The 72,089-nt window shown below is 37.8% G+C and overlaps 2 non-coding genes across 2 annotated transcripts; both read right to left on the bottom strand.

The window, feature by feature from the left end:
- Window positions 1–4,129: 4,129 nt before the first annotated feature.
- LOC141602877 (small nucleolar RNA R71) lies at window positions 4,130–4,236 on the bottom strand. Its single transcript, XR_012524783.1, has one exon. It is a non-coding gene; the product is annotated as a small nucleolar RNA R71 (small nucleolar RNA).
- Window positions 4,237–49,240: 45,004 nt separating this feature from the next.
- Window positions 49,241–49,347, bottom strand: LOC141602796 (small nucleolar RNA R71). Its single transcript, XR_012524704.1, has one exon. It is a non-coding gene; the product is annotated as a small nucleolar RNA R71 (small nucleolar RNA).
- Window positions 49,348–72,089: the final 22,742 nt, after the last annotated feature.

Below are 72,089 nucleotides of genomic sequence, written 5' to 3'. Positions count from 1 at the left end.
ATAGTCACTTGTATGAGGTGACGTCTCGGAGTGACTAGAGTGTGATGCGATTGATGGCAAGTTCAAGTGCCATAGAGTCATGTGAGATGACTAGTCGATCACATAGGCAGACTGTTAGGACATTTTGTCGGGCCTTATGACCGCTTATAGAGTTCTGGCAAATTTATATAGCCTGGTCGTGGCGAGAGCTGCTATAGTATTCAAATGAGTCGATTCTTTTGACTAAAGACTATTCGCCTAAGATGGCACAGTTTCAGATTAACTTTGATTTGTGTTACTACGACCTTCGTAAATGGGGTCAAATGGGCATATTTTGGGTTATGATGGCTGTTGCCAGTTGAAGGGAATGAGTGCGATAGGAATTGTCCACCCCTAGTCAGGGTTATAACAATATCTCAGGGCCACTCGAGGAGTAATGAACTGGAAATGCGTGGCCACGCTCGGAATATATCCATGGTGGATAAATCCGGTCAATCAGTTATTCTCCAGATCAAGGAAACCACTCTCGATATGATCACTTGCAAGTACGACCTGAAAGACACCTTGCATTGAGTGGGAGATAGTAATAAGACAAGAGAATTGGTGACGCACACTTGTCGAGGACAAGTGGAAGATTGTTAAAATATGTGTCCTCCGACAATAATGCGATCACAACTGTTGATCATAATGATCACATGTTTAAATCTCATTATAAAGAATACAATTGGGAAGTAACATTTTACTGTCAACTGGTCCACACATATCGGTAATGATTGGCTGACTAGAGTTTGACATTACTGTCGTGCGACGGTGGTGATCAGTTGATCCCCTAGGTCATACCTATAGGGCAACACTCTTAATTGATCATTTAAATTGATCGTATGAAGATACGGGTCAATTAAAATATTTAAAATTGACGGACGATTTTGGAAGTAATATTTACGTATTTCATTATAATATGATTTAATGAGATACGGTCTGAGTAATCGAATTGTTTCATTATTCAGATGAAATTATTGTTTAAGGAAACAATTGAAATTGAATGAATTATTATAAATACAATTTATTGTGATTTATAATTGGTAAAATATTTTGGTACAAGTAATTGCGAATTACTAAAGTCGATTTTTGTATATGACGTATTTTTATTAATACGTTGATTTTTAATATGTTAAAAATACATACCAAATTTCTGTAACATATGACATGTGACATAAGACAAATTGACATTTTGACAACGATAATATGGAGTCCATATTATCTATGTGTGCAGAAATTAAGGGAAGAATTAGGCTAATATTGTGTTGTTTAAATTAGTGGAGAACATGATGATTACCTAAAGGCTAGACATGCAAACCCTATTTTTTATTGTGAAGAGCAACTAGAGCATGCATTGGCTCCCTCCACCCCCTTCTTCCATCCGGTTTTTAGAGAGGAAAAATCACTTTGGTTTTTCCTCTTATTTACCTAATATACACAATAATGTAACTGTGGTATCATTCATTCATTCATCAAATATTTTAGAGAGATAAAAAGATTTCTCCTTCCTTTACTCCTCTCCAAAACCCGATTTTTAGGAGACAAAAAAACAAATCAATTTGGGTCAATTCTTCTACAAAATTAATATTGTACTAGTATTTATAATATTAATTTTAATTAAGAGTGTGCTTTGGGTATTAATCCTTGGGAGAGATCCTATACTTGGGTCTTTGTTCATCCATAAAGGAAAGCACAAGAACAAGAGAGAAGGAGATCTCTCTTTTGCCCTAGAAACCGAAATTCCAATGTAAGGATGAATATTTCTTCTTTATTTTGTTTAAAGTTTGCATGCATAAGATCACCATTAATTTTATTAGTAAATTAACCTAAAACATATATGAGTATGTTGAGTATATAGATCTACTTTTCCTTCACTTTGTACATACTATAGTAGATGGGCAATGATGAGAAATGATCCTTGCATCCCCGAGGAAATCCTCAAGGATTTTATGAAGAAAAAGGAAGAAAAGAAGAAGGAAAGAAACTGTCTGACAATCCGTGCGGATTGCCTAGAAGACGCCCGTCCACCACCTCACAATCCGAGCGTCTTCCCGCACAAGACGCCCGGGCAAAACCACCCAAAGACGCCCGTCTTTCCCCTCTCAACGCCTGTCCAGAAGCTGCCAAATCCGCCCGTCCCGTGCTAAAGACGCCCGGATTCCCAGACAGTCCCATTTCGTCTTCTACAAGTTTCAAGGAAGGATGCACATCTTTTTCTAGAGACCGGAGTCTCCCTAGAGACTGGCGATTCCTCAACAAGGGACTTAATCGTCATTTAAGCCCTTAGTTAACCCTAATTTATGTACCTAATCCCCACTATAAATACCCCATTAGTCTAGTTAGAAGAGTATGTTCTTCATAGCAATCTTTAGAGTAGTTAATATCAATCAAATCTCTCTTTAATCTTGTAATCAACATTTAATTAAGTTTTAATACAAGTTTTATTTCCTTAATCTCTCTCTTGTTCATCCTTTATTTTGGGTAATTGAAGATTATTTGGGTTATTATTGGAAGATTGACAACCTTCCAATCAAGCATCAAGTACTTCTTTTATTCTTTCCTTAATCTCTCTCTTAATCCCTTTTTAATTATTGTTAATCACTTTCATTTATTCATCATGTTTCACTTTGTTGGTATGATTGACAACCTTGCTAGCATGTTCAACATGATAATGAGTGAGTAGTTTCCTTAGCTAGGGTTAATGGGTAATTAGGGGAAACCAACATGGGGAATGATTCATGCTTAAATTAATATGCTTTCATAGTTTATTTGCTTGCTTGTTGTGATCTCAACTTATGCACATGTTATGTTTGATGAAATGTGAGCCTATGAATCCTTGCATTTTTTACCCATCACCTATCTTTTCAATGAGACTTGTAAGACATAAACCAACTCGGGTCTCATTAGACCATGCATATTGTTGAGTACGGAAGATTAAGTCGACTTGTAGGTGTTGTACAATCTAATCGATTCGGCTTCGGGACCCAAACTTTCCTAGATTGTAAGATATAAACCAACTCGATCCATCACAATAATAATTGCTTGCTTATAACTTGAGAATATGTTTGTATGATCAATTCCCATGAATCCCCTATGACCCCATGACACCCTAGTGCCTTTTATCAATTGTTTACACCCATTTTTATTCATCTTGCTTGTTTACTTTATTGCTATTTAGTTTAGTGATCTTCTACTTCAAACCCCAATTGTGACACCCTTAGACACCGCTAGTTGCAATAGAAATCACATCTCAATTCCCGTCCCTTGGGATCCGACCTTTACTTGCCTCTTTACTAATTGTAGAGTTGTTTGTGAAGTTATAAATTGTGTTTTGGTCTAGGTGCTCCTAACGACAAGTACTGAAAACTAAACCCGTCGAGGGAACACGGCCAAAAATGGCGCCGTTGCCGGGGATGGTGTTAACTTGATTTAGATTTTCTTGTATTGTTATTAGTTGTGTTTTTCTTTGCCTTGGGGAAGTAAAACTCCTCAAGGTTTGTTCTAATTATTTTCGAGTTGTTTGATATTTTGTATGTCTAGAAGGTCACAAGGTGACTTGTTACCCTTTGATCACGAAATTGAAAGGACTTTGACAACCAATAGAAGACTTGCTAGGAGAACTTTGAGAGGTATCAGTGAGGTTGTAGATATTCAACCAAATACTATTGAGTTCATCAACCCTTTTGCAAGAGAAGGTGAGGAGAATCCAACACAAAATCCAACACAAAATCAACCCACAATGCCTAAGTTTTCATCACATTCCGTACCCACCGAGGAGAACCTACCCAATGGTACTCCCACACCACAACATCTAACCGGAAATTTTCTTGCCAAATCCGCATTTATCCAATTAGTTGAAAGAAGCCAATTTGGGGGGATGCCTAGTGAAGACCCTCACTCTCATATGGAGACTTTTTGTGACTATTGTGGTGCGATTTCTTAAAACGGTGTAACTCAAGACCAAATTTGATGGGTCTTATTTCCTTTTTCTCTAATTGGCACCGCAAAACAATGGTTGAAAGGCCTTGATAAGGCTACTCTCGGAATTGATTTTTGGAAGAAGTTGGCTCTAGCTTTCTACAAAAAGTTCTACCCACCGGAAAAGACTAACATGCTAAGAGCTCAAATTACGGGCTTTAAGCAAAGAGATGAAGAATCCTTGTATGAAGCCTGGGACCGATTCAAGGGAATTTGTCGCTCATGTCCTCATCATGGACTTAGCGAGTGGTTCTTGGTACAACAATTTTGGAACGGTCTTTATGATGATTCAAGGAACATTCTCAACATGGGATCAAATGGAATGTTCACCGAAGTTGATGACAATCAAACTTGGAACAAAATTGAGGAAATGGCGGTCCATAACTCACAATATAGTAGACCTCGCAAGGCTACTAGAGGAGCAAAGCATGAAGTGGACTCAGTTACTCAATTGGGTGCTCAACTTAGTGCTCACATTGATACCATCAATTTGAAGTTTTAAAAAGCTATGGCTAGACTTGAAGAAGCCTCAAAATCACCAAAGCATCATGTTAATGCCATGACGGCATCTTCATCAATCTTAATTGGGATATGTGAGAATTGTGGAACTTTGGGACATGACCAAAGTGAATGTAGGGGAACAAATGAACAAGTGAATGCTTTCCAAGCATAAAAGAGTGGTACCCCTTATTCAAACTATTACAATGAAAACACCAAATTCCATCCAAATCTCTCATACAAAAGCCAAAATGTTCAAAACCCTCAACCAACATACACCCCACCTCCCATGAGAAACCAAAATAAAAGACCCTTTTACAACCAAAACCAAGGTTACCAAAATCAAACTCCATACAATCAACAAAATGACCAAGGTTTTGATGTTCAAAAAGCGGTCCTCCAAATGCAAAAGAATCAACAAGAGTTTTTCACTCAAATGCAAAAAGATAGTCAAGCAAAGAAAATCACCATCAACAACATCCTAGCTCACACCAAAATCTTGGAAACCCAATTGACTCAACTAGCATCTTCAAGCTCACAAAGACAAAAGGGGCAATTACCACCTAAAAGTAATCCCCCAAGACATGAAACGGTTAGTGCCATTCACTTGAGGAGTGGTACAAGGTATGAAGCACCGAAGACGCAAGTTGAGGATGAAGTTGTGGAAGCTAGTGACAAAGAAGAAATTGTGGAAGACTCCAAGGATGGAGAACCATCAAAAGAAGAAATTTCAAAGAAAAATGAAGACAAGGTCAAGGAGAAGGAGCCCATTGTGATTAGACTTCCTTTTTCAAGTCGTCAAGCCAAGCCCAAATTTGACGACCAACTTTGAAAATTTATGGAAATTGTGAAGAATTTGGAAGTCTCAATTCCTTTCACGGAATTAATCAATCACGTGCCGGCCTATGCAAAATACATGAAAGACATCCTCACAAAGAAGAAGTCGATCCGGAAGCTTGAGACTATCGCCTTCACTAAGGTGAGTAGCGCAATACTTCAAGGGAGTTCACCTCCAAAACTCAAAGATCCGGGAAGCTTCTCAATACCGTGTACCATTTGCGACACCACGATCAACAAAGCTTTATATGATCTAGGGGCTAGTGTGAGTGTTATGCCGTACTCAGTGAGTAAAAGGTTGGGGATGGGAGAGCTTAAATGCACCAATATCACACTCCAAATGGCCGATAGATCGACGAACACACCATTAGGGATATGGGAAGATGTTCCCGTAAGAGTTGGGAAATTTTTCATCCCGGTGGACTTTGTCATTGTTGACATGGAAGAAGACTCCAACATCCCAATCATTCTAGGAAGACCTTTCTTACACACCGCGGGTGCGGTGATTGATGTGAAGCATGGAGAGCTCACTCTAGAAGTGGGAGATGAGAGCATAACTTTCAATCTTGACAAGACCATGAGAGCTCCCCGTTTGCATGAACCATGTTTTATGATTGATCATTATAGCCGGAAGAATGATAGGAAGAAGTCGGAATTCCAATGGAAGAAGAAAATTGATGATGCTCCATTCAAAGAGCAAGTGAATTGTAACAAAGAGAGCTTGAAAAGCTCACCAAAGTCAAGCAATGAAGAGGATGGCCTCATTAGCCAAGACAAGAAAATGGGAGATTGTCTCTATCAACTCAAGAGATCTTTAGTGATCAAGTAGATGTAGTTTGTGGTCTTTGGGACGATGAGTTTGAAGGGATTTTGAATCCCTATATTTGTAATGCTATCGATCAAGACCGACAACAAGGGCAAAGGTCTATTGAAGATCTTTATCATGATAATGAACAAGCTTTTGACTACTTCTTCAAGGTGTTGAGCAACATCAACAACACCTTGGACATGCCCCCATGACATCTCACTAAGGATGAGAGTTTGGTGGAGTCCTCCCTAAACCACCATTTGTAAATATTCCTAACTCCCTAACTCGCATTTTAATTCTTACATTGCATTTTTGTCATTTTTGGATTTTTATGCCTTGATCAAGATAATTATCATTTTTGAGGGAAGTGAGGGAGGGATTAATGATTCAATTGATGTGTAGTGCTTTAGCTTAGTGTGGGGATAACAATTGCCTAGGCTATTCATGCCTTAGTAGTGCCCCTACAATGAAGAACACGGGATTTGAAGAATGAAAAATGACAAGGGATATGCAAGTGCACGGATGGAACTGAATCCGGGTAAAACAAAGAGAATCCGAGCGTCTTCAATAGGAATCCGCTCGTCTTCAGGAAAGACGCCCGTCTTTGCCAGAATCCGCCCGTCCATTTTAAACTTAGAATTTGAAATTTTGGGACTGTCGAAGAATCCGAGCGTCCTGGTAGAGAAGACGCTCGTCTTCAGAAATCCGCCCGTCTTGGAAGGAAAGACGTCCGTCTTTCTGCCTGTTTAAAACAAGAAAGCTCACTGTGTGAGAATCCGCCCGTCTTCAGCAGAAGACATTCGTCCTGCAATCAAAGAATCCGAGCGTCTTTGCTGAAAGATGCCCATCTTTATGCGATTATCGTGAACCAAAAAAAGGCCGAATCCGAGCGTCCCGAAGGAAACACGCCCGTCTTCCCCTGCAGTTTTTGAAATTTTCGGGTATTTTAAATACCTCATCCCACATTCATTTCTTCATTCATTCATTCAAAACACTACCCATAAACCCCAAAACTCAAAACCCTTATCCTCTCCATCACCAAAACAAGATTTCCTCAACCAAATTCAACAAAATCAAATCCAAACTTCCTTTTAACAACAATTAATCACTCATCTTCCAACAAAAATCAAACCAAGCACCAAAATCTTCAACCTTTGAGTCGATTTTAGAAATTATAAAGGCAAAGCCTTTCATCTTAAAATCGATTTGGGTATACTTGGAAATTGAAGATTTTCACTCTTTTCTTGGTATTTTCATCAATGGCAAGAACAAAAGGATCAACAAAGGCACCTAAGGAAAAGGCACTCTCAACAAGACAAAAATGTCTTCAAGCAAAGAAAGCCTCATTGGCTATGGTGGTAGCTAGTTCAAACTTGGAAGTTCAACAACAACAACCTCCCTTGGAAGCAACAACATCAACAACTCCGGAAATTGCTCAATTATCAAACTATCCGAAGGTAATTTTCATTTCTAACTCCCATAGGGATACATTTGCCAAGTATGCTAGAAAATCCTTTCTATCCACCAAATTTATATGTGAAGATGCCTTGAACAAATTGGGTGTCCTTGAACAAACGAAAGCCTTCTTTGAAGCCATGGGGTTGGGAAAATTGTTTGCTACAAGAGAATTGACATACCTCTCCCTTACCTTAGAATTCTTGAGTTCTTTGAAAGTTACTAAGGTAGAGACTAGAGAAAATATCGAGTTCCGCCTTGCCAATGTGAGTAGGCGCATCACCTTTGATGAATTGGGTAAAGTATTGGGTCTTAGTGATTCACCTAGTTAATACAAGAATCCCGAAAAGTATGACCCCGCTCCTCTTTGGGAGGCGATTTCCGGGAGGAAATTTGAGAACTATCATGCTAGTCGCGCTCTATTAGTCCACCATCCGGGCATTAGAGTGTGGCACAAGGTCATCGGGAATACTATCATTGCAAGAAAAGACACTAACCACTTTATCAAGCTCGATTGTGTTCTACTTGAGTCGGCCTTAAATATTGGAAGGGAATTTGTGGACATGGGCCACGTCTCGGTCTGTGGATTTGGGGGTCCTACGGGTCCGTGGTCACGGGCCACCTGCACGCCAAGCAAAACTGTGGACATGCAGAGGTCTCTTTGAAAGCCACGCTTGGCGGCGTAAAAATGCTTTCGACCGGATCGCTTTAGATCGGTCGGTTTCGTCTCGATAAGGGTCTCGAAACGATTAGAGATGTTCGGAGTCGCCACCAAGCATTTGTGGGATGCTTGGAACCCGTTCGAATCCACTTTATACCTAGGTCAACCAAGGCAAAAAGCGGTGTTTGACATAGGTACTAAAGATAAGGAGTCGTCCCCCTTTTAGCATTTTATGCCTAAAATGACTCTCGTACGCCCTGGATAAGGCCATCCACTATCCAAAGGTTCTGAGTAAGGGGTGAGGGTACGTATTGGGAAGCCCTTTAATCGAACACCCAATCCCGCCCGCGTTAGCAGCCTCTACTGATCGATCGTGGTTGTTTAAGTGCAAGAGTTGATAAAACGGTGTAAATGCATGAATGCACATCCAAAAGTGTTAACCTAACATGTGACCTTTCTAAGTCGGTTCGTTAATCCAATTATCAAGCATAAGATGTCAAGTTGGATTTATGGTTGATTTGCATGTGAGAACGAAAATTAAACATCCATTTACCAAATTCGGGTTAGGATGCTTAACACGATCCATTTATTGAAAAAAGGGTGTCAAATGACAAAGAGTAAAAAAACGTAAGCTTGTCAATCTGATCCGTCATGTATTCGGATTAACCGTAATCGCGATCGTCCTAGACAAGTGCTAAAAACGAGGCAGAATAGTGCCAGGCAGCCTCTTTGGGTCGCGAGCCTATTGGCGATGGAAGGGGCTCTGCCATGGTTTTGAAATGTGAAAACAGGCGATCCCTTGGGGCGCGAGCCATGAGCCGACCCAAGGGGGCGTCTCCTGGTTTTTGAAAAGGTTGTTTAAAACCGTATTTATGATGAAAGATTTGCAAATATGATTTCCATGACTCGGAATAATTACTATTATGTTAGTAATATTCGTTGTCGGATTTGCATGTTTGGAAAGCATAATAAAATGTGTAAAAGGAAAATGTTTGATTTGAACTAATTATGTTAAGTTCAATTATTTGTAATTAGTCAAGTTTGTCATCGTACTCGGATTAAACCGACATGGTATAAAGAACCAAGGATGATTATGAATTATGACTAATATATTTACAAATGTAAACAAATGAGAAAAATGCTAAATAAAAGAAAAGGGTGTTAAAATACCCATTAAAATGTAATTAACCAAATATATCACCGAGTCACGCCATGGTATAAAGAACCAAATAAAAGAGACAAGTTTTCTAGTAGCGACTACTCACGATCAAGAAGTTTAAAAAGAGTGCCTTAAAAAAGGATTTTGTTTTGAAAATGAGTTGAAAATATGTTAATTAAAACATGTTGATTAATGTTGAGTTGGTCGAATGGGTCGGTCGAATGCACGGCGACAGTACCAAATAATATGTGTAAGGTTTGTGTTTACGATCGGTAGGTCGTAAACACGTGTCGATTTTGTGAATTAGGAAGTCAAGTATAGAAGTTTAAGGGAGATGTGAGGGGGCGGACCCTCGCGTGAAGATTATGGTGTGTGATGGTGGGTATTTATAGAGAAATGTGGGATGGTAGGTCGGTTGTGTTTTCTTGGAGGCTAAGCAGGCACCCCATTGAGGCGCGAGCCACCCCGTGACTCAATGGGGTGTACTGTCCCTTTCAATTTGGACGTGGCCTATTCTCCATCCATTGTTTGGTTGGTTTGATTTGTGGTAATCAAATAAGATGTCGTGTAACAATATGGGCATCTAATAAGATGATTTTAGTGTTACTTGAGGTAGGTGTTTTGTGTGCTTGATTCGGGTTTGACCCGTATGAGTCGAGATTTGAATTTGGAGTCGGTTTTTGGCCCGGTGTCGGTTTTGACTCTAATTAGGGTCATTTTAATGGAAATGACATGATGAAAACATTCATGGAATTATTTTCGACATTCGAGATTTGGTTTGACTCAGGTTGACTCGAGTTGCGGGTTTTTGAGTCGGTTCTGGGTCCGAAGACGGTTTTAACTCTAAATAGTGTTATTTTAATGCAAATGAAGTTAGAAAACTTTTGAAATCATTTTTTATATTCGAGTAGTGCATTAAACCGTCTCATGTATAGCTAATCCATGCACGCATATCAAAAACATGTTATAGTCCGATCATCATCGGGTGGTTTTTGGAAGGTGCAGATACTGGGTATCTACAGAGCCCCCACTTTGACTGAGGCTTGGATAGGGCGAAAGTCAAAGTATGATCTCCAGGTCAATCGAAGATTACAAGCTGAAGACCATTGCGACGTCAAGGCGACTCAAAAAGGTTTGAGCCAAGGACCTGCCGTCGGGAAGGGCGACGTCGAGGCGACTCGAGTATTCGAGTCAAGGACCTGCCGTCGGGAACATTTTAGAGTCTGTCGACTTCCGATTCGGGTCTTTTAAAGTCCTTTAGACTACGTATAAAGGCTCGCCGACCATAAGAAGGAATCATACCTGAGGCATCTTCGGGATACGTCCTTCAATCATTTGCGCGCAAAGGCTCGCCAGCCGGTGTTGAAGGTGGTGCGTTTTGAGGCTCGCCAGCCATAGGAAGGAGTCATACCTGAGGCATCTTCGGGATATGTCCTTGAGTCGTATCTTGTGTGCGTGCAAAGGCTCGCCAGCTGTGATAAAGAGTCGTACCCGAGGCATCTTCGGGATACGTCCTTGAGTTGTACCTTGTTTGCGGACAAAGGCTCGTCAGCTTGTGAAAAGGAGTTGTACCCGAGGCATCTTCGGGATACGTCCTTCAGTTGTATCTTGTTTGCGGACAAAGGCTCGCCAGCTTGTGAAAAGGAGTCATACCCGAGGCATCTTCGGGATACGTCCTTGAGTTGTACCTTGTTTGCGGACAAAGGCTCGCCAGCTTGTGAAAAGGAGTCGTACCTGAGGCATCTTCGGGATACGTCCTTGAGTTGTATCTTGTTTGCGGACAAAGGCTCGCCAGCTTATGAAAAGGAGTCGTACCCGAGGCATCTTCGGGATACGTCCTTGAGTTGTATCTTGTTTGCGGACAAAGGCTCGCCAGCCATGGTGGTCGAGAGATCGACTGTGGGAAATAGCATGTGTGACATCCATTTGAAAATCGGCACTTGCTGGGGAGTTAGAAACTTCTTAGGACTCTCCGGGGATATGAGTTGCTGCTCGCTGGGAGGTAGCGTATGCCATGTAATCGGCGGGGTTAAAGCACTTGGACTTGATGGGTCGCCGTTTGTTGGGAAGAACCCAGTACTCAAATGGAGTGAGTTTGTCTTCTCAAGATTATCTGCATGGTTAGTGACCACAAAAATCCGCAGTCGCATAGACAAGCACGTTGAATGCAAGCATATAAGCACATAAGCACATAAGCATGTGAGCAGTTAGCATATAAGCAACTAGAAGTTTTGAATTTTGTGAAGCTTGAAGACGAGTCTTGTTACTCGTAGATCCGTGATTTGATAGATTGGAGACACGTGACCGTTGTGACACTGACTTACACAAACGCATACTGACAGACTGACAAATGGGTAGTCGTGAACGTGATGCTAACTCAGTATTGACACGACACGGGGTAACTCTTACAGACTTCGCACATGTAAGTGCAACTCCTAGCCAAGAAAGGGTGTTAACGCCCATCAGATCATCAGAGTAGAAGATCCGCTCAGCTGGGGAATAAGAATTGATTATCTTCGCCAGACACCTTTGCCTCCGTTTGCTTGTTTGAGATCCCTCCTTGAGGCATGATGATTCGGAAAGCGGAACCAAGACCTTATCATCGTCCGAACCGAGCACTAGGCTAAAGCTGGTTTGTTTTGGACTGTAGTCGAGACTCAAAAGATGTTTGTGGATAAAGGACGGGTGGCGTCTTGAAAGAGAAGCCCCCAGAGTGAGAAGGTGGGAATTTGAATGGGCGACGTCTTAAGGAAGAAGCCCCCAGTAAAGAAGTATAAGATTAATTTTTGCGGCTAGGTGGGCGGCTTTTTTAGGATTGATGTTAATGGTTGAGATTGAAATGGGTGTGCGGTTGTGTCCTTGTTGGGGGACTGCCTACGTATTCGCGTGTTTGCGAAATCAAACCAGATCGTAGTTCTGAGTTGGTTATTGAGGATTGAAAATTGGAAAGGGTTGTGAAAGGAGTATGCGGTTGTGCCCTTGTAATAGGACTGCTTACGTATTCGCGTGTTTGCGAAATCAAACCAGATCGTAGTTCTGAGCTGTGTGTGCAATGGGTTGCAAATTGAAGGTTTGAAAATTGAATGTGTGTGGGAGTGTGGTTGTGTCCTCGTAATAGGATTGCCTACGTATTCGTGTGTGTGCGAAATCAAACCAGATCGTAGTTCAGGGTGTGTGCCTAAGCGAGATGTTAGGACCTTGAAGTGATTTTGAGGTGTATGGCTGTGTCCATGAAGGACTGCCTACGTATTCACGTGAAGTGAAATCAAACCAGATCGTAGTTCTGAATGTGTTTGTATGCCTAAGCGAGATGTTAGGACCTTTAAATGTGTGGGTCACGACGGTAAAAGTCGTTTGGTGACTCGAAAAATTAATTTGAGATAATTCCTCCTTGATCATGAATCGAAGGGGTGTAATTTGTAAAAATGTTCCTTATCATGTGAGCACACTAAAAAGTGGACCCTAAGGGTAGATTGAGTATGTCCCGTTTCTCGGTAGCAAAGCATTCGAGGACTCCGTATCTGGGTCAGGGTGAAAATGGCTTCAACATTATGGAATGTGGAGCTTGGTAATAATGGTTTGTTTGACAGATAAAAATCTGGAGTTGAGCGTCACAACGGAAGATTCCGTTTGGTGACTCGAAATTTGATTCGTGATAAATACCTCTTCATCATGAATCTAAGAGGTGTAATTTGTGAAAATGTTCCTTATCATTTGAGCACACTAAAAAGTGGACTCCAAGGGTAGATTAGGTATGTCCCATTCTCGATAGCAAAGCATTCGAGGACTCCGTGGGGATTGTGGTAAAAAATGGCTTCAACATTAGGGAATGTGGAGCTTGGTAATAATGGGTTTGCTTAACAGATAAAAATATGGAGCAAGAATTTTGTGGTGTTCAGGCCGAAGGGTAACGGCTTGTAGTGTGGTGCGGAATGGGGTCTCCGGCTTGATGTGGCCTGAGCACGAAATGGTTGGTAAATAACATGGGATCAAATTTCCATATCTGGACCATAAAGGTTTAGGTGTGATATTCCGAGCTTGAGGGAAATCCTCAGAAGCCTAGAGAGTTCTCCTTATAACAGTCTCTAGAAGGACTTAAGGGTGAAGCGATGTTGGTTATGATCTTGAGGGAAATCCCCAGGATCCTAGATAGGTCTCCCTGTAAGAGTCTCTAGAAGGACTTAAGGGTGAAGGAGTTTTGGTTGAGGTTTCAGTGTTTGGTGTTTTGGACTTGTTGGTCCTGCACTTTGGTATTTTGGACTTATGGGTCCTGGGCTTTAGACCTGTAGGTCCTGGACTTGGTGTTTTGGACTCATGGGTCCTGGGCTTTGGACTTATTGGTCCTGGACTTTGGTGTTTTGGACTCATGGGTCCTGGGCTTTGGACCTGTAGGTCCTGGACTGGGTGTTTTGGACTCATGGGTCCTGGGCTTTGGACTTGTTGGTCCTGGACTTTGTATTTGGGTGTTGGACTCATGGGTCCTGGACTTTGGACTTGTTGGTCCTGGACTTGGTATTTTGGACTCATGGGTCCTGGGCTTTGGACTTGTTGGTCCTGGACTTTATATGTTGGACTTATGCGTCCTGGGCTTTGGACTTGTTTGTCCTGGACTTTGGATGTTGGTGTCGGACTTGTTGGTCCGAAGTTTGAAAAATGAAATTGTGGGAAAATAACGAATTTGAATTTCGCTATTTCATTTTTTTGAAAAGTGACGGTTTTGAATTTCGGCAGTTGAAATTGTGGGAAAATAGTGAATTTGAATTTCACTATTTCGTTTTTGAATTGGATGGTTTTTAATTCCGTTGTTTGGAATTGTGAAAATAGTGAATTTGAATTTCACTATTTTGTTTTTGTTTTGAGAATGATGGTTTTATTTTCCGTCGTTTGAAATTTGTGAAAATAGTGAACTTGAATTTCACTATCTTGTTTTTTGATTTGAAAATGACGGTTTTAATTTCCGTCGTTTGATGCTGGTGAAGATAGCGAACTTGAATTTCACTATCTTGTTTTTTAATTTGAAAATGACGGTTTTAATTTCCATCGTTTGAAATTTGTTAAAGATAGCGAATTTGAATTTCGCTATTTTGTTTTTTGTTTAAAAGGACGGTTTTAATTTCCGTCGTTTGGAATTGAGAGAAAATAACGAATTTGAATTTCGCCATTTCTTTTTTTGGTTTGGGAAAAGACGGTTTTGATTCCGTCGTTTGAAATTTGTGAGGGATAGCGAATTTGAATTTCACTATTCTGTTTTTTTTTTGTTGTTTGAGAATGACGGTGTTTGATTCCGTCGTTTGAAATTCGTGAAAGTAGCGATTTTGAATTTCACTATTTTGTGTTTGTGATTTGACTTTAGCCTTGGCTTTTGCTTTGGCTTTGGTTGAATTGTTTTGAGCGAATTGATTTCAGCTTTGGTTTTTGCTTTGGCCTTGAACTTTGGCTTTTCGCTTTGGCTTTTGATTGAATGGCTATTGGCTTAGGCCTTTGATTTTGGCCTTTCGCTTTGGCTTTTGATTGAATGGCTATTGGCTTAGGCCTTTGATTTTGGCCTTTCGCTTTGGCTTTTGAATTATTGGTTCTTTGCCGTCCTTCGTTCGAGGCAGGTAAAGGTGCACACGGGGATGTACCCGTTGGTGAGAGGTTGATATTTGGTGATGTGATGTTTTTGTGGGGATTGGGCTTGCCTTCCGTCATTGACCATGAACAAGGAGATGTTCTGGTTTGTTATCTAGGTTCGACGTAGGATCCCTTTGATAGAAGCTCGTTCTAAATTGGGTGCTAATGAAAGGTTTCTATTGCCGGGCATGGAATAGGTAAAGAAAATGGACACGGAGTTTTGAGTCTTCTGCTTACTCGGTACAGAACGTCACTCGAGTGTACTCACATTGAATTGGAACCTGTTGTTCGTTTTAAATCAATTCTCAAATCAATTCTCGTTGTCAACGGGAAATGGTAGACAGGAGAATATATGATAGCTCGAAATTGTGCTTTTATTTAGATAAATAGATGTTAGCACAGACTCGATGAATACATGTGACTCATGGGGACAGCCCCCAGTTTGTCACTTAGGAATAAAAGGACAGACACTAGGATAAATATGAGAAAGCCTAAGACTCGGACTCGGAGTCAGACTCAATCGTAGATACGAACTCCTAATCATCACTTTCCTCCTCGAAGGTCTCCTTCGCAACATCTGGCAGCTTGAATGTCTGGTCTTGAGCATTGACCCACTTGAGCACTTCATTCTCGTTGTTGGGGATTATATGAGGACAATAGTCGATGAGGCTTTTATTTCCTTGCAGAAAGAGATGTTCATTAGGGTTGTCTTCATCACTTGGTTGGCATAGGGATGAAGCTATCAGTTCCTGGTTGTCGGTCATATCTTGAATAATATGTTTCAGTTTGAAGCATGTTTCAGTGTCATGACCATTTCCTCGATTATATTGGCAATAGGCACTGCCGTCCCAGAATCGGAACTTCTTGCATTTAGACGGGTCCGGAGTGGGCCCTATTAGTTGTAGATTCCCTTCAGTTATGAGCTTTTGAAGAGCTTCGGCATAGGTTGTGTTGAGGTTGGTGAATGTCCTTTGAGAACGTTCAACCTTGCTGTTTGATTTGAGACATTCAGGAGGATTGTCTTGGCTGAGAGGTGCAATTATGATTTTGCCAGCTTCAATCATATCTTGAATGGCATGCTTGAGTTTGAAATAGGTTTCGGTGTCATGGCCCTTGCCTTGATGATATTGGCAATAGGCATTACCATCCCAGAATCGGGTTCTTTTGTGTTCAGGTTTGTTCGGAGTCGGACCAATGGGTTGGAGCATTCCTTCTAAAGCAAGTATCTTCAGAGCGGTGCCATATGTTATTCCCAGATCTGTGAATACCCTTTGATGTTTTCCCACGGTTCCCACATTGGTGTTTTTTGGGATGTTTTTGTGAGTTTTGTTTTTGTTTTTGTTTTTGTCAATCCTGGGCGGAAGCAGGATTTGGTCATTGTCAATGCGAAGTTCTTGGGAAGTTGTTTTGTATTTTGAAGGTGATTTTGGTGAGGTAATTTCATGTTCTTTGTTGGTAGGTTCGTGGATGTGGGAACCATCGGATGACTCCTCATTTTCAACAGCTGTTGGTTAGTGAACCAAGGGTTGGTTTCCTTGATGGCCAGGTTCATTTTCGGTAGTACCGACCCCTTCTCCAAATTAGCCATTCGGGTGTTCAAGTCATCGATAGCAACTTGCGGCTTTGAGAATATGTTGTTGATAAAGACGGAGAGCATCATTATACCGCTTTGTATGCCATCCTCATCAATTGCATGAATCTCTTCATCGTCAGGAGGACTGAGGTGAGAGCATTCGAGGGAAGATTCCTGACTGTGTCCAATAGGGTTTTCTGGAGGGTTGTTTTTATTGTTTGCTGAGGGAGGTTATGGTAACTCGCCCTTTTCAATCATATCAAGGATAACGCCTTTTAGAGGGAGACACGTTTCAGTGTCATGTCCGCGACCTTGGTGATATTGGCAAAAGAGGTTTCTATCCCATCTTCGACCTCGCTTGTTTGGTAGAGGGTCCGAAGTTGGACCAATCGGTTTGAGCTTTCCTTGGGAGATTAGCCTTTCCAAGGCCGTGGCATAAGGCATACCCAGATCAGGGAAGGACCTATGAGGTCGTCTGGTTTTGGTTTGGTCTTGGTAAGTAGCCGGCTTTCAAGAAGCTTAACCCTTTGCTCAATATCAGAAGTGAAAAGATTCCCGATTATCATTTTGTCCTCAACTTGGGAGAGACGAGTGCTCAAGTTTTCCATGGTAGCTAGGAGTCGCAGGACCATGTTGTTGATTTCGGCAGAAGTCATAGCGGATAAAGGTTGATCAGCTTCTTGAGTTCCTGGTTGGCAATCGATGGCACCCACGGGATTCCTATTTGACATAACGATAGGCGTTATAACTTATCTTGGCAAGGAATCGCACAAACAAAGGCAAGTACGACACGTATGTATAAAAGACAAATACGTCGTGAAGACGCAACGGTGTGACTAAGTTATAAGTTCATTAAAGATTGTGAATGACCTCTCGTGTTTGAACTCTTGATGCATGACGTTGAACTTAGACTCGAGTGTCAACTTTGGCATAGTGATGCCCAGATAGACGACTCTTGACTTAGTTTCGATGTGCGTTGATGGTGTGACGCCATTGGACGAGACATGTACACATGCTTGACCTTTGACCCGTAATGTAGGGGAAATGCGGGTTTAAAACCCGTCAGGTTTTGACTCTTCTAACGCCATAATTGGAGATGTCTCGACAATTAGGCGACACGACCTAGACCAAAAGGTAGATACTAACTTCGGCAGACACTCGATGTTATCTATACGACTTGACTTGAAATCGACTGGACTCTAATCGACTCGAGGCTGAATCAGAAAGGTGGATTGAAATTTTCGAAAATAGAAATTTTGAAAAAGATTCATTTGTCATTTTATGGACGGCTTCCAAAGAGTAGAGATCTCTGAAAGTCGATCAGTTGAAGAGTTGTCTTAAGTTTATTTTCAAAAGACGGTTTGAGTTGAAATTGCGGCGGCTCTGAAAACAAAGTGTTGTTTCCAAAGACAGTTTTTGAAATTTCGAATCACGGATTAGAAAATCGAGAATCGAATAATTTGGAATCGTCATCACAATGGCCATGAAAACGGTTAAGTTTGTTTTCAAAGGATTTTAAAATTGGGTTGAAAATTTGAAAACGGTTAGATTTGTTTTCAAACAATTTGGAATCGGATTGAAATTTGAAAACGGTTAAATTTGTTTTCAAAGATTTGATTTTGAATTTGAAATTAGAAAACGGTTAGATTTGTTTTCAAACATTTGAAATTGGATTTGAAATTTGAAAACGGTTAGATTTGTTTTCAAATATTTGAATTTGATTTGAAATTTGAAAATGGTTAGATTTGTTTTCAAAGATTTGAGTTTGAATTAAAATTTGAAAACGGTTAAATTTTTTTCAAAGAATTTGAAACAGGATTTGAAATTTGAAAACAGTTAAATTAGTTTTCAAAGATTTGATTTTGAATTGAAATTTGAAAACGGTTAGATTTGTTTTCAAATATTTGAAGTTGGATTTGAAATTTGAAAACGGTTAGATTCGCCTTCAAATGATTTGATTTTTGAATTGGAATTTGAAAACGGTTAAATTTGTTTTCAAATGATTTGATTTTTGATTTGAATTTGAAAGCGGTTAAATTGGCCTTTAAATGATTTGATTTTAATTGGAATTTCAAAACGGTTAAATTTGTTTCCAAATGATTTGATTTTTGATTGGAATTTGAAAACGGTTAAATTCGTCTTCAAATGATTTGATTTTGAATGGAATTTGAAAACGGTTAAATTCGTTTTCAAGATTTGAAAATGGAAATCGTTAGGATTGAATCCGTCATTATAATAGGTTAGAAAACCGTTTTAACCTTTGAAAGACGGTATGCAAATCGAAAAATGTGAGGATTGAAAACGTCATGTCCACGGCTTAGAAAAGCCAAATTTGATTTCGAAAATGACATTTGAAATTTTGGAAAGTTGCACGGGTCAAAATCGTCATTACGACGGTTTGAAAAACGTTTCTGTTTAAAAATTGATTTTGAATTTTGAAAATTCGAGGGTAGAATTCGTCATTACGACGGCATAAAAGGGTGATTTGAGAATGCAACGGTTAGTGGTAGACCGAGTTTTGAAACGGCCATTATGACGACGTAAAAGGGGACTTTGAAATGGTTTGTGAAAACCAAGGTTTGAAATCGTCATTACAACGGTATAAAAAGCTGTATTTAAAATGGTTATAAAAACCGGGTTTTGAAATGGCCATTATAACGGCCTAAAAAGGTGTTTAGAAACGGTTTTAAAAACCGGGTTTGAAAATCGTCATTACGACGGCCTAGAAAGGCGTGTTAAAATGGTTATAAAAACCGGTTTTGAAAATCGTCATTATGACGGCCTAGAAAGGCGTGTTGAAATGGTTATAAAAACCGGGTTTTGAAAATCGTCATTATGACGGCCTAGAAAGGCGTGTTGAAATGGTTATTATAACGGCGCGAAAAGGTGTTTTTGAAAGTTTGAAAAAGACACGGAAGGACTTATGATCAAGTAGCACATAAGCACCCACAGTTCATTATATTATGCATAATGCTGACCCGGGTTTTGGCTTAAGAGGGTGGGTTACACACCAAGCGATCAAACCCCGATTTGCGAGAGGGATACCATTCCAAACATAATGTGTAAGGAGGGTGCCCTAGCCTCGTGCTCGAAGGTGATGAAAGATCTTTGACGAAACAGAAATGTGTAACGTCAACGGTATGCTTGACTCAATCGGGATTCGAAATGCGGGGATGAGAAAACTCACGCCGACGGGACAAGCCAATTGGTCGATAAAGGTTAGGTTGTGGGCCCGGACAAGGAACCCGACTTATGACCGTAATATCAATTAATGCACTTTTAACCACGACCTCGTTCGAGTTTCACCTCTAAGGATCAGAAAGACACAAGTGTTCTAATTCTCCCAAGCAGAGTCGCCAAACTGTGGACATGGGCCACGTCTCGGTCTGTGGATTTGGGGGTCCTACCGGTCCGTGGTCACGGGCCACCTGCACGCCAAGCCAAATTATGGACATGCAGAGGTCTCTTTGAAAGCCACGCTCGGCGGCGTAAAAATGCTTTCGACCGGATCGCTTTAGATCGGTCGGTTTCGTCTCGGTAAGGGTCTCGAAACGATTAGAGATGTTCGGAGTAGCCACCAAGCATTTATGGGATGCTTGGAACCCGTTCGAATCCACTTTATACCTAGGTCAACCAAGGCAAAAAATGGTGTTTGACATAGGTACTAAAGATAAGGAGTCGTCCCCCTTTTAGCATTCTATGCCTAAAATGACTCTCGTACGCCCTGGATAAGGCCATCCACTATCCAAAGGTCCTGAGTAAGGGGTGAGGGTACGTATTGGGAAGCCCTTTAATCGGACACCCAATCCCGCCCGCGTTAGCGACCTCTACTGATCGATCGTGGTTGTTTAAGTGCAAGAGTTGATAAAACGGTGTAAATGCATGAATGCACATCCAAAAGTGTTAACCTAACATGTGACCTTTCTAAGTCGGTTCGTTAATCCAATTATCAAGCATAAGATGTCAAGTTGGATTTATGGTTGATTTGCATGTGAGAACGGAAATTAAACATCCATTTACCAAATTCGGGTTAGGATGCTTAACACGATCCATTTATTGAAAAAAGGGTGTCAAATGACAAAGTGTAAAAAAACGTAAGCTTGTCAATCTGATCCGTCATGTATTCGGATTAACCGTAATCGGGATCGTCCTAGACAAGTGCTAAAAACGAGGCAGAACAGTGCCAGGCAGCCCCTTTGGGTCGCGAGCCTATTGGCGATGGAAGGGGCTCTGCCCTGGTTTTGAAATGTGAAAACAGGCGGTCCCTTGGGGCGCGAGCCATGAGCCGACCCAAGGGGGCGTCTCCTGGTTTTTGAAACGGTTGTTTAAAACCGTATTTATGATGAAAGATTTGCAAATATGATTTCCATGACTCGGAATAATTACTATTATGTTAGTAATATTCATTGTCGGATTTGCATGTTTGGAAAGCATAATAAAATTTTGTAAAAGGAAAATGTTTGATTTCAACTAATTATGTTAAGTTCAATTATTTGTAATTAGTCAAGTTTGTCATCGTACTCGAATTAAACCGACATGGTATAAAGAACCAAGGATGATTATGAATTATGACTAATATATTTACAAATGTAAACAAATGAGAAAAATACTAAATAAAAGAAAAGGGTGTTAAAATACCCATTAAAATGTAATTAACCAAATATATCACCGAGTCACGGAATAAACCGCCATGGTATAAAGAACCAAGGATGATTTTTATAACGGTCAAAATATGTTCATCATAAAAATGAATTAAAATGGTAAATACCGTAAAAGGAAAGAAGTAAAAATAAAAGAAAGTGTTGAAGAAAGACGAACTCAAACACGGATGAGTCTGACCCGAGACCCACAAGAGGCGCGAGCTCCCTTGCATAGCAAGGAGCTTCTGTCTCAGGCCAAAACTCCGTTTTGGCTCATCTAACCTATATTTGAATCGTGTTATGCATTGTTCATGCTTATAGACTCATAAAACCAGTAAAGACATGAATTAAAGTGAGATATTTACACCCTCAAACTTACGTGTATGATGTTTGCGACATAGACGACTTTAGAGACAAGTTTTCTCGTAGCGACTACTCACGATCAAGAAGTTTAAAAAGAGTGCCTTAAAAAAGTATTTTGTTTTGAAAATGAGTTGAAAATATGTTAATTAAAACATGTTGATTAATGTTGAGTTGGTCGAATGGATCGGTCGAATGCACGGCGACGGTACCAAACAATATGTGTAAGGTTTGTGTTTACGATCGGTAGGTCGTAAACACGTGTCGATTTTGTGACTTAGGAAGTCTAGTATAGAAGTTTAAGGGAGATGTGAGGGGGCAGACACTCGCTTGAAGATTATGGTGTGTGATGGTGGGTATTTATAGAGAAATGTGGGATGGTAGGTCGGTTGTGTTTGCTTGGAGGCTAAGCAGACACCCCATTGAGGCGCGAGCCACCCCGTGACTCAATGGGGTGTACTGTCCCTTTCAATTTGGACGTGGCCTATTCTCCATCCTTTTTTTGGTTGGTTTGATTTGTGGTAATCAAATAAGATGTCGTGTAACAATATGGGCATCTAATAAGATGATTTTAGGTGTTACTTGAGGTAGGTGTTTTGTGTGCTTGACTCGTGTTTGACCCGTGTGAGTCGGGATTTGAATTTGGAGTCGGTTTTTGGCCCGGTGTCGGTTTTGACTCTAATTAGGGTCATTTTAATGGAAATGACATGATGAAAACATTCATGGCATTATTTTTGACATTCGAGATTTGGTTTGACTCGGTTTGACTCAGGTTGACTCGAGTTGCGGGTTTTTGAGTCGGTTTTGGGTCCGAAGACGGTTTTAAGTCTAAATAGTGTTATTTTAATGCAAATGAAGTTAGTATTTTTCATATTCGAGTAGTGCATTAAACCGTCTCATGTATAGCCAATCCACGCACGTATATCAAAAACACGTTATAGTCCGATCATCATCGGGTGGTTTTTGGAAGGTGCAGATACTGGGTATCTACAGAATTCACCAAGCCTTACAATTCTCTAAAGATTTTGGTGGAAAGATGGCCCAATGTTGATTGTGGAAAGCAAGGCACCACTTTTATTGTAAATGGAGGTCTAGTCACTCTTTTGGCCAAGTACTTTGATCCGAATTTCAACAGGGATAGCAAGTATGTGGCGAAAAAGGGGGGTCATCTCATTGACATGGATTCCGTGATTAACAAGTACAAGTGGGTCACTCATAACCCTCTTGACACCAAATATGGGTGGCTTACCAATGAAGCTAGATCTTTTACTTTGCCTTCCAAGATATGCCGTTTGAGTGTCCATCGGACCAACTACCTTCTTCCCCTCTCAAAAGAAGCCGAATACATCATCCGTCAACAAAGGGGTGAAATTAAAATGCCCTCCTCCTCCATTGTCACACCACCCTATCCATTCAAGTATCAAGAGTTCAAACCCGAAGGTGTTAAAGCAAGCAATGACTACATGACTCTACTTATGCAAGAGATGCACAAACAAGCTTATAAGGATCGGGAAGATGCATACTTAGCCCAATATCCACCCCTCCTTCATTTAGCTAGACAAGGACTACTTGATCTTTCATGTCCTTTGCCTAGTTGGGCGGATAAGGAAGTCTTCTTTCCAAGTGCATCTAGGGGTGAGATTCCGGGTGACGATGAGGTTGTCGGTGATGAGGTTGTTGATGAAAGCATTGATGAAGAGGTAAATGAAGAGGAAGAGCCTAATGAAGAAGAAGATGATGAAGGAAGTGAGCAAGGAAGTGAAGAGGGAAGTGGTGATGAGTCCACTTCTATTGAGGAAGATGATGACAATGATGATATGGTGGAAGACTACCCCAACTTTAGGACATTAGAAATAATGTCTATCTCGGTTTGGGGAAGTACATGCATACGCAATGGGAGGTAATCTAAATTACGCTCTCCGTCATAAACAAAAACCCATGCATCATGTAGTGTAGATTAGTGTAGCTTGCATTTTCTGTAGAAATCATGCATCATGTTTGCATAATTTCCCATCATTTTGGCCATTGAGGACAATGCCCATATTAGTGTGGGGATGGGAAATTCTAACTTAGCTTTTATTCTAAAATCCAAAAATATCAAACAAATTCGAAAAACCATAAAAATTTGAAAAATTTGAAAATCCAAAAACAAGTTCATTTCCTTTGTAGTGTAGTCATGTATATATTGTTGTATATATTGAGTTTGTTCATCCTTGTTCACATTGATTGACTATGCCACATCCGAGACATGAGGATCATTGAAGACCGCATGGTATGATCTTTCCAATCTCCTTTTTCCTCTTTATGCTAATGACTATGTGGCTTTATTTTGATTGATGCGGTATAACAATGTGAACGTAGGACTTGCATTTAGTTTATATGTCATATTAGTTGGTAGAATCATTTGCATTAGGATGTATATATGTTAGTTGCATCATGGCATGTAGTTTGCATGTTAGAAAAATTTTGCGAAACCGTCTACTTGGGAAGCTTGACAAGTGTATATAGGCTCTAGTATATTCTTTTTCTTCTTAAGACTTTGCTTGTTAGAATACTTGTAAAACACCCTAGGATGTGTCATGCTAGTATCCTTTGACCCATGGATTAAGGCCTAGTCAAGAGTACCTTGTGGTGTAATAACGCCTTGGCTACCGTTTATTCCAAGGTGACCCTTGAAACCATGCAACCATCATTCATCCATGTTCTACTACATTTTTGTCATCAAAGGGAATGGGCACAAAAAGAAATCAATTTGAGTTCAATGAAATGAAAAGTTAAAGAAAGTTTGCAAAAAATGCATCAAATGAAAAGAGGAGCAAAAATAGAACTCCTAGAGCTTCAAATATAAGTCACCCTCACTACATATGGGGTGACTTTGAAAATGTTCAAAAGAAATGCAAAGAAAAGTTGAAAGTTGTCAAGTGTTGAAATGCCAAAAATAAAAAAGAAATGGCAAGAAAGTGTTCTCAAAATGTTATATGCCACAAGAAATTAGGGGGAAAAACAACAACAAAGCAAACTCCCAAAATAAAGCTCAAATATCTATTGATCCCTTTATCCATCGTATCCATTTTTGTGCATGGTAGAGAGGGGACGACCCTTCTTCTTGTCAAGGTAAGAGGGGGAATTCCGCGATCCTCCAGTGTTTCTAATACCATAGGGAGTCTACTCTTGACAAAAGCATTTAACGATAGAGGAAAAAGGTACCCTAGCTTGACACAACTTGGAGGTGATTTATTGGTATCGTTCTAGGCTTAGTAGTTTGAAGAAATTGCATCTATGAAGGAATGTGTACCCTTGAATTGCTTCCCTTGTAGATAATTTCCGCCACTTAGATGAAGAAAGTGGCTATTCTTTTGTAGCTGCATCCATTATTTGATTTTGTGTGCTTAATGTTTGGATGTGTCGCCATTTTGGTAAGACCCACCTTGCCTTGCAAGAAGGAATCCTACCTAATGGTTGTCTTGTTGTGAGTTGAAGGGGCGTAGTGAGGCCCGCTAATTATCTCATATCGGCTATGTTATTAGGTTAGTTTAAATAATGGTCCTAGTCTTTGTCACCTCTTTACTCGGGACGAGCAAATGTTTGGTTTGGGGATATTTGATGTGACCATAATTAGAGAATATTTAGTCCCCGAATTAGCCTTGTTCCCATGCTTTTTAGTGCATATTTGGGTCATTTATTGTCTTTAGTTCTTTGTTTTGCATATTCTTTGAGGTTTTGTGTCCTTGGTAGGAAAGGAGTGCAAACCTTGCATTTTCATGGCAAAATGAGACTAAATTGATTGAATTCAATGACCAAGCATTAAGGAGAGACAAGATTAGAAGGCTTTTGTACATACTATAGTAGATGGGTAATGATGAGAAAAGATCCTTGCATCCCCGAGGAAATCCTCAAGGATTTTATGAAGAAAAAGGAAGAAAAGAAGAAGGAAAGAAACTGCCTGACAATCCGTGCGGATTGCCTTGAAGACGCCCGTCCACCACCCCACAATCCGAGCGTCTTCCCCCACAAGACGCCCGGGCAAAACCACCCAAAGACGCCCGTCTTTCCCCTCTGGACGCCCGTCCAGAAGCTGCCAAATCCGCCCGTCCCGTGCTAAAGACGCCCGGATTCCCAGACAGTCCCATTTCGTCTTCTACAAGCTTCAAGGAAGGATGCACATCTTTTTCTAGAGACCGGAGTCTCCCTAGAGACCGGCGATTCCTCAACAAGGGACTTAATCGTCATTTAAGCCCTTAGTTAACCCTAATTTATGTACCTAATCCCCACTATAAATACCCCATTAGTCTAATTAGAAGAGTATGTTCTTCTTAGCAATATTTAGAGTAGTTAATATCAATCAAATCTCTCTTTAATCATGTAATCAACATTTAATTAAGTTTTAATACAAGTTTTATTTCCTTAATCTCTCTCTTGTTCATCCTTTATTTTGGGTAATTGAAGATTATTTGGGTTATTATTAGGAGATTGACAACCTTCCAATCAAGCATCAAGTACTTCTTTTATTCTTTGCTTTATTATTGGAATCATTAGTAGGTATAATTCTCTTAATCCATTTTTAATTATTGTTAATCACTTTCATTTATTCATCATGTTTCACTTTGTTGGTATGATTGACAACCTTGCTAGCATGTTCAACATGATAATGAGTGAGTAGTTTCCTTAGCTAGGGTTAATGGGTAATTAGGGGAAACCAACATGGGGAATGATTCATGCTTAAATTAATATGCTTTCATAGTTTATTTGCTTGCTTGTTGTGATCTCAACTTATGCACATGTTATGTTTGATGAAATGTGAGCCTATGAATCCTTGCATTTTTTACCCATCACCTATCTTTTCAATGAGACTTGTAAGACATAAACCAACTCGAGTCTCATTAGACCATGCATATTGTTGAGTAGGGAAGATTAAGTCGACTTGTAGGTGTTGTACAATCTAATCGATTCGGCTCCGGGACCCAAACTTTCCTAGGATTGTAAGATATAAACCAACTCGATCCATCACAACAATAATTGCTTGCTTATAACTTGAGAATATGTTTGTATGATCAATTCCCATGAATCCCCTATGACCCCATGACACCCTAGTGCCTTTTATCAATTGTTTACACGTACCCCTTTTTATTCATCTTGCTTGTTTACTTTCATTGCTATTTAGTTTAGTGATCTTCTACTTCAAACCCCAATTGTGACACCCTTAGAAACCGCTAGTTGCAATAGAAATCTCATCTCAATTCCCGTCCATTGGGATCCGACCTTTACTTGCCTCTTTACTAATTGTAGAGTTGTTTGTGAAGTTATAAATTGTGTTTTTGTCTAGGTGCTCCTAACGACAAGTACTGAAAACTAAACCCCACGAGGGAACACGACCAACCACCATTGCTGGTCATCCAAAATTATTTCAATGCATTGAAAAGAAAAGGAATAAAAGGAGTTAAAAGGGTGGGGGAACGAACATTATCCATGAAGACCAGAAGAAAGCTTCGAAAGCCCGGATTCAATCGTTTGCTTGCTACTATAATGTTATCCAACTATCAACGATGGTTGTGCGAAAAGTGACGACAAGTGTGCACATCAACAACATAAGGACGAAGAACAAAAAAGGCGCTTTATAAGTCTATACTCTTGAAATATAGTCAAATTCAAAGCACATCCTTGCGAAAATGTCGAAGGTCACGGATAAAACGAAAGTTCGAAGCTTGCATTAATTCATATAGTGCCAAGCATTCGCAAATTATGGATCATGTGAATCCTAGCAGATATTTCAGCATGTTTTTGATCGTCTTTATATCATAATGGCCAAATAAAAAAAATCGAATACAAAATATAGTTGTAAACTGACTAAAGTCGTCAGATGGCTCTACCTAAGCATATTCATATTTCAGATTGGTCCAACGGTATGAAATTTGGTATCGAGCACGTAAGCCCGGAATCACGAAGCATGGATATGTCGTAATTTAATGATTATCGTGAATATTCCACGGAATCAGCTCGATATTTCAAAAAAAAAAGAAAAGGGAACTAAGCCAGATTCAGTGAGCAAACGCGTATACATTGTCAGAATTACCATGCGGGCAGGGATACATGTCCAATTTTATGCTCACAAATACAAATGAATCATTAACACACGAGTATTGACAAGATAAAACGGGTTGTAGAAGAAAAAAAATATGTTGCGAAGCACATGAGATGAAGGTACCTCAGTAACTTTTAGTTCCGATCGTCCCAAAAGTCGAAAACCCGGAAGAAATAGTTATTTGCCATAAGAAATTCGGCCGGAAAATCTTATATTAATACAAAATAAATGTAACACAAAATAAGAGATAAATAAAATTTTATTAATATTAGAATATTTATGTGTACAATCTTTAATGTACAAAATAAATAAATAACTCGGTATCCTCACTATACTAATAAAAAATAAATATAACACAAAATTTATCTTTTGGTATTTACGATATATTTAGTATTTAGAGATAATTCTCAATAATTATTGTGATAATACCTTAGATATTTTAGAATATTAGTCTACCTTGCCCTCCAAGCCATCACTACTATAAATATAAACCTCCTTTTAGGGTTAGAGAGAGCAGATGGATTAACTCAAACGACCCCGTCTTCCTACTACCAAATTGTAGGTAGGATAGAATAAGTCACAAAACGACCACAACATCTCCCTACGAGAATAAGTCGATAAGACCCTCGTAGTACTATCAAAACCAGAAATACCTTAGAGAAGGAATCAAGTGAGTCCCGAAATTGTAACCCTTAATCATTCGATTATAAATAAATTCTTGTTTTTCATATTATTTTGTTCCTCTTTATTGTTTATCGCAGGTATGAAACTTTATGGTTTACAAATTGGCACGCGCGGTGAGACGATTTTCGCTCTTCATCTTCATTCTCAAGGATTTAATTCAGTAAAAGAGGTTCAAGACCAAATTGCAACCGACATCAAAGTCTCTACAATGGTCTCGAGAAGGCATTTGTAGACACCAAAATTTTATCTTTTGGTATTTACGATATCTTTAGTATTTAGAGATAATTATCAATAATTATGTGATAATACCTTAGATATTTTAGAATATTATTCTACCTTGCCCTCCAAGCCATCACTACTATAAATATAAACCTCCTCTTTAGGGTTAGTGGAGAGTAGATGGATTAAGTCAAACGACCCCGTCTTCCCACTACCAAATTGTAGGTAGGATGGAATAAGTTACAAAATGACCCCATCATCTCCTTACGAGAATAAATAGATAAGACCCCCGTATTACTATCAGAACAAGAAATCCCTTAGAGATGGAATCAAGAGATTCCCGAAAATTGTAACCCTCAATCTTTCGATAATAAATAAATTCTTGTTTTTCATATTATTTAATTCCTATTTATTGTTTATCGCAGGTATGAAATTTTTGTGGTTTACACGTACCAATTTCGTTTGAAAAACTGAATACACTTAAATGACTTTGTGATGCAAATCATCAACATTTCTCCCCAATTTAAGTGCATCCCTTGTTTCCATTAAAACAACAAAGCAAACAAATATATGCATAAATGAAAGTATTCCAACGACTGAATTTCCACATTACTACATTACACATTTCAAATATTCGAGAATCAGGGTGTCTACAGATTGAACCCTTCAGCCCATTTTGAATACATGAAGATAACATACACATATATTCAAATAACTCTAAAAAGTTTATTCTTGACACTTTTAATAGCCATGTGTCAATATCCATTAATAAGCGCATACAAAGTCAAGCCCGGGTTTCAAGAAGGGGCTACACTTCACACTTATATAGGTGGATTCTTTTAATCATAAGTTGCAATAGCATTTTGTCAAAGATCCTAGCATTCTTTTAGGTTCAAGCACATCTTTCCGGGACTTTATAAGTTATGTGCTTCAGTCTTTCACAATACGCTTTCAACATTGAACTTAGCCTTTAACATATATTAGAGGGGAGTTGGGTGTCCTACCACAAAAGATCAATTTAAGCTTTACTATCCTGATATCCGACTTGTTAACCAAGTCACTAGTTGATCCTTTATGCAAAGTGATCCAGTACTAGATACATAGAGATCTCACAAAATAAAGACAACCAAGATCAATCCCCTTTTATGAGAGTCCATAAATCGTGTTATAGAAAACACCCCGGTGCGCACCGTTATTGACTATCAAAAAATTATTGAAGAAATTGGTCTAATACTTTTAAGTAATATCGAAGATTAATTTCCATAGCTACTTAGCCTTAACCGTCTATGCTAGCACTACGTGTAGCAACTCCAATGTCAAACTCATTATGCAAATTCACTTCTTGGAAACCCATAAGCTAATGGTGTCTCCTCTAAGCAAGAATACACTACCATTTGTAGACATTTGTAAATTAATTTGCATAACATTATCCCTCTATAACCAAAATAAAACCGACATAGGACGAACCATAATTCATGGTTTACTTTATTTATACATTTTCACACTTGCCTAATCACTTGCCAAAGATGAGTACTAGCTTAACTAGTATACTTACTCAACTTGTCAAACCACGATAGTTAAGCCCTTCTGAAAACCGGAGTCATGACTTCACATTTACTGTTGGATAAAAGTGTCATACTCGACTCAATAAAAGTATTAATCGGAGAATAGTAATTATACTCTTGTGGACGTGGGCCCACGGGGGTTGCTCGGGTAGAAAATGAGCAAGCTTTACAATTGTGGAGTCGCCACCAATTTATTGTGGAAAATTGGAAACCGTTCGAATACCTCATGCCATGTCAAGACACAAAGTAGTGACATAAACACGAAAAACTCGTTACCCTTAGCATTCTATGTCTAGAATGAATCTCGTGGATGCCAATGAACACAGATGTTCACTGAGATCTGGAGTAAGGGGTGAGGGTACGTATTAGGAAGCTCTTTTGATCGAACACCTAATCCCGCCCGCCTCGATAGCGGCCCCTACTAATGATTAGGGAAAATCATCTATACTCGATATGGTGTCGGTTATATGCATGCAATGCAACATCCATTAGATTAATCATAGCATGTGAGAATTAATACTAAGTCGGTGAACACGTAATTTAACATACAATTGGGTCAAGGTAGGGATTTAGGGATTGATTACATGCGAAAGCATACAAGCAACATGATAAAAGAAATACAATAAAAAATAACGAAGAAAATTACAATAATTACATCGGGTTTATTGATTTGCGTCGAAAATACATTTAAAACGGATGGTTTTAGAAAAGAAAGAATAAATAAATAAACGAACAGATTATTAGGTGATAATACGATTAATAGTTAGTTAAATACGTAATTAATAAACTAGGTCAAGGCAGAAACGGGAGTTCAGAGACAGAACTCAACCCGGAACAGGTGCAGCAGAGCTGCGTCCCTTGGAAGAGGCGCAGCAAACACTGCGTCTGTTCCTGAGCTCAGTTCAGGCTGTGAAGCCGGAATTGCAAATCGTTAATGTTCGTTGGTGATTTTAATGCTTGATTATATTATTTGACTCGGATGGAAGTGATTAACAGATTATTTACATGTGATTAAGTCATAAAAAACGATAAAACATGGACAAAACTAATTAGGACGAATAATATACAAGATTAATAAGGTTAATTATGAGAATTAAACAAACTAAACAAATTAATTAGGTTAAACAGGTTATTAATGACGAACTAATGATGGTGACGAGGAATAACAGATGCAAATATGTCAATGATGAATTCCAGAGACTCAATATGGATGAATCGAATCTCTAAAACCCGAATTTGATTTAATGACGAAAACCCGCAAATATGAATTATAAGGGATTTAAGTCGGGAATTTAAAAGACGAATTAATTAATAACGAATTACATGTTAAAGCTATTATACTAGAATTATCGTGTCAATGAAACATGAACAAACAAAGACAAAACAAACAGACGAACAAAAGACGAAGGAAGAAGAAAGGAAGCAGGAACTGCGGCAGCCTCAGGAAGAGGCGCAGCAGGTGCTGCGTCCTTTCTCGATGTTTATCTCCTGTAAATCCGTAAAAAAAGGGTTTGAAATAAGGTTTTACAAATCGGTTTTAAGCATATTTTCGACATAAATCTTCCAATAGTGATTACAATAATAAAGAACAATAAACAAAAGAAGGATTTACACCCTCAAACTTACATGTTTGACGAAACGAGGTGAATTAAGTTAACGTTTAGTGATGCTCGACTCGAATGTACGACGAAAGTGCCCTCTAAGAGGAAAACGAACAAAATTGATTAAGTTGATTGATGTGGAGTTGGTCAAACTAGTCGGTCATGCAAAACGAGGCTGGTACACAGAAAGATCCGAGCTTACGTGGTCGAAAGTTCAAGCACGGAGACGCCAAAAAGTAAGAACGTGGTCTATAATTCAAAAGGAGAAGAGAATGGCGGACACTCGCGTGAGAAATATGTGAGACCGAAGGTCTCTATTTATACTAATCACGGAATTAGGGTTTAGGAAAGGAGAGAAAGATCCGGAAATAACCGGCTTAGGTTAAACACGGAAACAAGGACAAAAAGAAAACCTTGAGGAAATGGCGCAGCAAGTGCTGCGTCCCTTGGAAGAGGCTCAGCACTTGCTGCGTCCTTTCCTCAGCGGGTTCCTCATGCGCAAGAAAGCGCGTTTGACAGCCTGTCGTATTTTAGGCATAACTTTCTTTACAAGACTCGGAATATGGTGATTTCGGTGGCGTTGGAAAGCTAAGAAAGAGATCTAGAACTTTCTGTGAAATAGGCATGACCCAAAAAAGTCGTTATCACCTCGTGAAACGGGCCTAAATGTCAGGTTATCATTTTAACTAAATGAAATGCACATTTTGTAATGTAAACTTTAAGTCTAGCCCAAAGAAGTGATATAAGACTCAAAATGAGATATAATCTCAACATTTATGACATCCTAACCTTAGGTAGACAAGCACATTGCTTAGGAAATGAAGACGGTTTTTGACCCGGACTCCAAATGAACCCTAATTACTGCCAAAATGACCGTAATGACATCTAGATGACAACCAAGGGGTAGACACAAGTGTTTGAGCTATCATTTGACGATAAACATACGAATTGTCATAAATCATTCCGTGTACCAAACATGCGGCCCAATCATCACCGGGTGGCTTGCGGGAGGTGCAGAAATGAGGTATCTACAACTATCGCACTTGATCCTAATACCAAGATCATATTGCCTCCCTTATGTCCTTCATAGAAGAACACGATAACAGAACCACCTTTTACAAGGAAAAATCACCTTTGGTTTACTCAAGATCGACTTGTCAATTGTCGTCATATTCAATGTTTTTGATTTACCTCTTACTTGGCTAAATTACCATGACTCTATAATCTCACCATGGTCATCGCAAACCATCATGCCCGATATTATATGGTAAAATTAATTACATCAGCTAGCTCTAAGGGTCCGTTTGGATACAATTTTAGGAGGGAAAGGGAGGTGAGGGGGAGTGAGGGGAGGTGAAGGGAGGGGAGAGAAAGGGAGGGCAAATGGAATGTGGGTGTTTGGATAACAAAAATTATGAAGGGAAATGGAAGGGGAGGAAGGAGGGAGATGAAGAATGGATGGAGGATTGAAGGATGGTGGTGGTATAATTAGAGTCCAAATAATGTTTTCTTTCCAAATCTTGCCACCCTTGGAAAGATTATAATTTGTTCTATAGGAGGGAAAATAAGTCCTCTCATTTCTCTCCCCTTCCATTTCCTTTCTCCCATATTTTTTATCCAAACAAAGGAAATTAAATCCCTCCCTTTCCCTCCCCTCCCCTTCTCTCCAATTTCTTCAATCCAAACGGACCCTAAATGCTTTACACAAAACATTAACATGTTAAACTATCATTATAAAATAATTAGCATACTAACAACAATACTAAATAACTGATCAAATATCCATTGATCAAAACATCATGTTTTCATAAATATTTCTTCACATATTCATTTAACATAAATAATCAATGTGATATTTAACACAACCTCAAAATATATGTCTTATATAGCTGAGTTTCATCTCCCCCTTGAAAATTAGGCTACTTAAGGTACCATATACGAGCCTTTAGTACCGTCGTATATCAATACACCATGCTATCAAGCCACATATGTATACCCATATGTTACCTCTGAATGTCCACATTTTTGTGTATTCTATTCATTCAAGAGAGCTTATATAATATACTCATTTTACTCTATAGGATTCATTTTCATACATTATATAAAAACATATAATAAAACTTCTGAAAACTATACTAGTATAATTCTTTTGGTATATTTATCATTTTTTAGTTCAGGGTGAGTTAAAGTAGTCTTAATCTATAATCGCTTGTTTGATTGTATGATGTGATTGATTGTATGCGAAGTACGTAAACGGAATTGAACGCAAAAGAGAGACACATAAGGTTTTGTGACGCGGAAAAACCCTAAGAGGGAAACAACCGGAGGGGGAGACGGAATCCCATCAATTTGTTCACTATCAATCGTATAATTAAGTCACGGGTACCATTAGGGTAGACGGCTAATTGTTAGTTTGTAGTTGCAGTGTTTCTTACATTGGATGTTGAATGAATCTCTTCTTCATGCCCTTCCTTGCTTTTACAATTATTAACCCTATTAGGGTTAATTAGTTTGATTTCCAATGGATCACTCGAGTGCCGCCTAGTCCACGCGTTTTCTTTCTGCTTCCCGTTAATCTGCTACTCTCGACCTTTCAGCTACCCGTCTTGGCCTCTGCTGACTTCTGGTTTCTCGGCCCAGTTGTAGGAAAATTAAGCCCAAACAGTTTGCCCCTAATTTCTTGAAAGACACAGTTTCGAGCCGTCGAGCGGGAAATTACCTAGTTTGATTTATACTTTCTTATCTTCTGATGCAATCTTCTCCTCAACCAACTTCTACCTATCATTACTCCACCTCACATGCCCCAACTCCCATTAATACTCCATGCCACCCCTTACTCTCTCCTCACATTTTCCAAAAATTTTCAAATCATTTTAGTTTTATTTCTCTTCATTCTTTATCTTCACCTCTTCGTTTACTTGCTGCCGTCGGGATCCTTAGGTACAACTTCTTTGCTTTCGTCTTCGCAAAATAGTTAGAAAAAAATACCCGTCACTCTTCTTCATCTTCTTCCCCGATCAATCTTGAGCCCGATGAGGAGTTCCCTTCTCAGGGTATCTTAAAATACCCCCATGACTGCGACTCCCTTCTCACTGCCACCGATCTTTCCACAATCAGAAGCCTTCTTAGGCTTGGAGAGGACGTGGAGATCCATATTCCTTCGTCGGGCCAAAAGGCTGACGCTTTTCGAAGTGGTTGGGTCTGTCTATACCTCTACCCATTTAGTAATGGGTTGAGGTTTCCTTTCCCGCCGATGATCCAAGAGTTCATATAGGTGAATCGCTTTGCCGTCGTTCAATTGAATCCCGTCGCTTAGAGGATCCTACTGTCTACCCTCGCCCTAAACCAGACGTTGGGTACTGACAAGGCTGTCGCAACCCTATCAAAAATAAACCAACTGGCTCTAACTAATATAGCAGAGGTAAGTCGGGTATCGTACTCCACAGGGAGGCTATTGTATCTACTTGTTATCTAGTCCGTCACGGTCACAAAATGGGGGGGTTTTGATTTGTTTTACTAAACTAACGAAATGAATAAAAAGCAATAAGAGAAATAACAGAGGAAACTAGTAAGAGCGAAATAAGATGTGATAAAATAGAGAGAAAGATGCTAGGATGTCGGTTCACCATGATATCACACAATTCTGCTAAAGGTAAGTTCAGTCGGTCTGGTGTGAGAAAGGTAGTGGAAAGGTCATTTCGGTCCGCTATCCGCCCTAAAATACCACTAACTTAGGTTCCGCCCTCATTAGAGTAGTCTATTGTTCATAACAGGTCTATTCATTCCAATCTTCCGATCTAGGTCTGAATTTAACCGGTTTAATTAATTTAGGAGCGTGCACTCAACTAAACAATTACAATTATATTGCTATGAATCAATTCTCACATGTAAACCTCCTAATCTAATTATAAAATTATTTCTTTACTATCATGGATCCCCTAATCCTAGCATTAAGGGATTTAGCTACGCATATTCATGATGAAACTAACAACGGTAGAATAGGCAATGGTAATCATGGTAAAACAATAAATTAAACGAAGTTGCATAAACTGAATAACGATTCTAATTAACGGTAATAAAAGACAAGAGAATTAAAGGAGAAAAAGAAATTAAATTGATTTAAAGAGAGTTAAAGAGAGTAAAGAATTTACAAAAGTTGAGATCCGGAAAATAGAGAGCAAAGTAACGTCGCAAGAGAAATGTCTACTAAATGATTAAGAGTAAAGTATGAGATAATCCAGTACCTTAAACCTAATTAAGTCCCTCCTTTATATAGGCGAGATACTTATTTAACCTAAAAACGAAACTAGGATATTAAGTAAATAAGTTTACACGAGAAAATCTCGCATCAGATAGCAAAGTGCTCGATTGAGTGCTTTCAATCTTCTTGATCGAACACTCCTCCAGCAAAACCTCTCGATCGAGTACATCACCACTCGATCGAGGAACACCATATCAGCACCTCTCGATCGAAGACAGCAAACCCTTCGATCGAGATCTTTTCTTCACCCGAGGCAGTCGATCGAACAGTTAGGCCAACAAAAGCCTCTCGATCGAGTATACTGCTACTGAAGTCAGCAATGATCCGTTGATTTGGCATACAAAACATCTTCACGCTTCCCGGGGCAAAGGCAATCTTGCTCCAATTCTTCCATCTCCAAAAATGCAAGCTAAAAGGACAGTAAAAGGCTCGATTCCGCCTTCTTTGGTACATTCCTGCAATAAAAGTCAAACAAACCAATGCAAACTATTCGGGGGACATTTCGTAGTATAAAACTACGAGAATTACATAGAAATGCGTGCATAAAAGGCTTAAAAAGACTATGTAAAATGCACGTATCAAATCTCCCCAAACCAAACCTTTTCTTGTCCCCAAGCAAATTGTATGCAACTAACTAATGGAACGGAATAAAAACTCAGAGCTAGCTACCAATAGTCTACTCAAACCGATTTAATGTAAACAAACTAATACTTATAGCAAAAGCTGTCAAATGCAAATGAGTTGTAAGATGTTTATAATAAAGCTGAACCGTCGACCTTGCAAGACCTTTAATAATGGACTCTCACGGGTCACTCTTCTCTCATGAAGCAAAGGGTAAGCAATTAATTGTAAGAGAGGAAGAAAAATAGTCGCTCACCTAAACTACGACCGACATAAACATGCATGCAATATAGTATGAAAGACAATTCTAGCTACCGTGCACATACATTCCAACCAAACAAGGTCTCGTCACAGCCGAGGGCTTACAAAAGTATGGAAAAGTGAGGTAATGGGTAAGAAAAGCAAAACATTTATGGGAATGTGAGGGTAATAGCAAAGCTAGTTACCTAAACAAAACCAAATTAAAAAAATCCACTTCTTAATCCATCAAAATTAAAAACAATGCCCTTAATTCGGCATACAAAGTCACTAACCAAGTATCAAATAACTCCTCATAAGATATAGAATACGAGTATAGGATCAAAAACCGTTTCATCAAATTCTTTCATTTTTCATTTCTTTTTCTAGGTTTTTGTTTTCTGATTTTTCTTTCTTTCTTTCTTTTTTTCTTTCTTTTCTATTTCAACTTCTCTTTTTTTTTTTCATTTCCTCATCCTTTTCCATATATTACCAACTCCCGATAATCAAATACAAACCAAAATCGGCTCAATATCAATATACCGCAAAACAATCACTAACCTAGCTTGACAAGGCAGGCTAAATTTGGATGTAGTTAAGGGTCAACAGGCAAATTTGGCTAAATATGAAATTTATGGGTAAAAATGGAAGAAAAGGGAAAATAAGCACCTCCCTGCGTGTGACACCAACCACTAACCCGAATGTATGCAGGCAATAAGCAATTGAATTTCATGCTTGTGCAAATTAATGATACGTGTTATGCAAGGAGTAACTACACACAATCCTACATGAGCTGGTCATGGATGACACCAATTTTGAGGCTCTAAAACATAAAAAATATGAGTAGGTTGCCAAAATTTCAGGTCAAGTCTATTCGTTCAGCTATATTTTAACATTAACTCGTAGATTATGCAATAAGACAATGCTAAAAAGAATATTAGTTTATGCACGGCTTAAGCAAAAATGACTAAAAGTAGTGCAATTTCATCATCGAAATACACCGTTCCGACTCGACCTATACGCAAAAATAAACGTGAAATTTTTGATTTTTTGATTTTTTGAATTTTCATATTTTTTTTGAAAATAAGAGATAACGCAAACGGAAAATGCAATAAACGTGAATGCAAAACGAATGCAAATGCAGACTCAAAGGATGCATTACCCTCCCCAAACCCAAACGGACAATGCCCCCAATGTCCTCCAGCATACACCAGCAGAATAATAGGGGAAAAGGAAAAAATACAACCAAATGCAAAACGTAATGAAATAAACTAAAAGGAGATGAAAAGAAATAAAGGGCAAAAATACTTACAAGGCGAACTTCCCCAAACTAGTCAGCAAACTGGGGAAGTGAGTACCCAGCTGCTAGTCGTCGCAACCCCCCTCGTCAACCACCTGGCAGGTGGGGTCCTCCTCCTCTCCTCTCCTCCTCTGACGACCTCTCGCGTCTAACTCAGCTCGAAGCCTCTCATCTCTCTCTGCCGAGTCCTCCTCGCTCTCAGGCTAAGGGTACCCCTCCGCCGGGTACCGGTAGAAGGAAAGGTGTGGCCAGCCAGCTGGAACAGGATGACCTCGCATCATGTGGTATTCGTAAAGAGGGAATAAAGCAAGAGCCTGATCCCGCTCCATACGAGCCACTCTCATGCACATATCCAACAACAAACCATCACGACGCCCTTGGTCCATGACCTCGGGCGCCTCAAAAGTAGGAGGTGCAATAAAATTAGCCGGTAAAGCCGGCTGAGAGAAAGAGGGTTTAGGTATAGGCGTGGACGCGGACGCGGGTGTGTGCCGAATCTGTGTAGGTGCAGACCCCTATCCGACTTCCCTAACAGCAGGGGAAGTCCTCTTCCGCTTCCTGGAAGTGGTAGGAGTGAAGTCAAGGAGGTAGGAAGGTGGAGGTGGTGGAAGTTTACCCGTCACAGTAGTCAAAGGTAAAAGACGGGGTAGAGAGGGTGAAGGTAAAGTCACGGACGGGGAAATGCCTATCTTCCACGTCCGATGGTCAGCTGCTAACCAGTTCATAGAAGACATGACCACAATGACGATGACATTATCCTTATCTATAAATTTAAGACCACAGGGAAAATAGGGGAAAAGGTCGCGGGCAATGCGAGTCACTAACCCACCACAAGCTATTGTGCCCAATGATTTTAACCCGATAACGTTAAAATGCTGAGCTGTCAAGTAGGAAATGTTAAAAACAAACGGGGTGTTAAAATTTTTAATCTCAATAATATAACATATTCATATATGTGACATTTTAATTTAGTCAGAAATTAAAACTAGATCTTATGCATGCAAACTTAAAAAATAATAGAGAAGAAATCGTCTTTCGTACTATGGAATTTCGGATTAAAGGGCACAAGTAAGATCTCCTTCTTACTTGTTCTTGAGCCTTTCTTATATGGATGAACAAAGGATCCAAAGAAGAATCCCTCCCAAAAGTGAATACCCAAGATAACCTCTTAAAAGACTAATATTATTAGAACTAGAACAATATTAATCTTACTAAAATTGACCCAAAATATTTGTTTTTCTCTTGTAATTTCGGCCAAGAGGAAGGATTTTTGGAGATTTTATTTATCTAATTTTTCATAAGATGTAGAGAGTTTTTTATATTTCTTACTCTAGAAAATATAATGTAAAATTGTGGATGAATAATTAGAGGGAAAAACCCTCTATTATTCCCTTTGAAAACCGGTGGGGAGGGTAGAGGAGAGCCAATGCATGGGCAAGTTTTTCTACCCAAGAAATCATTGGTATGCATGGCTATATTAGGCTGCAATCATCATGTTTTCCACTTAAAAATAATCAACACAATTTTAACCTAATACTCCCTCCAATTTTCGGCACTTACATAAAATGGGAGGTCCATTTTATATTTGTCATTTGTCAATTGTCACATGTTACTAGTCATGAGAAATTGTCATGTATTTTTAACATATTAAAAATCAACGTATTAATAAAAATATGTCATGCACAAAATCTACTTAGAAATTCATAATTACTTGTACCAAAACGGTTTACAAATTATAAATCACAATGTCTTGTATTTATAATAAATTATTCATTCAGTTTCAATTGTTTCGTAAACAATAATTTTATCTAAGTAATAAAACAATTTGATTACTTAGACCGTATCTTATTTAATCGAATTACAATAAAATACGTCAATAATACTCACAAAATCGTCCGTCAATTTTAAGCAATTTAATTAACCCGTATCGACATACGATCAATTTAATAATCAATTAAGAGTGTTACCCTTTAGGTATGACCTAAGGGGATCAACTGATCACCACCGTCGCACGACAGTAATGTCAAACTCTAGTCAGCCAATCATTACCAATATGTGTGGACCAGTTGACTGTAAAATATTACATCCCACATGTATTCTTAAAATGAGATTTAAACATGTGATCATCATGATCGACAGTTGTGATCGCATTATTGTCGGAGGACACATATTCCAACAATCTCCCACTTGTCCTCGACAAGTGTGCGTCACCAATTCTCTTGTCCTATTACTATCTCCCACTCAATGCAAGGTGTCTTTCAGGTCGTACTTGCAAGTGATCATATCGCATGTGGTTTCCTCGATCTGGAGAATAACTGATTGTCCGGAATTTTCTACCATAGATACCTTCCGAGCGTGGCCACGCATTTCCAGTTGATTACTCCTCGAGTGGCCCTGAGATATTGTTATAATCCTGACAAGGGATGAACAATTCATATCGCACTTATTACCTTCGTCTAGCCACAGCCATTATAACCCAAAATATGCCCATTTGACCCCATTTACGAAGGTCGTAGTAACATAAATCAAAGTTAATCTAAAACTGTGCCACCTTAGGCGAACAGTCTTTAGTCAAAAGAATCGACTCATTAGAATAATATAGTAGTTCTCGCCACGACCAGGCTATATAAATTTGCCAGAACTCTATAAGCGGTCATAAGGCCCGACAAAGTGTTCCTGACAGTCTGCCTATGTGATCGACTAGTCATCTCACATGACTCCATGGCACTTGAACTTGTCATCAATCGCATCACACTCTAGTCACTTCGAGACGTCACCTCATGTAAGTGACTATGGGCGAATACAATGCTAATCCGTGTTCACTTTAACGGGGTTCAATTGTCTCTACAACCCGTTTGGATGTAACAAAGTATAAGGTGAGTTAATAATAACTCAAACGACAAATGTGCACATCATATTCGGGTAGTCAATACCATATTACTACCTTGTGATGTATATAAGTGTGAATACACTTGTTGATTGCAATAAAAGTTAAACATACCATGTGTCCATGTGTTCATACTTTTCGTATTGCACTTTCCTTTATATTCATGTTATCTATCATAGCATGAACCTTACCATGTACACATCTAGGTTCCCAACCTAGGTTTAGGTTCTTTGTCTTGAAAGACATTTCTTGTTGTTTACACATAACCAACGAATTGTGGTGGATGATATAACTTGCACTGGTCAAGTGTTCTACCAACTCACAATGCACTAGGTATACGTTTTGTAGGGTCTTGCAACAATTGTCAAGATTATTAGCCTAGCACTTCTCATAAGTCCTAGAATATTAGAAAATACTAGTTTTGAGCAACTTCTTACTATAACAAGTATCTTTTTAAACTTCTTATTTCTCCTTTTAGCTTGAATAGCTTAGGATTTTCATAAATCCTTACGCGTTTTCGAACTTCAATATGTACAACTTCTTGTCATATAACAGAGTGTTCTGTCAAACACTAGAATAGCTCATTAGTTCTTCTTGAGAATTCATGACAATTCTTCTATGGCTTACCAATGACTCATCATGATCTTAAGCATATGATTCATTATAGGACATGTGCATGATTATTCTAATGGCGGAAACATTAGTAATTTTAATCATGTGATCAACCATTCTTAGGTTCATTGAATGACCATGACTGCTTTTGGTAATTCCATTTTCATCGATATGAATAACCTACGTTTCTCGTTGATTTGATGTGTATATCTCAATACTTATCCCACATCCCATGATGTGATTGGATTCATCATAGTCCATTTTCATCCAGAATTGAAAACTCAAACACTTCTTTGTGAAAGATAGTACTAGCTCGTCATTCTCAATGAGTAATGAGTTATAAATTTTACAAGATGATTGCTCCCACTAAATTCCATGTCTTCACATGATAATTTAAAACTCCCATTCAGTTCCACGTGTTTCGTAATTGACTACTCAATCGTAACATTTCAAGAATTGAAATACATCTTGCTTTGGCAAGTTATTAAGATTAAAACCATATATGTTCCCAGCATATCCTTTCAAAATACCTATTTTGAAAAGGTTTCAGTCTTAAACTTACGGAAAGAGATTTTAATCTCTAACTCGTTCATTTTTATAATGATGCGTAGCAATGTCATTATTTAAAAGTGAAATTCCATTTAATACACGTCCTTCTCAACATACCCTTTTTCGGAAGGAGGTTTAACCATTTTATTTTCATAATGAGGTTAAGTAATGACACTAGCGTGGTTAACAATTAACTTAGCTTTTGTAGATATCGGCATATCTTCCTTTGCAACTTTTAATCATAAATCTCATTTATATTCAAAGATGCAACTCTGTTTCATTTAGGCTCTTAAGTAAATATCAATATTGAAACTCTATTTATATCTAGGTCATAAACTAGCAAAATCTCTTGTTGAGACTTTTCTTTACTCATTTTCTATCTTCTTTAGTCATTTTCTATCAAAACTTTCTTTTGGTCTCTTCGTGTAGTTATCTTAAGAACATATTCTTTTGATTACTTCACTTGGTCTCTTTTTGTCATGTAGATCTCATCTATTCGAGACCATAGATCTCATCTATTAATGTATACTATTTATTTAGGTATACAAATCATTCTTTCTTTCGTAGATCTCATTTACTTAAGCATACAAATTATTCTTTGTATTCTTTGTGTCTCTTCATTTTTCTTCCACTCTATCTTTAGAATAAATACACTAGATATTCAAAGATAGCTTTTGAGACACAAATAATGATTTTGAAGTAGAAGGAGGACTATCTCATAGATTGACTAATAGATTTTAGATTTGATGAGTGTACTTGGTTTTTGACATTCCTTTAGAAGAGTTCATCAACTCAACATCACTTTATAATTGATAATACACAAGCCTTAAGCTTGTGGACATATACTGAATCCCATCATTATAATTGTCTATTGGATCACTTTAAGTAGATGATCATATGTTTCTATGTGCAAGCATATAAAGACGAATTATTAGAACAATAAATACGATAAAAGGGGTGACTTGGGTTACAAGCCAATCCACCATAATCCAAAATACAACCATTGTTTAGAAATGATCAACCATTTCCATGTCGAACCCGGAAATCAAAATAGTTCTAAAAATTCATAACATTAAAATAAAGACAATAAAAGCTAAGCTTCATCGGTAGCTACTCCTAGCTCCTTCATGATTTCTCAAGCTTGCTTCTCTTTTCCCTTGTCTTTGCTTGGAGGAGGCCCTATTTACAATAAAAAGGGGATACATTATCACAACTTTGTATCAAAATACCACAATTGAATTAGAAACATAAAAGAAAGGATAGTCATTTACCTACTGGAGTGATCTTTCCAGCTTTGATGTCACCAAGATACTTGGAACAATTCCTCTTCCAATGTCTAACACCATTACAATAATAATGGCATTTATCAAGAGGACCCTTCTTGGTTTTGGAAGTGCTAGCTTCAAAAGTCTTAGCCTTGGTGGATATGGGAGCTTGCCTTTTACCCTTTTTTCCCATTCTTCTTGAACTTCTCCTTGCTCTTAGTGCTTATATTAAGCACATCCTTAGGTGGGTTAACATTTAGCCCCATGTGTCTTTCGGCTAGCACAAGTAACTTGTGCAACTCTTCAAGAGACAGGTCCTTGTCTTGCATGTTAAAATTCACCCGGAATTGAACATACGCTTTGACTTTGGATAAGGAGTGTAGAATCCTATCTACTATGAGCTCTTTGGGGATTTCAACCTTTTGAAGTTTCAATGTCTCGACTAGCTCCAACAATTTGAGCACGTGAGGGCTAACCTTTTGGCCCTCCTTAAAATCGAGATCAAAGAATGCCGAAGCCGCCTCATATTGGACGATCCTCGGTGTTTGTGAAAACATTGTCATAAGTTTGGAATAGATTTCATTAGCGGTGCCCATTTTAAAGGCTCTCCTTTGGAGATCCGCCTCCATAGCCAAAATCAACACATTTTTCATAGCGGCGGACTATTTGTGATAAGCCTCATATGCTTCCCTAGTGGCGGCACTCGACCTAGCATTAGGTTCGGGTGGAGAGGCCTCGGTGAGGTAACGAAGCTTGTCGTCACCTTGGGCGGCTAATTTGAGTTGGGCATTCCAATCGGAGCAATTTGACCCATTCTTTTCATGTTTACAACGATCCATGAAGGATCGGAGCCATGAAACATTAGTGAGAGGTGCGGCGTTGGTGTTTGGTGCGGCCATTTGTTATGAGAAATAAAGGTGGTCTACAAAACAAAATAGAAGGAATAAAACATTTGTTGTTTTCAAAATAATAATAATAATACTCGTAAATTTTAATTTAAACAAGTTTTATAGCATTTATCTAGTGACCTCTACCCAACTTGATAAATGATTCCAAGATCCAAATTCATATTAACTTGGGCACGGTAGGGCCGATTCATCCCTTATCAATATAACTCGGTGGATTAACGCTTTAATCGATTCTACTTTTAGAACTCTTGGTCAATAAAATTACATTAACATTTATCTTTAGCCCGGAACACATGCGACTACGGTCACGAATACTTCCGTTGAGCTCAATCCAAATTTCGAATAAATGTGTCCATGATTCATATTCACATCAACTTGGGCACGGTAGGGCCGATTCATCCCTTATCAACATGAATTCGGTGGATAGACATGTATCACCCACTTCCCCTACGTAACAAGGTTTGTACCCCGGTAGGGCCGAGCGCACTCCCTCATGAAATAGGTTTTCATAGTTTCTACTTTTTGGTAAGGCTAAGTCTCAATTGTTTATTTTAGCGAGAGGTAATGTCCATTTATTATCTATCACGTTTTAAGTGAACTAATGCGGTGAACTACGATAATTGTAATTGACACGGTCGATATACTCGATAAAATTGTAATGCATGTTTTAGTTATGGCGATTTAGCGATGCATGCAACATATAAATAAAATGCAAAGCATAAATAAAATCCTAGTATGACCTTCCTAGAATACTAAATCTAATAAACTATTACAAATTCGGAAACCAACTCCTTTGGTCCCTTGAACTTCGGTCTTGGCACGCATTTCAAGGCAACATTCTTTGATGGATCGCCTTCTCGAGTGGCACCGTCTTCAAGGAACTATGGAATAAATAAATTATATAATAAATTACATAATTTCCTATTATACATTTGTAATTAAAATAAAATAAATCTATTAAATTACAAAACGGTGATACGAGATCACAATAATTACAACCGAATCGATATTCCCATACATTTCGGGTAATACCAATTAAAACTAAGGCCATACTAAGTAAAATTACATAATTCAAAAATTACATAAAATTAAAATATGACAATCATAAATAAAATGCAGTATTATAATATGTATGAACATGCCCAATTTTATGCTAAATCGCATTTAAGGAGCCAATATCGTATATTAATCGGTTTTTACGGATTTGCGTGATTTAACCTTTTAAAAATCACAATAATTACATAAATTCATATTTATGTACAAGTTAATTACCCTAACCATCTTAGGACTCAAAATTAGTCTCCACTAACATTTTGACAATAATTAACCTAGATTTCTTAATATTGTTCATGAATGGACCTAAAATACAAAATTATGTCATAAACTTCAAATTAAATCATAAAAATTTCAAATAATTTCAAATTTTGAAATTTAAACTCATGAACATTCTGGAAAAATACCATGACGCTCATAATGTTCAAAACTTAGGTTAAAAATTTCGAAAATTTATCGAGAAAAACAATGTTGCGGTTTATCGATTTTACCAATTATCACAATAAAAATATGAGAAAAATTATTTTTATCATCTTTTCACTTTTAGATCTGAAATATATGATAAAATGCAACATGTGACGTTTTTCCTTAGTCATGAAGTATGTTTTAGCATTTTTACTAATTAAAGTTGTTGGAGTTAGCGTCCTCCACAATAGTGTGTTAACATAATAACTCTCATTAATGGAATATCATCAGATATTTAATTATTTTATCTTCGTCAGTTGATTAATGTAAATCGATAACAGTTGGCTTACTAGAGTTTGACGTTATTGTCGTGAGACGGCGGTGATCAACTGACCCCTTTCGGTCACACCTAAAGGAACGAACCCCAATTGATAACTAATTAATTGTATGAGATAAAATTTGTTTAGTCCCTTGATTTATAGACTAAGAGGTTAGTCGATTATTTTTAGAGAGATTTCGAGTTGCGAACTTGAGGAGCGGCAGTTATTATTTAATTATGCGATAATTAAATAATAAGTTTTGGGAAACGGGTTTTAGTTAATTAACTGTTAATTTACTAAAATTGTACTAATTGATTAATGTGATTAATATTAGTACTTAAATAATATGTGTAGTGGTACACGTATATTTACGGAGTGAATTGGACGAATTAATTATGGAAGTATTTAAACATGATACGATGTTTAAATTAAAAATTACACAGATTTGTGCGACAAATATAAGAACCAATATGGACCCGTAAATGGTCTAGTGGACCGTGTAAAATAAGAGTAGTGGATGATTATTCACATAATTATTTCACCTTATTTTGTATACTACCATAATTTATCTTATGTAAGAGTTTGCATGTGATGTAAGATAAAAACATGATATGACCATAATTAGCGCATATTTAGCCCCCGAATTAGCCTTGTTCCCATGCTTTTTAGTGCCTATTTGGGTCATTTCTTATCTTTAGTTCTTTGTTTTGCATATTCTTTGAGATTTTGATCCCTTGGTAGGAAAGGAGTAAGAATCTTGCATTTTCATGGCAAAACGAGGCTAAATTGATTGTATTCAATGACCAAGCATCAAGAAGAGACAAGACTAGAAGGCCTTTGTACATATCATAGTAGAAGAACAATGTTGAGAAAGGATCCTTGCGTCCCCAAGGAAATCCCCAAGGAATTTATGAAGAAAAGGGAAGAAAAGAAGAAGAATTGACGCTGACCAACAATCCGAACGGATTGCAGACAATCCGTCCGTCCAGCCTCAACAATCCGAGCGTCCCTCCTTGGAATCCGCTCGGATTCCCCCTCAACAATCCGAGCGTCCCTCTCCTGAATCCGCTCGGATTGCACCGGCCAAATCCGGCCGTCCCGACTCTAATCCGCCCGGATTCCTGCACAGCAAGGATTTCATTCTTCAAGCTACGAAAAGAGAAGCCCTTCTCTCAGAAAATACCGGGTCCTCCTTGCTCAACTTAAAAAGTGTAATTACTAGTTTAGCCCTTAGTTAACCCTAATGCATCCTCCCTAATTTTCACTATAAATACCCCATTAGTCTAATTAGAGGAGCATGTTCTTCTTATCAATAATTAGTGTAGTTAATATCAATCAAATCTCTCTTCAATATTGTAATCAAGTATTAATCAAGTTTTAATCCAAGTTTTAGTTCTTTAATCTCTCTTTTGTTCATCCTTTATTTTGGATAATTGAAGATTATTTGGGTTATTATTGGGAGATTGACAACCTCTCAATCTAGCATTCAAGTACTTCTATTATTCTTGCTTTATTATTGGAATCATTAGTAGGTATAATCTCTTAAATCCCTTTTTAATTATTGTTAATTACTTTCATTTATTCATCATGTTTCATATTGTTGGTATGATTGACAACCTTGCTAGCATGATCAACATGATAATGAGTGAGTAGTCTCTTAGCTAGGGTTAATGGGTGATTAGGGGAAACCATCATGGGGATGATTCATGCTTAAATCAATATGCTTTCATATCTTATTTGCTTGCTTGTTTTGATCTTAATACATGCACATGTTATATTTGATGAAATGCTAAGCCTATGAATCCTTGCATTTACTATCATCAACTATCCTTTCAACAAGACTTGTAAGACATAACCCAACTCTAGTCTTGTTAGACCATGCATGTGTTGAGTAGGAAAGATTAAGTCGACTTGTAGGTGTTGTACAATCTAATCGATTCGGCTCCGGGACCCAAACTTTCCTAGGATTGTAAGATATAACCCAACTCAATCCATCACAACAATAATTGCTTGCTTATAATTTGAGAACATGTTTGTATGATCATATCCCATGATTCCTCTATGAACCCATGACACCCTAGTGCCTTTAATCAATTGTTTACACCCCTTATTTTATTCATCTTGCTAGTTTATTTTCATTGTTATTTTAGTTTAGTGACCTTCTACACCAACCCAATTTGTGACACCCCTAGACACTACTAGTTACAATAGAATTCTCATTTCAATACCCGTCCCTTGGGATCCGACCTTTACTTGCCTCTTTACTAATTGTAGAGTTGTTTGTGAAGTATAAATTGTGTTTTGTATCGACCATTGACCAACGACCACATATACTTAATTGTGAACACGAAATGGCCTCGATCAAAAATGGCGCCGTTGCTTAGGGACGGTGTTTAATTGATTTAAGATTTCTTTTTATTGCTATTAGTTGTGTCTTTTTCACCTTGGGAAGTAAAACTCCTCAAGGTTTGTTCTAATTGTTTTTGAGTTGTTTGATATTTTGCATGTCTAGAAGGTTACAAGGTGATTTGTTACCTTTTGACCGTGAAATCGAAAGAACCTTGACGAATAATAGGAGACTTGTTAGGAGGAATTTGAGAGGTGTTGGTGAAGTTGTTCAACCCACTAGTGAGTTTGTCAATCCTTTCGCAATAGAAGGAGAAGAGAACCCATTAAACAATACCACACAAAATCCACCTACAATGCCTAAATTCTCGTCACACTCTATACCCACCGAGGAGAATCTACCAAATGGTACTCCTACACCACAACATCTAACCGGAAATTTTATTGCCAAGTCCGCCTTCATCCAATTAATTGAGAGGAGCCAATTTGGGGGGATGCCAAGTGAAGACCCTCATTCTCATATGGAAACCTTTTGCGACTATTGTGATGCTATCTCTCAAACGGGCGTGACTCAAGACCAAATTAGATGGGTCTTATTTCCTTTTTCCTTAATCGGCACCGCAAAGCAATGGTTGAAGGGCCTTGATAAGGCCACCCTTGGAATAGATTCTTGGAAGAAGTTAGCTCTAGCTTTCTACAAAAAATTCTACCCACCGGAAAAGACTAACATGCTAAGAGCTCAAATTACGGGTTTTAAGCAAAGGGATGAAGAATCTTTGTATGAAGCTTGGGAGCGGTTCAAAGGTATTTGTCGCTCATGTCCTCACCATGGACTTAGTGAATGGTTTTTGGTACAACAATTTTGGAATGGTTTATATGAAGATTCTAGGAACATTCTCAATATGGGATCAAATGGAATGTTCACCGAAGTTGATGACAATCAAACATGGAATAAGATTGAGGAAATGGCGGTCCATAATTCACAATATAGTAGACCTCGCAAGGCTACTAGAGGAGGAAAGCATGAAGTGGACTCCGTTACTCAATTGGGTGCTCAACTTAGTGCTCACATTGACATAATCAACTTGAAGTTTGAACAAGCTATGGCTAGACTTGAGGAAAACTCAAAATCATCAAAGCATCATGTCAATGCCATGACGGCATCCTCATCAATCCCAAGTGGGATATGTGAGAATTGTGGAACTTTGGGTCATGACTCAAGTGAGTGTAGGGAACAACCGAACAAGTTAATGCTTTCCAAGCTTACAAAAGTGGTACCCCTTATTCAAATTTTTACAATGAAAACACCAAGTTCCATCCAAATCTCTCATACAAAAGCCAAAATGTTCAAAACCCTCAAACAACATACACTCCACCACCCATGAGAAACCAAAATCAAAGACCCTTTTACAATCAAAACCAAGGCTACCAAAATCAAAATCCATACAATCACCAAAATGACCAAGGTTTTGATGTCCAAAAAGCGGTCCTCCAAATGCAAAAGTATCAACAAGAATTTTTCACTCAAATGCAAAAAGATAGCCAAGCAAAAGACACCACCATCAACAACATTCTAGCTCACACCAAGATGTTGGAAACACAATTGACTCAACTAGCATCTTCAAGCTCACAAAGACAAAAGGGGCAATTACCACCTCAAAGTAATCCCCCTAGACATGAAACGGTTAGTGCCATTCACTTGAGAAGTGGTACAAGGTATGAGGCACCGAAGAAGCAAGTTGAGGATGAAGTTGTGGAAGCTAGTGAAAAGGAAGAAATTGTGCAAAACTCCAAAGAAGGGGAATCATCAAAAGAAGAAAGTTCAAAGAAAAATGAAGACAAGGCCAAAGAGAAGGAGCCCATTGTGATTAGACTTCCTTTTCCAAGTCGTCAAGCCAAGCCCAAATTTGATGATCAACTTGGAAAGTTCATGGAGATTGTGAAGAACTTAGAAGTCTCAATTCCTTTCACGGAATTAATCAATCACGTTCCGGCCTATGCAAAGTACATGAAAGATATCCTCACAAAGAAGAAGTCGATCCAGAAACTTGAGACTATCGCCTTCACTAAGGTGAGTAGTGCAATACTTCAAGGGAGTTCACCTCCAAAGTTAAAGGATCCGAGAAGCTTCTCAATACCGTGTACCATTGGCGACACGACGATCAACAAAGCCTTATGTGATCTAGGAGCTAGTGTGAGTGTCATGCCGTACTCGGTGAGTAAAAGGTTGGGGATGGGAGAGCTTAAATGCACCAATATCACACTCCAAATGGCCGATAGATCGACGAAGACACCATTAGGGATATGGGAAGATGTCCCCGTGCGAATTGGGAAGTTTTTCATCCCGGTAGACTTTGTCATTGTTGATATGGAGGAAGATTCCAACATTCCAATCATCTTAGGAAGACCTTTCCTACACACCGCGGGTGCGGTGATTGATGTGAAACATGGAGAGCTCACTCTAGAAGTGGGAGATGAAAGCATAACTTTTAATCTTGACAAAACCATGAGAGCTCCTCGTTTGCATGAGCCATGTTTCATGGTTGATCATTATAGCCGGAAGGATGAAAGGAAGAGATCGGAACTCCAATGGAAGAAGAAAGATGAAGATGCTCCATTCAAAGAGCAAGTGAATTGTGACAAGGAGAGCTTGCAAGGCTCATCAAAATCAACCAAGGAAGAAGAGGATGGCCTCATTGGCCAAGAGAAGAAATTGGGAGAGTTGTCTCCATCTAAGCAAGAGATTTTCAATGATCAACTCAATGAAGTTTGTGGTCTTTGGGACGACGAGTTTGAAGGGATTCTTAATCCCTACATTGGGCATGCCATCGATCATGATCAACAACAAGGGGCACGGTCTATTGAGGACCTCTACCATAATAATGAACAAGCTTTTGATTACTTTTTCAAGGTGTTGAGCAACATCAACAACACCTTGAACATGCCCCCTTGACATCTCATCAAGAATGAGAGTTTGGTGGAGTCCTCCCTAAACCACCACTTGTAAATATTTCTAACTCCCACTACTACAGATACAGGCTATAACAACGGTCAAAAACCGTTGTTATATAAAAAAGCGGACGTTGTTAAAGCGTCCGTTGTAGAAGGTTTTAACAACGGTTGGCTTACTTAAGGAAACCGTTGTTAAAACTATTAACCACGGTTTTATGTATAAAAACCCGTTGTAGAAAGTGTGACACAATTTTGGGGGGAAAGTTATAACAACGGGTTTTAATATGCAAAACCGTTGTTATAACTAAAGACAACGGGTTGTTATAAAATAACCGTTGTTGTTTGTTCTTAAAAAATAAAAAAAAATTAAATTAAATATTACTAGATGCATGCATAATTACGGCTGTTAGAATTCGATGCATGCATTATTACTGACATCATTGTACATATGAACGGATAATATGGAATGAGAAGGGTTAGTAATAGGATTTGAAGCAAAGATTATTGAGAGATATGATGATGATTATGGCACAACTTCCTAACATATTTATTAATTAAAAAGCAATTAACTCAACCCACACATTGCTTAGTATAAATACATTGCATATCTCAACTAACATTTCCATTATCTCATATATTCATCTCCAAACTCTAACTGTTAAAACAAACTCTACTTAATCTTTCAAATCAAACTCAAAAAACTCTAACAAAATGAATGATTTCATCCTAAAGACTCTTACCATGATCGAGAACAACAACAACTTCATCCGCCGGTTCCTCCATATTGAGGAAAGTTTCAGAGCTACCTTGCGGAAGCTCGATCCGCACCAAGCACGCCAAAGAAGATGGCTTGACGGAGCGAAAGACGATTGCGGCTATATGACGATATAGCAAATGGCACGAACTAACCTCAAATAGCCAAGGAGGAGAGGATGGATACGATAGAGCACAATAAGATCCTCCATGAAAATATAAGAATTGCATTTTTACATATGTAATTTTTTTTTTTTAATTTATGTATTTATAAATATATATATATATATATTAATTATGTTTATCTTACTTCTTCATCTTGCTTCTTCATTGTTTTAGTAACTAATTATGCGAACAATACTTAAACAAATAACATAATGGTCGATAAAAACACATATATGCAAAAGAAATAAATAGAAAAAGAAAATAATGACGATGAAGCTAACAGTGACGGCGAGATTTACCTAATAAATACAGAACGTAATAGACGATGAAATCACAGTGACGGCGAGAAGATAAAGCGACGATGAGAAAGAGAGAAATGGAGAAAGAGAGAAAGAGAGTGTGTATGTGTTTTGTGTTTGTGTTTGTGTATTAAGGGTTGTGTTTTGTGGCTGCAGCAGACTTCTGTTTGTGTGGTTTATAGTATGGAAAGTATTGACAACGGTTATTAAACAACAACCGTTGTGAAATATGTTTTAACAACGGTTGTAAAAAACACCCGTTGTCAAATATGTTTTAACAACGGGTTTCAAAAGTAACCGTTGTGATTACTTTTCACTAACTTTGCGCCAATTTTGCGCCAAATTATTAACAACGGTTCCGCATGTGTGACCCGTTGTTAAAAATAATAACGGTTTTTATAACCATACCCGTTGTAATTGATTTTAGTAAAATTCGCGCCATACATTCTACAACGTCTATTGTGATTTTCGTGAATAATCGTTGTTAAAGGGGCGTTGTAGTTGCCTAAATTTGTAGGAGTGTGCCTTTTGTCATTTTTGGATTTTTATTTACTTCGATCAAAATAATTGTCATGTAAGAGAGAAGTGAGGGAGGGACTAACGACTTCAATTGATGTGTAGTGCTTTACCTTAGTGTGGGGATGGCAATTGCCTAGGCTATTCATGCCTTAGTAGTGCCCCCACAATGAAGAACACAAGATTTGAAAGAAAGAAAGAAAGAATGATAAGGGAATGCGTTTGTGCACGGGTGGAGTTGAATCCGTGTACAACAGGGAAGAATCCGAGCGAATTCCTGAGAATCCGTCCGTCTTCAACAATCCGAGCGTCCTGCTGAGAAGACGTCCGTCCTGACCTGAGCTGAAATTGAAGAATTCTTGACTGTTAAAGAATCCGAGCGGATTTCTGGAAAGACGCCCGTCTCATAGAATCCGTCCGTCTTGTAAAGAAGACGCCCGTCTTTGCAGCTGAAGAAAACAAAGAAATTTCTCGGGTAAAATCCGTCCGTCCCGCAAAGAATCCGCCCGTCCCAACACGGAAGAATCCGAGCGGATTCCCCGAATCCGCCCGTCTTTAGGCGAGCTTCGAAAATTTTGAAGGCTGCGAGAATCCGCACGGATTGGGCCTAATCCGCACGGATTGCCCCTGCGTTTTCGAAAATTTCGACTTCTTTAAATACCCTCCCACCTTCATTCATTCCTTCATTCATTCATAAACACTACCCACAACATCAAAACCCTCATCCTCTCCATCACAAAAACAAAAACCCTCAACAAAATCCACCAAAATCAAATCAAACCATCCTTCAAACAACAAATCAATCACTCCATCTTCAATAAAAATCAAAACCAAGAACAAAATCTTCAACCTTTGAGTCGATTTTTGATTTCATAAAGGCAAAGCCTTTCACCTTCAAATCGATTTGGGCATCCTACAAATTGAAGATTTTTGATTCTTTTCTTGGTTAGTTCATCAAATGGCAAGGAAAAAGGGAGCAACAAAGGCACCAAAGGCAAAGGCTCTCTCCCAAAGGCAAAAAGCTCTCCAAACAAAGAAAGCTTTGGCAATGGTGGTATCAACACCAAACTTGGAAGTGCAACAACAACAACAAACTTCTATGGGAGCATCACCTTCTACTCCGGTAATCGATCAACTCTTGCATTATCCGGAGGTAACTTTTATTTTCGATACCCATAGAAATACATTTGTCAAGTTTGCTATGAAATCAATTCAATCCACCAAATTCATATGTAAAGATGCCTTGGAGAAATTGGGTGTTCTTGAACAAACAAAAGCCTTTTTCAATGCCATGGGTTTGAAGAAATTGTTTGAAACAAAGGAATCGACATACCCCTCCCTTGTCTTGGAATTTTTAAGTTCTTTGAAAGTCACCAAAGTTGAGGATAGGGAAAATCTTGAGTTTCGTCTAGCTAACATTAGTAGACGCATTACCTTTAAGGAATTAGGTGAAATTTTGGGTCTTAGCGATGAATCGAGATATCTTAAGCATTATGGAAAGTATGACCCCGAGCCTCTTTGGGAGGCAATCTCCGGGAAGAAATTTGATGATTTTCATGCTTGTCGTGCTCTTTTGGTCCATCATCCGGGCATAAGAGTATGGCACAAAGTTGTGGGAAATACCATAATTGCTAGGAAAGACACCAATCATTTCACAAGACTTGATTTTATTCTCCTTGAATCGGCTTTGAATGTCGGAAGAATCCATACCAAGCCTTTCAATTCTTTGAGGCTATTGGTTGATAGATGGCTCAATGTTGATAGTGGGAAGAAGGGTACAGCCGTTATTGTTAATGGCGGCCTAGTCACGGTCCTAGCCAAGCACTTTGATCCTAATTTCAATAAGGATAGCAAGTACAAGGCAAAGGAAGGTGGCCATCTTATTGATATGCCTACCATGATTAACTAGTTCAAGTGGGTTGCTCAAAACCCCCTTGACACCAAGTGTGGATGGCTTACTAGTGAGGCTCGATCATTCACTTTACCCGCGAAGATTTGTCGTCTAAGTGTCCACCGGACCAACTATCTACTTCCCCTATCCGAAGAAGCCGAGTACATCATTCAACAACAAAAGGGTGATCATGAAACCCCCTCCTCTTCCATTGTTATACCGCCTTACCCCTTTGTGTATGAAGAGTTCAAACCGGAAGGAGTTGAAATTGGGAAAGACTATGTCACTCTTCTTATGCAAGCAATGCACAAGCAAGCTTATGAAGATCGGAAGAATGCATATTTGGCTCAATATCCTCCCCTCCTACATTTAGCTAGGCAAGGACTCCTTGATCCATCTTGTCCTTTGCCTAGTTGGGCGGATAAAGAAGCCTTGTTTCCGGGTGCATCTAAGGACGTGGTGGGAGATAATGAGGTTGTTGGAAATGGTGAAGAAATTGATGATAATATTGAGGAAGAAGCAAGTGGAGATGGAGAAAGAGATGGTGAAGATGATGATGAACAAGATGATGAACAAGATGATGGAGAAAGTGAAGAAGAAAGTGACAAGGAAAGTGGCAATGTGACCACTTCTCATGAGGGAAGTGGTGATGATGATAGCATGATGGAAGACTAGCAAGCCTTGGAGACTCCTACACTCCCATGGTTTGTCTATATCTCTTTGTATCTTATTTCATTTTGATCATTGTTGGTTTAGTCCTAGCAACATCAAAGGACTCACACCTCGGTTCCATTGAGGTGTTCTTCTTTTATTGTTCCCATTTGTAAAATCCAAAATGACAATCTAGTTTCATGCTAGCATAGTGTGTGCATGAACTATACCCATCCTTGAACATTAGCAATAGTGTCTCACTCGGTTTGGGGAAGTTAATGCATACACAACGGGAGGTAATCTAAATTATCCTCTCCGTCATAACAAAAATCATGCATCATGTAGTGTAGCTTAGTATAGAATTGCATTTAGTATAGAAATCATGCATCATCTTTGCATAATTTCCATCATTTTGGCCATTGAGGACAATGCCCATATTAGTGTGGGGATGGGAATTCTAACACTTAACTTTTATTCAAAAAACCATAAAAACTGAAAAATTTCAAAAATCATAAAAATTGAAAAAATTGAAAAATCCAAAAACAAGTTCATTTCCTTTGTATATATTGTCTTGTATATATTGTGTTTATCCTTGTTCACTTTGATTGACTACGCCACATCCGAGACATGAGGATATTGAAGACCGCATGGTATAATCTTTCCAATCTCCTTTTTCCTCTTTATGTTAATGACTATGTGGCTTTATTTTGATTGATGCGGTAAAAACAATGTGAACTTAGGATTGCATTTAGTTTATATGGCATATTAGTTGGTAGAATCATTTGCATTAGGATGTGTATATGTTAGTTGCATCATGGCATGTAGTTTGCATGTTAGAAAAATTTTGCGAAACCGTCTATTTGGGAAGCTTGACAAGTGTATATAGGCCCTAGTAGATGCTTTTTATTCTTAAGACTTTGCTTGTTAGAATGCTTGTAAAACACCCTAGGATGTGTCATGCTAGTATTCTTTGACCCATGGATTAAGGCCGAATCAAGAGTACCTTGTGGTGTGATAACTCCTTGGCTACCGTTTATTCCAAGGTGACCCTTGAAACCATGCAACCATCATTCATCCATGTTCTACCATATATTTTTGTCATCAAAAGGGAATGGGCACAAAAAGAAATCAATTTGAGTTCAATGAAATGAAAAGTGAAAGAAAGTTTGCAAAAATGCATCAAATGAAAAGAGGAGCAAAAATAGAACTCCTAAGCTTCAAGTACAAGGCACCCTCGTTACTAATTGGGGTGACTTTGAAAATGTTCAAAAGAAAATGCAAAAAGTTGAAAGTTGTCAAGTGTTGAAATGCCAAAAATCAAAAAGAAATGGCAAGAAAGTGTTCTCAAAATGTCAAATGCCACATGAAATTGGGGGGGAAAACAACAATGAAAGCAAACTCCCAAAGTGAAACTCAAATATCTATCGATCCCTTTATCCATCGTATCCATTTTTGTGCATGGTAGAGAGGGGACGACCCTTCTTCTTGTCTAGGCAAGAGGGGGAATTCCGCGATCCTCCAGTGTTTCTAACACCATAGGGAGTCTACTCTTGACAAAAGCATTTAACGATTGAGGACAAAGGTACCCTAGCTTGACACATTTTGGAGGTGATTTATTGGTATCCTTCTAGGCTTAGTAGTTTGAACAAATTTCATCTATGAAGGATTGTGTACCCTTGAATTGCTTCCCTTGTAGATAATTTCCGCCACTTAGATGAGGAAAGTGGCTATTCTTTTTGTAGATGCATCCATTATGTGATTTTATGTGCTTTAATGTTTGGATGTGTCGCCATTTTGGCAAGACCCACCTTGCCTTGCAAGAAGGCATCCTACCTCATGGTTGTCTTGTTGTGAGTTGAAGGGGCGGAGTGAGACCCGCTAATTGTCTCATATCGGCTATTATTATTAGGATAGGTTAGTTTTGGTCCTAGTCTTTGTCACCTCTTTACTCGGGACGAGCAAAGGTTCGGTTTGGGGATATTTGATGTGACCATAATTAGCGCATATTTAGCCCCCGAATTAGCCTTGTTCCCATGCTTTTTAGTGCCTATTTGGGTCATTTCTTATCTTTAGTTCTTTGTTTTGCATATTCTTTGAGATTTTGATCCCTTGGTAGGAAAGGAGTAAGAATCTTGCATTTTCATGGCAAAACGAGGCTAAAAGTATTCAATGACCAAGCATCAAGAAGAGACAAGACTAGAAGGCCTTTGTACATATCATAGTAGAAGAACAATGTTGAGAAAGGATCCTTGCGTCCCCAAGGAAATCCCCAAGGAATTTATGAAGAAAAGGGAAGAAAAGAAGAAGAATTGACGCTGACCAACAATCCGAACGGATTGCAGACAATCCGTCCGTCCAGCCTCAACAATCCGAGCGTCCCTCCTTGGAATCCGCTCGGATTCCCCCTCAACAATCCGAGCGTCCCTCTCCTGAATCCGCTCGGATTGCACCGCCCAAATCCGGCCGTCCCGACTCTAATCCGCCCGGATTACTGCACAGCACGGATTTCATTCTTCAAGCTACGAAAAGAGAAGCCCTTCTCTCAGAAAATACCGGGTCCTCCTTGCTCAACTTAAAAAGTGTAATTACTAGTTTAGCCCTTAGTTAACCCTAATGCATCCTCCCTAATTTTCACTATAAATACCCCATTAGTCTAATTAGAGGAGCATGTTCTTCTTATCAATAATTAGTGTAGTTAATATCAATCAAATCTCTCTTCAATATTGTAATCAAGTATTAATCAAGTTTTAATCCAAGTTTTAGTTCTTTAATCTCTCTTTTGTTCATCCTTTATTTTGGGTAATTGAAGATTATTTGGGTTATTATTGGGAGATTGACAACCTCTCAATCTAGCATTCAAGTACTTCTATTATTCTTGCTTTATTATTGGAATCATTAGTAGGTATAATCTCTTAAATCCCTTTTTAATTATTGTTAATTACTTTCATTTATTCATCATGTTTCATATTGTTGGTATGATTGACAACCTTGCTAGCATGATCAACATGATAATGAGTGATTAGTCTCTTAGCTAGGGTTAATGGGTGATTAGGGGAAACCATCATGGGGATGATTCATGCTTAAATCAATATGCTTTCATATCTTATTTGCTTGCTTGTTTTGATCTTAATACATGCACATGTTATATTTGATGAAATGCTAAGCCTATGAATCCTTGCATTTACTATCATCTACTATCCTTTCAACAAGACTTGTAAGACATAACCCAACTCGAGTCTTGTTAGACCATGCATGTGTTGAGTTGGAAAGATTAAGTCGACTTGTAGGTGTTGTACAATCTAATCGATTCGGCTCCGGGACCCAAACTTTCCTAGGATTGTAAGATATAACCCAACTCAATCCATCACAACAATAATTGCTTGCTTATAATTTGAGAACATGTTTGTATGATCATATCCCATGATTCCCCTATGAACCCATGACACCCTAGTGCCTTTAATCAATTGTTTACACCCCTTATTTTATTCATCTTGCTAGTTTATTTTCATTGTTATTTTAGTTTAGTGACCTTCTACACCAACCCAATTTGTGACACCCCTAGACACTACTAGTTACAATAGAATTCTCATTTCAATACCCGTCCCTTGGGATCCGACCTTTACTTGCCTCTTTACTAATTGTAGAGTTGTTTGTGAAGTATAAATTGTGTTTTGTATCGACCATTGACCAACGACCACATATACTTAATTGTGAACACGAAATGGCCTCGATCAAAACATAAGACAAATTTTCACCACTCCCTCACTCCACCTTCCACCCGCCACTTCCCTTCCCTATATACTCCATCTATTGTTCACATTTTACTCTACCCTCATTTCTTTACTCTACCTACATGCATGTGAACATTTTATTCATCTCTCTAAAATAATAATCCTTACTACTAAGCTTGTTAGTAAGAACACAAATAATATTACTAAGACTAGTTAGTAATACTACTAATAATAATCAAGGGTAAAATATTAACAAGTTCTAGTTCATACTTGTTATTATTTTTGGGTTAGTTCTTGGGTGCAACAAGAAGGAGATCTTCTATTTTGAAGATTAGCAAGTAGGATCTTCCATTGGTATAAGCTCAAGAACAAGCTAGTAAGGTGAACTAGTTTGTGCCCTTTTTACCACAAATTCAATGTAAGGAAATTGTTCTTTCCTTTTATGCTTTCATATTAGCATGTATGTTATATAGATCACCTAAATGATAATTTATGAGATAAATTAATTTTATTAGAGAGTCTAATATGGATCTATGATCTTTCAAGTCGTATCAGAGCTTAGGCTTGTAGTTTGCATGTTGATTTTAAGCATTTTAATGAATTATGAGATAATTTGTAAAAACTCAAAAATTGTGTTAGAAGAGGTTTTAGCACGAAATTTTTGGGACATGCATACCTACTGAACTAAAAAGGTTTGTGGAATGTTTTGGTGATTTTTGAAGTTATTTTGCTAATTTTAATGTTTTTTGGTAGAAAACCGAGTCAAAATGTCGCATTTTAGTGAAAAATTGACTAAAATTAGTTAAAGGTTGATTCGGTGCATGGATTTTTTATGGTAGTTCATGCATTTTTTCTACTAATTGTATGCAAAAAGTTGAAGGTTGGTTCGAATTTTTTGCAAGTTTATTGATTTTTGAGTTAAAAGTCGATAAAGGTCCAATTAATTAATCATAATTTCGAAACTTTTGATTCTGCCCATGATAAATTTATTTACATTTAAGAATATTATTTAAATGTCAAAAGTGATTTTGTATGTGTGTTTTCTCTTTTTTTTGATGTTTATTGGTTTTAGTGGTTAAAAACCGATAAATATCAATCTATTTCTTCACAAAATTTATCCGGCATTTTTGGGCAATTTTTCTAACATTTTGGTGTTCTTGGGAGTGTTACAGAATACTAAAAATTTTTGTTTCAATTTTTTGGGTAATTTTTCAATTATTTTGGATTTTTACTTATATATTATGATTTTATCGATTAAATTAGCAAATTATCACCAAATCAAACTAATAATTTATCATAAAATTAGTGAGGACTAATTTTGAGGTTCAAAACAGTTTGGACAATTAGTTTGGACTTAAATGAGATTTAAGAGTTAATTATTGATTTTTACATGTTAAAAATCGATTAAATCCACAAAAACCGAGATGGATACCAATGAATGATAGATAGGACGATTTTTGCATCCTTTTTTTACAGCATTTTAAGCATATTTATTTAAGTTGAATGAATGATTATCATTTATTTAAAGTATTTATCTTATTGTACCTAGTATGGCCTAGTTAATTTTAATCGTTATTACCCGAAATGAATGGGAATATCGATTTGTTTGTAACTAAATACGATCTCGTATCGTCGGTTTGTAATTAATTAATAGTCTTATTTTATTTTATTAATTAATGTATAATAGGAATAGCTATGTAATTCATTTGTAATAGTTATTTTTACCGGCATTTCCAAAAGACGGATTACAACGAGACGGAGTCTATTTTTCGAAGGTGTTCCAAATCCCACAAGGAAGAGCCACTTATGGAATGAAGAGGCAAGGGACCAAGGAGTTGGTTTTCGAAATGTAACAGACTAGTTTTTATTAACTAGGTGGCCATACTAGGATTTATTCATATGCTTACATGTTTGCTTGTTTTATTTTCGCGCATGCCAAAATCGCCATTCACATGCATTTTATTTTTGCGGTTGTCAATTCACGTCATTTACATTCACCGAATTAATTCACTTATAAGGAATTTATGACTAAATTGACAAGATCTCTCACATAACTAAAATTGAGATTAGCCTTACCAATTAGTAACACCTATGAATCTCTTGTTCATTAGAGCCACGCTCGCCCAAGCGGGGTGTTCTTTTTTTACCTTGGGTAAGTAGGGTGGTAAACGGTTATCACACGCTTAAATTGGTTGGACTCAACGGGATATAAGACGGTCTTGTGTTCCGGGGCTAGTAGATGAATTTGAGAAAATTCGTCGACCAAGAGTTCTAGAGGTAGAATTAGTAAACGTGACTTACCGAATTTACGCAATTATGGGATGTTTCGCCCAAGCGATGCTCATTTTTGTTTAATATTTGGGTCTTGGAATCATTTATATAATTTAGTGTGAGGTCATTATATAAATGCTAAAACTTGCTAATCATGTTTTTACAAGTAATTTTTAAAACAATGAATGTTAATTTTTCCTTTTTGTTGTAGCATTTTAATTCGCAATGGCAACTTCATCAACTCCATCGGCTACTTCACTAGGCAAAGATTCATGGCTAAGGTCCGTAATGGACAAATGTATTTTAAAAGATGACGGTAGTAACTTTCTTGAATGGGAATCCAACATCAAAAGTGCCGCGTTGTCTGACAATGTGCTCACTTACTTGACCGATGCTCCTCCAATCGAGCCCAGTGCAAGAGCTTCATCGGCGGTGCGGACCGCCTATGATGACTATGTGAGGATGTTGAATGATATCAAGAATGTGTTGATATGGTCAATATCACCAAAGCTCAAGCTATCATGCATTTCTTTAAATGTTTACGAGATTTCCACTCGTATGATCACTATGTTTTCACAAACACCAAAAGTCCGTCAATACGATGTGGCGGCACGCTTCTTTGAAGCTAAGCTTGAGAGGGGCCAAAAGGTTGGTCCCCATGTACTCAAAATGGTCGAATATGTTAACATCCTAGATCGTCTAGGGTGTAAGATTCCTAAGACTCTTGTGGTGGATCGTATCCTTCACTCACTCCCCACCAAGTTTGCCCACTTTAGGGTAAACTACAACATGAATGACATGGATAAGAGTTACCATGAAATTAATGCACTCCTCACCCAAGAGGAGAGGGATATGGAGGCTAGTGGGAGTGAAAAGGGAGATGTTTTAACTATGAAGTTAAAGAACATGTCTCTTGAGGTTAAGAAAGTAAAAGGGAAAGAAAAGTCCCAATTCAAGAAATCGTCAAAGAAACATGACAAGGGAAAGGGGAAGGCCGTTGAGAATGGCATTCCCAAGGCTAAAAGTGCCAAGCTCTACGAGGCCAAATGTTTCCATTGTAATGTGAAGGGGCATTATAGGAGGAGTTGTCCCAAATACTTGGAGGATCTCAAGGAAGGGCGTGTGAGGCCTATTGGTATGATTTCCTCTCTCTATGTGATAGACGTTAATTATGCTTGTACTTCCACTTGGGTACTTGATACCGGATGTGGCTCTCACCTTTGTAACCATTTGCAGGATATAGGGACGTGCAAGCACTAGCAAAAGGTGATGTGGATCTCCGCATGGGCAATGGAGCTAGTGTAGCCGCCGTTGTCGTAGGGATCTATGTGTCACTTTAGCTAGTGGTTTAGAGTTGTATTTAAATAAGTGTAATTTTGTACCAACTTTAACTAAGAACATCATCTCCATTTCCGCGTTAGACGCGGAAGGCTTTTGTTTTATGATTAAGGATAAGTGTTGTACTTTTTCTTTTAATGATGTGGTTTATGGAAAGGCCATTTCAATTGGAGGCATTTATGTTTTAAATGATGTTAATGACGTTTATCATATGGAAACTAAAAAGCTCAAAAAGGGTGCTCCAAACGAATCCTACCTTTGGCATTGTCGTTTAGACCACATAAACGAAAGACGCATTAAGAGACTTGCTTCATCAAAAGTGCTCAAACCATTTGGTTTCGAATCTTATGGTACATGCGAGTCTTGCCTTTTAGGCAAGATGACTCGTGCACCTTTTGCGGGAAAAGGGACACGAGCTAGTGAGGTTTTGGCTCTCATACACACGGATGTGTGTGGATCATTAACCATCACCGCTAGAAGAGGTTTTCACTACTTCATTACTTTTACTGATGACTTAAGTAGATATGGGTATGTCTACTTAATGAAGAACAAGAGTGAAGCCTTTGACAAGTTCAAAGAGTTCAAAAAGAAGTAGAGAACCAATTGGATAAAAAGATAAAGACCCTACGGTCCGACCATGGTGGTGAGTATCTAAATATTGAATTTGATTCACACCTAAAATATTGTGGTATAGTATCACAATGGACTCCTCCTGGTACACCGCAATTAAATGGTGTGGCCGAAAGGAGAAACCGAACTTTACTTGATATGGTTCGGTCAATGATGAGTCTAACTGAGCTTCCTAGTTTATTTTGGGGTGTTGCCCTCTTGTCTGCAGTATTTTCACTAAATCGAAGCCCGACTAAAGCGGCCGATAAGACTCCATATGAGATATGGATAGGGAAAGTCCCTCATTTGTCATTCATGCGTATTTGGGGTTGCGAAGCATACGTTAAGATCAAGTCTGACAATAAGCTTACCCCCAGGTCTGACAAATGTCTTTTTGTAGGATATCCAAGGGAAACACGTGGCTATTACTTCTACCATAAACACGAGAACAAAGTGTTTGTGGCTCGTGATGCTGTCTTCCTAGAAAAGGAGTTTATTTCTAGGAGACATAGTGGGAGAAAATTTGAACTTGAAGAAGTTCGAGAGCCACAAACCGAGAATGAGGTAGAGGAGAACGTGGAGGATAGCATTCCCTCTTCCTCTGAAACGGTAATTATTCCTAGAAAGTTAAAGTAGAATTTCTAATTCACCTGATCGTTACCTTGGTAACATCGAAGAAGATGGTATTTTCTTACTTTTTGAAAGTGATGAACCCACTACCTACAAATCGGTAGTGGGTTCATCACTTTCAAAAAGTAAGAAAACACCATCTTTGTAGGTAGTGGGTTCATCACTTTCACTTTTACTTTTAGATCTGAAATATATGATAAAATGCAACATGTGACGTTTTTCCTTAGTCATGAAGTATGTTTTAGCATTTCTACTAATTAAAGTTGTTGGAGTTAGTGTCCTCCACAATAGTGTGTTAACATAATAAATCTCATTAATGGAATATCATCAGATATTTATTTATTTGATCCTCGTCAGTTGATTAACGTAAATCGATAACAGTTGGCTGACTAGAGTTTGACGTTATTGTCGTGAGACGGCGGTGATCAACTGACCCCTTTCGGTCACACCTAAAGGAACGAACCCCAATTGATAACTAATTAATTGTATGAGATAAAATTTGTTTAGTCCCTTGATTTATAGACTAAGAGGTTAGTCGATTATTTTTAGAAGGATTTCGAGTTGCGAACTTGAGGAGCGGCAGTTATTATTTAATTATGCGATAATTAAATAATAAGTTTTGGGAAACGGGTTTTAGTTAAATAACTGTTAATTTACTAAAATTGTACTAATTGATTAATGTGATTAATATTAGTACTTAAATAATATGTGTAGTGGTACACGTATATTTACGGAGTGAATTGGACGAATTAATTATGGAAGTATTTAAACATGATACGATGTTTAAATTAAAAATTACACAGATTTGTGCGACAAATATAAGAACCAATATGGACCCGTAAATGGTCAAGTGGACCGTGTAAAATAAGAGTAGTGGATGATTATTCACATAATTATTTCACCTTATTTTTTATACTATCATAATTTATCTTATGTAAGAGTTTGCATGTGATGTAAGATAAAAACATAAGACAAATTTTCACCACTCCCTCACTCCACCTTCCACCCGCCACTTCCCTTCCCTATATACTCCATCTATTGTTCACATTTTACTCTACCCTCATTTCTTTACTCTACCTACATGCATGTGAACATTTTATTCATCTCTCTAAAATAATAATCCTTACTACTAAGCTTGTTAGTAAGAACACAAATAATATTACTAAGACTAGTTAGTAATACTACTAATAATAATCAAGGGTAAAATATTAACAAGTTCTAGTTCATACTTGTTATTGAAGGAAATGTAGATCTATATACATAATAACATATTCATATATGTCTAATTAATTTGTCATAAAATTAAAACGGATTTTATGCATGCAAACATTAATAAAAGAGAAGAGAAATAATGTCCTTACATTGTAGTATTTCGGTTTATAGGGCACAAAAGAGATCACCTTTCTCTCTTGTTCTTGAGCTTATCCTTATGGAAGAACAAAGATCTAAGTATAAGATCTCTCCCTATGTATTATACCCAAGGCTCCTCTTAATTTAATTAATATTACAAAACTAGTATAATATTAATTATAGTAGAAAATTGAACCAAAAATATTTATAAACACTTAAGTATTTTCGGTTTTGATGAGAGATAAAGAGAGGATTTTATTTCTCTAGAACTTATATTTTTTGGATGAGTTGAATGAATATCACTAATACATTTTAGTGTAATAATAGGTAAAATTATAAGAAAAACCAATGATGGTTTTCACATAAAAAACCGGGTGGAATGGGGGGCTTTTAGGGGAGCCAATGCATGAACACTTTTGTCTTCACAAGAATATTAGGGTTGCATGGCTAGGAATGTAGGTAATCATTGTGTTCTTATAATAATTAAACAAACACAATACTAGCTTCCACTACCCCTTTATTTCGGCATTCATGGATTAACAAGTGATCCATTTTATTTTTGTCAATTGTCAATATGTCACATGTCATATGTGACATAAATTTGTTATGTAATTTTTAACATATTAAAAATCAACGTATTAATAAAAATACGTCACATACAAAAATCGACTTAGTAATTTCATAATTACTTGTGCCAAAATATTTTACCATTTATAAATCACAACAGATTGCATTTATAACAATTCATTCAAATTTAATTGTTACATTAAACAATTTATTTCATCCGAGTAATTATACAATTTAATTACTCGAATCAGTATCTCATTTAATCACATTTCAATTTGATACGTAAATTTTACTTCCAAAATCGTCCGTCAATTTTCAAGTAATTTAATTAACTCGCAACGTTATACGATTAATTAAATAATCAATTAAGAGTATTGCCCTTTAGGTATGACCTAGGGGTCAACTGATCACCACCGTCACACGACGATAATGTCAAACTATAGTCACCAATCATTACCGATATATGTTGACCATTGACAAACAATAATTACTTCCCAATTGTATTCTTTAAAATGAGATTTAATAATGATATTTAAATCATATGATCGCACTATTGTTGAGGACACATTTCCCAACAATCTCCCACTTGTCCTCGACAAGTGTGCGTCACCAATTCTCTTGTCCTATTACTATCTCCCACTCAATGCAAGGTGTCTTTCGGTCGTACTTGCAAGTGATCATATCGAGAGTGGTTTCCTCGATCCGGAGAATAACGATTGACCGGATTTATCCACTGGATACCTTCCGAGCGTGGCCACGCATTTACAGTTCATTACTCCTCGAGTGGCCCTGAGATATTGTTATAACCCTGACAAGGGGATGGACAATTCCTATCGCACTCATTCCCTTCGACTAGCCACAGCCATCATAACCCAAAATATGCCCATTTGACCCCATTTACGAAGGTCGTAGTAACACAAATCAAAGTTAATCAAACTGTGCCATCTTAGGTGAATAGTCTTTAGTCAAAAGAATCGACTCATAAGAATACTATAGCAGCTCTCGCCACGACCAGGCTATATAAATTTGCCAGAACTCTATAAGCGGTCATAAGGCCCGACAAGGTGTTCCTAACATCTGCCTATGTGATCGACTAGTCATCTCTCATGACTGTATGGCACTTGAACTTGCCATCAATCGCATCACACTCTAGTCACTTCGAGACGTCACCTCATACAAGTGACTATGGGCGAATACTATGCTAATCCGTGTTCACTTTAACGGGGTTCAATTGTCTCTACAACCCGTTTGGATGTAACAAAGTATGATAAAAGGAGTTTTTAAAGAAAAACTCGAACGACAAATGCGATTATCACATATGAATAGTCAATGCCTGATTACTATTTCATGTTCTATAATCTAATTTGATCTTGTACGTAGTTGTTCATTTCAATTCAATTGAAATGACATGACTCATCATGTTTAGCCTTTGAGAGGGCTTTGGTTAGTAGGTTTTATCAATTTCTTGTACCTTCATCGAACCTCACTACATACTCGTTTTCCTTTGTAATGTATACATTTGCATTACAAAACTTTCTGAGTACGTGTCGAGATCCAATCAAGACATAGGCCCTTTAGCCTAAGAATAGCTCCCACTGTTTTCACAGTGTGCGGGATTCATCCTTCTTGCACATCTCATGATTGCAAGTGTACTCAATTTCCGTTATAAATATCTCTCATTGTTCTTTATTACCTAGAACGATTCTAGAAAATCTACTTCTTAATTATCATAGCCACAATGGTATCTTAACCATTCTAATGTGTTTTGATTATGGTTTTGTCGGAAACCATGCGCAACCTCAATTGTCAATTGTCACTTGTGTAACACCCTTACACAAAATTGCATCATAAACACTTTGCTTTACTTCCTTAATGCTTCTGCAAGCACTTAAGGGTAATCTTTATAGCTTACTTGGTAAAGATTACTTAAATTCGATTTTGAAAATAATTCATCATACTCAAAGTATATGAAGTGTTATACATAATTACTCATTTAATTGATCCTGCAGCGGAAGCAAATGAAATCAATCAAATATGTTCAATTTAATTGAACTAGTCATGAATCTTATCAACATAAGACTTCTTATTGACGCTAATATCATGTGGATTTATCTTCATAAATCCGGATATTTAAGATGTATTATAATACTCCAAAAGTCTTAAATCATTCTCGATGATCAATATGTCATTCACATATAAGACTATTTAAAATTACCGTAACTCCCACTAAACTCCATGTATAAACACAACTTCTCGACTTATCGAGAAAAGTTTTATAACATGATCAAAACATTGATTCTAACTCATTGATGTCCTACTTAAGACCATCTCTTAAGTTGCACATTATCTTAGGATTGCAAGAATCTATTAAACTCATGATATGTATTGAATACATTCCTTCTTTTGAAGAAGTGGGTTTTAGATTCACATGCTATATGCGTATCCTCATAATGAAATACAATCCCTAAGAAGATCCAAATAGACTTAAGCATTTCAATTTGTGCAAAACCCTTTGCAACCAATCTTGCTTTGAAATCTCTCTTTATTAGTGCAAAACCCTTTGTCACTAATCAAGTCTTTTCGTTTCGGATTCTCATGGCTCTAAGCCTTGTATTGAGTTGTGACTTAAACACTCTTATGTAAGTCATATGTTCATTACTTTCTAGAAGTAATCAACTCGAATCAAACAATTTCTTTTGTAAGTTATAAGCTCTTTACTTTCTTAAAAGTAGCATGAATTCATCATTTTTAACAAGTGACGAATTTAACCTCCTAGGTTTTGAAGAAACGTCGTCTTACACAAAACGTCTCATGTAGCCAAGAAAGACCAGTTTCTTGCGACATAATATTCTTTGTGGCTCTTGAAAAATTTCTCCCACTCTGTCTTCTAGAAATAAACTTGTATTTTAGAAAGACAGCTTCATGAGCCGCAAACCCGTCGTGCTCGTGATAAATGAAAAGGGGAAAAATGAGCATTTGTTTCTTGTGAAAACTTACAACCATGGTACCCTTACCATTTCATATCTCATATGATTCGATTTAGTGGAAAAATAATTTAGACAAAAATGATAAAATCCCCAAAAGGATCAAGTAACTCAAAGTAACTTGATTGAAGTTCAAACCATATCGAATAGCGTTTGATTTCTTATCCAACCACACATTATTTCATAATGCGTGATAAGAGAGATTAACTTGTGATACTATATCACATTTCCTTTGGCTTATATCAAAGTCTTCACTTTGATAATCCCATCACGACTAAATCGTGATTCCTTGAACTCTTTGAAATTCTTCAAAGATTTCTCTATTTACCTTATTAAGTGAACATATTAGCGTCAACTTAAATCGTTGATAAAAGAGAATGATCAACCTATTTTGGATCAATGATTTACAACCTCGGTCTCCTTTTCAACCAAAAGGCACGAGACATCTTGCTTTGAATACAAGATACGCATATACCATTAACAATCTAATGGTTTCAAGAGTACTCGATAACTCTTTACGTTCATCATTCCAAAATTTAAGGTTTAATCTTGGGTTACCAATTTGATCTTACATCATCTACATGATATATCATTCTAGTTTGTTTTAGAATATAATCACCTTGATAATGGGCTAGCATACATCAAATCGTGGTGTATAGGGTCACAAAAGTGAAAACCCTTTTTGTATCTTAACAAGTTTATATTCTTATTTAGAGTTTATGCACTTAATAGTCACAATTAAGTACAACTTTAAATCCAAAAACTAGATTGAGTACACAATTACTCTATCTCTCGACATTATTGTTGCTAGTCGTCATATTCTAATCATCCTATGTATCAAGTACAATGATGAAAACCTCCACTGGTTTTTAATATTGACGAAGTGGTACTAGCAAAATTTATGTTTAATCAAATAAACATTTAAAGAAGAAGGTCCCATTAGATGTCACACAACTAACTTGTTGATTCTTCAATAATTTGGGGTAGTTTCCTTTCTCGTGTCCAACATTTAAGACAATGGAAACTTTATCGGTTGAGATTGATAGGTTTAGTATCGTCATTCTCAACAACTTTACCTTTAACATTACCTTGTATCAATTCCATTATAATCTTTACTTCTTGAACCTCGTCCTCATCTTAACGGTTTAAGAGAATGCTCCCACTCATTTCAATGAGTCTTTGCTTTGAGAAGCAAAATTGAATTTATGAAGATTACTCTTCATTTGTTCGTTTTAATCTTAAAACTTTCATTGAAGTGGTTGCGTTATTTTTGGTCAATTACGAATTCTGACAAAACTAATTACCAAAACAATTTATCGCTTCAAGGTACTTAATTCATTTAAGTACATGAAAAATAATCCATTGTAAGTAGATGTGTTAGTCAAAAATCAAAAACCTGTTTGATAATGAATAACTTTAATTTATACTCTTTACAAGAGATCCTTAGCAATGGTTCATTTGAGGTTTTAGAAGCAAATTCATATTTGTCTTTAGTTACGATGTTTTAATGGAGATTTGAATCAAAAACGAAATGATATCGTATATGAATTGTGGTAAAGAAATAGAACAATATAATAACGGAATAGTGAAAACAAAACATTTATCGTTTTATTAATACTTGTAGATAACAAGTAAATCATTTACATAGTGACCTCTACCCAACTATGATAAATGATTCCAAGACCCAAATTCATATCGACTTAGGCACGGGGTAGCCGATTCAACCTTTATCAATATAACTCGGTGGATTAACCTTTTAATCGATTCTACTTTTAGAACTCTTGGTCGATAAAATTACTCTAATGTTTATCTATAGCCCAAAACACATCAACAAGGGCACGGGGTAGCCGATGCAACCCTTATCAATAACTTTTGTTGAGTTCAATCCAAATTTCGAATAAATGTGTCCATTATCCAAACCCACATCAACTTGGGCACGGGGTAGCCGATGCAACCCTCATCAACATGAATTCGGTGGATAGACATTTATCACCCACTTCCCCTACGTAACAAGGTTTGTACCCCGGGGTAGCCGAGTGCACTCCCTCGCGAAATAGGTTTTCATGGTTTCTACTATTTGGTAAGGCTATGTCTCAATTGTTTGTTTTAGCGAGAGGTCATGTCAATTTATTATCTATCACGTTTTAAGTGAACTAAAGCGGTGAACTACGATAATTCTAATTGACATGGTCGATAAACTCGATAAAATGACAATGCATGTTTAGTTATGGCGATTTAGCAATGCATGTGACATAAAATAAAATGCAAGCATAAAATAAATAAATCCTAGTATGGCCTTTCCTAAAATAGAAAAACTCTTTAACTATTACAAATTCGGAAACCAACTCCATTGGTCCCTTGAACTTCGGTTGTGACACGCATCTCGAGGTAACACCGTCTTTATGTATCGCCATTCTTGAAGAAATCCGTCTTTGGGAACTCCGGAATGAATAAAATTACATAATAAATTACATAATTTCCTATTATACATTTGTAACTAAAATAAAATAAATCTATTAAATTACAAAACGGTGATACGAGATCACAATAAAAATTACAACCGAATCGATATTCCCATACATTTCGGGAAATACCAATTAAAATCTAAGGCCATACTAAGTAAAATTACATAATTCAAAATTACATAAATTAAAATTATGACAATCATAAAGAAAAATGCAGCATTATAATATGTATGAACATGCTCAATTTTATGCTAAATCGCCTTTTAATTAGCCAATATCGTATATTACTCGGTTTTACGGTTCTTTGGATTTCAACATTTTATAATCACAAAAATACATAAACTCATATTTATGCATAAGTTAATTACCCTAACCTCTTAGGACTCAAAATATAGTCTTCACTAA

The sequence above is a fragment of the Silene latifolia genome, chromosome 9 (assembly GCF_048544455.1).
Source record: "Silene latifolia isolate original U9 population chromosome 9, ASM4854445v1, whole genome shotgun sequence".
Classification (NCBI taxonomy): domain Eukaryota; kingdom Viridiplantae; phylum Streptophyta; class Magnoliopsida; order Caryophyllales; family Caryophyllaceae; genus Silene; species Silene latifolia.
Note: the sequence above shows the minus strand (reverse complement) of the source record. Positions and strands in the feature narration are given on the sequence as shown.